Source organism: Pituophis catenifer, unplaced genomic scaffold (assembly GCF_029215685.1).
Source record: "Pituophis catenifer annectens isolate HBS135680 unplaced genomic scaffold, rPitCat1.0.hap2 SCAF_3, whole genome shotgun sequence".
NCBI classification, from domain to species: domain Eukaryota; kingdom Metazoa; phylum Chordata; class Lepidosauria; order Squamata; family Colubridae; genus Pituophis; species Pituophis catenifer.
Window position 1 is genome coordinate 194,381,042 of NW_027256883.1, and position 72,089 is coordinate 194,453,130.

The 72,089-nt window shown below is 39.7% G+C and overlaps 3 protein-coding genes across 3 annotated transcripts; 2 read left to right on the forward strand and 1 right to left on the reverse strand.

Moving 5' to 3' along the window:
* Positions 1-4,545: 4,545 nt before the first annotated feature.
* On the reverse strand, positions 4,546-14,370 carry SPATA2 (spermatogenesis associated 2). Its single transcript, XM_070940043.1, has 3 exons — positions 14,196-14,370; positions 9,414-9,830; positions 4,546-7,987 (listed from the first exon to the last, which is right to left on the reverse strand). The coding sequence occupies exons 2-3, from the start codon at positions 9,723-9,725 to the stop codon at positions 6,752-6,754; spliced, it is 1,548 nt and encodes a 515-aa protein (XP_070796144.1). The 5' UTR covers positions 9,726-9,830; positions 14,196-14,370; the 3' UTR covers positions 4,546-6,751.
* Positions 14,371-17,428: 3,058 nt separating this feature from the next.
* Positions 17,429-26,169, forward strand: RNF114 (ring finger protein 114). Its single transcript, XM_070940044.1, has 6 exons — positions 17,429-17,612; positions 21,229-21,379; positions 23,024-23,130; positions 23,830-23,944; positions 25,106-25,213; positions 25,553-26,169. Exons 1-6 carry the CDS (start codon positions 17,479-17,481, stop codon positions 25,616-25,618), a joined length of 681 nt encoding a protein of 226 aa, XP_070796145.1. The 5' UTR covers positions 17,429-17,478; the 3' UTR covers positions 25,619-26,169.
* Positions 26,170-46,358: 20,189 nt separating this feature from the next.
* On the forward strand, positions 46,359-51,878 carry SNAI1 (snail family transcriptional repressor 1). The gene is made up of 3 exons (XM_070940045.1): positions 46,359-46,532; positions 47,358-47,879; positions 50,377-51,878. Exons 1-3 carry the CDS (start codon positions 46,454-46,456, stop codon positions 50,556-50,558), a joined length of 783 nt encoding a protein of 260 aa, XP_070796146.1. The 5' UTR covers positions 46,359-46,453; the 3' UTR covers positions 50,559-51,878.
* The last annotated feature ends 20,211 nt before the right edge of the window (positions 51,879-72,089 follow it).

The following is a 72,089-nucleotide window of genomic DNA, read 5'->3' on the forward strand; positions in this document are numbered from 1 at the left end:
CCGATCTGAGCGATTTTGTCATACAGGTATTGTCCAAAATCCTCCGCCCTGCCTTCCAAGGGATCCTCCCGCACTCCCGGATGGAGCAGGGAGCGGGTCACCCTAAACAGGGCGGCTGGACGATTCCCTGATGACGCAATAGAGGCGGAAAAGTAATTAAACTTTGCCGTCTTTATCGCCACTAGGTAGGTCTTAATATGCGACCTTACCAGTGTTCGATCAGATTCAGCGAGACTGGCCCTCCAACCGCTCTCCAGGCGTCTTTTCCGGTGCTTCATTTCCCTCAGCTCCTTGGTGAACCAAGGAGCCGCACGGGATCGGCACCGGGTCAGAGGCCGCAAAGGCACGACTCGGTCCAAGGCCCCACCAGCCGCGCGATCCCAGGCGGCTACCAGGTCCTCGGCCGAGTCATGTGCTAGAATCTCAGGAAATGGCCCAAGCTCCATCTGAAACCTCTCAGGGTCCATCAGGCGCCTGGGGCGGATCCATCTAATTGGATCCGCCTCCCTGCGGTGGGGGCAGCGGTTCGAAGATCTAGGTGAAGGAGTGAGTGGTCTGTCCATGACAAGGGTTCCATATCTATATCCCCAATAACAAGACCACTCAACCACTGGCCAGAGACAAAAATCAGGTCCAGAGTGTGACCTCCCCTGTGAGTAGGGCCATGAACTAACTGGGTCAGGTCCATGGCCGTCATGGAAGCCATGAACTCCCGAGCCACCTCAGACGTTTCACCAACGGATGGCAAGTTGAAATCACCCATGACTAAAAGCCTGGCCACCGTGGCTATCACGTCGAGTAGCTCAGGTAGGGCTGTTGCCACGCGGCAGGGAGCCAGGTACGTAAGCAACAAGCCCATCTGAACCCCATGACCCCACCTCACAAGGAGGGACTCACTTCCGGCTATCTGAGGCACAGTGGTCTCCCTTGGACCCAGATCCTCGTTAATAATAACCGCCACCCCCCCGCCCCTCCCCTGGGCCCTCAGCTGATGGAATGCTCTGAAGCCTGGTGGGCACATTTCGACCAGAGGGACGCCGCCCTCCGGGCCCAACCAGGTCTCCGTAATACCCGCCAGGTCCGCTCCTCCCTCTTGAATAAGATCGTGAATGAGGGGGGCCTTATTTACCACGGACCTGGCATTGCACAGCATTAGCCGAAGGCCCAGATCCTGAGTATCTAAGCCACCTAGTGTCCGAGTGGAGCCTTGGGGACCGGGGCAAGCAATTGCTCTCAGATAACAAGTGCAAACCCCCGACACATGATATGGTCCCCTGCTCCCGCCATATCTGCCCCTCCCATTCACCGTGCTGATTTTAAGGTCACGGCGGAAAGAGCGAAGGTTAGGGGCCACCCGGAGCTCCAGGGGGAGCTGATTCCACAGGGTAGGTGCGCCTACAGAGAAGGCCTGCTCCCTAGGGGTCACCAGCCGACATTGTCTGGCCGACGGCACCCCAAGGAGGCCCTCCCTGTGAGAACGCACCGGGCGATGGGGAGCTGTCACTGGCCGCAGATGGTCAGCCAAATACCCCGGGCCTAAGCCATGTAGGGCTTTATAGGTGATTACCAGCACCTTGAATCTCACCCAGAGGGCAACCAGTAGCCAATGCAGGTCCCGCAGGAAAGGTGTAATATGAGAGTGTCGGGACACTCCCATTACTACCCGCACGGCCGCATTCTGTACCAGCTGAAGCCTCCAAGTGGTCTTCAGGGGCAACCCCATGTAGAGAGCATTGCAGTAGTCGATCTGGGAGGTGACGAGCGTATGGGTGATTGTGCGTAGGACTAGGAATTAGAGTTCCCAGTTTATAAAGATATCCACAGAGGGTGAATGATGCCAAATATGAAAAAAGTATTATGCAGTTGCAACACTTACTGTTTTGACAAAAACATCAGATCCTACATGTGCCTCTAGTTTATATGGAATAATGCAGGGATGTCAAACTCGTGGCCCGTGGCCCAGATGCGTCATGCACTGGCCACCCCCACCCCCATTTTAGCAAAGGGGGAAAGTCGTGATATGTCACATGATGACAATGTGAGAACGTGAGTTTGACAGCCCTGGAATAGTGTGAACTTGATTGGGATAAAGCTATGTTTTGCTTGTTTGTAGCATAGCATTCTGATTAAAATGCACCCAAACTGACTGGTACTGGAGTTAACATTAGGAGAGAATACTGAAGGAGCCAAGACACTAGGTCTGATAATTTAGTCTATAACTTTCTTATTAAAGTGTTAAACAAAAGCTTCATTGATCAAAGCTACAATGGGCAGCAGAGTTAAGGATCCATTTAGTGAAAAACCATATATCATTGAAGACTACAATTTGGAATGTGATCTAAGTGGAGAGCATGAATTAACAAATGAAATGAAAGAAACAAAAATATACTGTATTTTATGTGTCTTGAGGAAACCAAGGAAGGTGGTTTCCTTGGTTTCCTCAGAGCAGAATTCATGACTATATTTAATTATCAAATAGATAAATTATATATTAGAAAGTAAAAATTGATGACATCTAGATTGAGGTGGCTGTCTACAACAGAAAGAATCCATTGGGTGTGCTTATTGTATGTTACATTTTAAGTTAATGGCGATAATGAAAGCATTGGATACAAATTTGGAGTGAAATTGTGAAATGTTAATGAATGTAAATAACAACCAAAATTTATTCTGCCAGGCGATACGAACTGATGGATGGAAACGAGATTACAGGATATATCTGATGCAGCTGTAGTACGGATGGATTCTTACAATAGGCAGTAAATTGGATGACTTCCAAGATCTCTTTCAACCCTTACATTTTGTTTCTGTGATTGATATGATTCATTTAGAGACCCACAAAGAATGAGGGTTAGTCGGCATCAACTGTATTTTTAAAAAGTGTGCTTTGAATACATGGCATAAGCATGATTTAATTATATTGTATAATTAAAGGCATTATTGGTTGTGATGAAAGGATACAAAGGCAATGAGTTTTTCTGAATGTAGAACAAACCATGTCTTAGTAGTGTCAAGTGTAGATGGGGAGGAGGGACATGGAAGATGAAAGAAGTGAAGGAAAAGACAAATAAATAGAACTGGGGGATGGAAAGGTATACCATATTTTTCGGAGTATAAGACGCACCTTTTTCCCCCCTAAAAGGGGGTGAAAATTTAGGTGATCTTATACACCGAATGTAGCCCCGCCCACCACTGGTCCCCACCCTTTGGCCTATGCCTCGCAGCAGTTACCTCCTTGCAAGCAAACAGCAAGAAAAAACAGCTCCTTTCAGCTTCAGCACAGCCTAATTAGCACAAGTTGATTGGATCGGCCTCCGGACTCTCAGCTGATTTGCTCTCAGCTGTTTTGCGGAGGGCTCTGCTGCTTGCTGCAAAGAAGTAAATTGCTGGAGCAGATTTTTTTTTCCTTGTGCTAATCAAGCTATGCTGAAAACGAAAACGAAAGGAAAGCAGGCTGTTTGCTGCAAGGAGGCAAAATTGTTCAGAGGCAGAGGCAGAGGCAGAGGCAGATTTCTTTTTCTTCTTTTCCTCACCAAAAAAGGTAGGTGCGTCTTATACTCCGGTCCGTCTTATACTCCGAAAAATACAGTACATCCTCTGTCAAAACAAAAGGTTAATTATAGGAAAGTCAATTATTTCCCAATGAATTGAATAGAAAGTGCACGTAAGAAAAAAGAATGTAATCTGTTCAGAACAGAACTACAGAAAATAACTACAAAATAAGTGAAAAAAAGTTGCAAAGAACGTAATCAAAGACCAAAATAATAATAATAATAATGGTTAAATCTAAGAACTATTTTAATGGAACTAAACACTTTCTTTGGAAGTAGATGAAAAGGACCAGGCAAAGGGCTGGGTGGAATTAAAATAAATATGAAATAAATTGGCAAGAGTAAACTGTTCGGGGAATTGCCAAGAATACTTGAGAAGGTGCTTGGCAACGTTCTGACTGAAAGGTTATAAGAGGTGAGAAAGTGCATAACTGGGGAAGCAAAGTGTGGGTTTATGTTAGGCTTGTTGTATGCAGACTCAAGAATGTGAGCCATCTGGTTGCTCCAATACTTCTTGGAGGAAAGTTACAGCATTCTGGAATGGGCTTTACTACAGCAGTTCTAGTCCCGACTATTCTGAGAAGCAGCATCACAGTCAGATATTTCATAATGTATGTTAAATTAGGTGATCTTGATGGCATTTTCACTATCTTTAGGAGTATCAAGTTGAATGAATCATTTCCATTTTTAAAATGTCCTCCCTCAGTCTTTAAAGGTGGTTGAAGCTGGGTTTGGAATCAGTTAGCCAAGTTCAAAATCTAGTCCTACCACTGTGACCAATATTTTACTGTGTGCCTGAGGTAGTAAGGCGGCATAACTTCCAAAGATTGGGGCAAAAATATGCCTAAGCACTGGGAAGTTCTTAGCTATTACATGCTAGGCAAACAATATTTCTCACACAAAACATGCCAACGTTAAATTTCCTCTCCTCCCCAAATTCTGAGAATGAATTTACAGAAACTAATGTTCTAACAAATCAGATGCCAAGCTGCTACATTTTTAAATTAACATATATTTTACTATCTCAATCACAGCAATCTCATACAGTAAGTTACACATAAAAATATATTTAGCATAGTATCACATTTTTCTGAACTACAGGTATTTCATGATAAGTATATACATAGGACTGTTTCATTAAAAGCAAAATAGTTAATCCCTGCTAGGTTCACTGTATAAATTACGTGGCATCACAGTTTGTAGTTAGTGTTATGTGAATAACAACATGGTATCCAAACAAGAGAAAATTAAAAACTATATAGTATAGCAGCCAGCTAATAACAGCCATGATGCTTTAAAAGGTTGGAGAGAAACTCAATACAACAAAATAAACTATACAAGCAGATTCTTTAGAAAGACTAGAATTGTTTTAAATCTGACATTATATACACATTGTATCTACAGGTATATTAATATACACTGATAAAAGCCCATCTATAATTTTGAAAACCTTACTAACTCACATAAGCAATGATTTCTATTAAGCTTTCTTGTTGGTGGGAAATTAAAATAAAATACTGAATGTAGAAAGCCATTTTGATCATCTTTTTTCAGATTTTCTTGAGCGTGTATCCTTGTTTTGATACTATTTTGCTGTTGGCAACTTTCTCTAACAATCATTTGAAGATGTCAATGACCAAAAAAATGTCAGCAAATGTACAAATATTGAATCCCCTTTGAATTCATGCCCACCCTTGCAAATCTTCTTCCCACCAACCCCTCCCTGCACACTGATAATGTAACCACTGGCCGTTGGTATAAGTTTCATGACATGAAAGGTGAAAGGATTATATTCTTACAAATCCTAGAATCAACAACCATGCTTTTAAAATGTACAGTTTTAGGTCAAGGATAATGTTCCACAAAATTCAGAAATCAATGCAATGGCATCAAAAGGCTACATAAATGTTAAGAGTGACATCTTGATACACTTTTGAACTAGATCAAATTATGCATTTAAATCTACCTCCAGGGTAGAGAAATCTTAATGGCTGGCAACAGCTTTAACTCATTTTTGTTTTAATACAACCAAATTGCAGTGGAGTGCAGCTGTATGGAGTTTACGTAAACTTACTCCCAGAAGTGTGAATGAGAGATAGCGTAAGTAAATGTGCGTGTGTGTGCTCAACTCTTTCTAATATTGAGTTTAAAGAAAGATGAAGTTATGTATCCAACTGTTTCTGATTCAGGAATCAAAATTTCAACTGGTTTGAAAGGAATAAAGAAAGAACTGATTTCTAGGAACAAGTCTGTATAACAATGATAATACGCTGCAGATCAAATAAAGTACAAAGTAAAATGTTATTTGAAAAAATAACCCAGAGACTTCAATTACATGATCTTACCCATATTCAAAAGACCACATATTGAATATATTTATTAAAATAAACTACTTCCAAATTAACTATTTACAGTAAAAATAAGAATCTGATACATGTGCAGAATTATCATTGATTATTAGAAAACAGAGCACGCCAGGCATAATGTAACACATACAAAGTGATATCTTTAGAATACTAGAACAGTCAAACAAGAGGCTATTTTGGCAATGTGGACAATAAAGTAAATACTCGGTTTAAAATTTAATGTTCTATTTTTGAGAGAGAGAGAGAGAGAATCTTGGAAAGTCCGCAAAATGACACCTCCATGATTTCTCTACTGGAATCCATGAAATGTAAGTAAAACTTCATTTTTGTTTTTTTAAAAAATGGGTGTGGAAGGGATGAACTAAGAGCAAACATACATGTGAATGTTTTGTATAAACTTCAAACAATTTTACAATGATCTAAAAATGTTCTTCTTGATTCTTAAGTTGCCCTTTTAGTTATTATTCTGGTGCTATGTTACATAAATGAGGCAAACACAGCAGTGAAAGAGCTATGATTTTTTTTTTAGTAAAAGAAAGTAAATTGGTTGCCTGGTTCTGAAAAGAAAAAGAAAAAAAAGTGCTTCTCTTCCTCATCTAAATGGAAAAGCAACTAAAGGTTGCCTAAAAAGAGTAGCAGCATCAACTAGACCATAAACATTTATAAAACCACATCATTGGGATTGGCACCTATGCTGTATATTCTATTAATAGGGCATATCTGTTTCTCTTCTCGTAAAAGTTTGCTAAAATACTTATCAGCATATTTGTGTTTTTAGCCCTTTTGCCCCAAAATAAAGAATTCTGAAAAAATATTTTTTTTTAAAAAAAAAAATTATCTATAAACCAGATGGGAGAGCTGGTTTGATTTGTAGTTTAATTGATTGTTTGGCAAGAATCTGTGAACCTCACTTTTTCGACAACAGGGATCGTAATAGTAAGCATTGAGGCAAGCATCACAGGAAACTTTAGAACAGTAAGTGCATGTGTTGGCAGCTCCTGAACGGTTGCAAAAACCACAGCGAGAAGAACCCAAAGCTTTGGATTTCGAACTGTGAGATGCTCGCTCTTGAGTCTGTAACATATATTGTGGCTTCTCCCTTCCAGAAGATCCGGATGTACTTTCACCTGAAAGTGATTTGAGTGAATAGTTGCTTTGTTTTATTGCTGGATATTCTTGTCTGCAGATGAGCACATTGTCACATTTTTGGCAAATGGAGGTGCCGCAAGACAATCCGCAATTTTGGCACTTAAGGGAAGAGGTCTCTTTGGCTAGATGTGTACGTTTATGGTAACTTGGATTGGCGTCATTTTTCAGCAGCCACACATCATGTTTAGAGGACTCTTGTCTTTTAAACACGCTTCTAGAATCAGGGTCGGTATATAAATCTAAATCATCTTGAGGGGAATAATAAGTACCAAATGGCATACCTGTTCTTAATATGCCATTGGTGTGGGATGAAATTGGTAAATATTCCTCAGTACATCCATGTGGAGAACTGGACATGGCTAGGAGGGATGGCGATGGTCGGATTATTTCATCTTTTATGTCATCTTCAGTATCAACCAAAATGGGCTCTTTCCGGAAACTCAATGATGCCATCAAAGGTGGCTTCTTACTATCCAAGTAATTATCATATGTGTCCACTGATTTAGAAGGTTTGCTAACTTTGGGTTTGAAATAATCTTTAGAGCCTCTTTCACTGGCAGATTTCTGAAGTACCATTCGTGACATGGAAGTGTTTAGATTCTCTTTGCATTCAGCACGGCGTTTCAAGGCATCTGAACAGCCACGAACATCATCGTTGCTATTTTTTCTCTCCTTTACAATGTCAAGTTCAGAATAACCTTTTTCCTTCACCTGCAAGTGAATTTCGATCAACTGTTCACATTCCGTTTTGGCCAGAAACAGTTCAAATGATACCATCTTGACTTGAAAGGTATCAACCAGATCTTTGAGTTTATAAATAGTTCCAAGTTCTTGAACGTATCCCATCAAGTTTAATATCTGTTTTATATCTTCATCAGATAATGTAGACTTTACGTAATAAACAAAAGGGCCTGTATAAGTCTAAAAATAGGGAAGAGAAAATATTTATACATATAATTAATGAAGTCAAAACTTACTTTTGAACTTCTTATATATATATAAAAATTCAAGAGATGTCTTAGATTATAAAGACTTCTTGGACACTATCCAAAAGAATTCTATTGATAAACCATCCAACATAAACTTAATATCAAATTAATATTAAGCCATATTAATTTCTATCACAGTACATCAATATCAAGAATACGATAATCAACTTTAGTATTTGGTAAATTGGGTAGTAGATTCCAACTGAAGCCAAACCTTTATTTTAGTTATGAATTATCAGTTAATTTTTCGCTTGTACTATTTTTGGTCAGAATCAAAGGTTGCTTGAAGCTTTTCTGTAACAGACACTGAAACTCCAAAGAACATTTGACAAGAGGAGTTGAAACTTTATAGGTAGTCCTCATTTAGCAACCATAATTGGTCCTCAGCAACTTGATCACTAAGCAAAGCAGTCGCAAAGTGAAACTTCAATGGTGCTTATAATTGCATTTCATTTTTCTGTTACCTTATAGACTTGCAAAGGTCATAAATGCAAGGATTGGTCATCAAGTTACTTTTTAAACCATTGAGACTGAGAACAATTGCTAAACAAGACATTCACTAAAGAATAATTACCTGTATTACTAGAAGGAGAAATATAACATCAGCTTAGATTTTGGAGACTTGGGCCCAAGTTAGGGTGGTTTATCAACTTCAGTGTTATAAAAGCCTTTTAGGCTTCTTTTCTTACAGTGATACTCCATCACTAACAAGGGTGGTTTGGGATTGCTAGAAATTGAAGCCCGTCAGCATGTAGAACAGCCGCCCCCAACCTTTTGGCACCAGGGACCGGTTCTGTAGAGTGGTTCTCCTGCGGACCGGAGGGGGCGTGTTTTCATGTGTTACCTGCTTCACTTGTTTGCGGGGCCCAGTTTCTGGCATGCTGCGGCCCAGTGCTGATCCACGGACCAGGGGTTGGGAACCCCTGATCTAGAGGGCCACCGGAATTTTTAAATCTCTCCCTTACATGGCAGGATCAGAATACCATTCATTCAATTTTACTTTCATGTAAATGTCAGCATTACCAGGAAAATCTGGGATAAAAACATTTTTGCTTCCCTTGAGAAAGTATTGTAGTCCATTTTTTAAAATCCTTGATGAAATATTTCTGCCAAATAAGGAACAGGAGAAACGAATGTTCATATTTAAGATTATATTCCTCATTTGCACCTTATTTTTAAAGCATTTTCATTTCCTTTTTTAGACTTCAGATCAAAGAAAATAAGAAGTCAGCAAAAAAGGATAGATAGCACAATGCCTTGTATTATGAAGCACTATGGAAGATTCTTCATAACATTTCCAAGAAATACAAGCATACTGTACTTAGATCCCAAAATATGATATATTTGTACAGGCTTACCTTTATATTTTTGAATTCCTTCTTCCAGGGGTAAAGAAAAAGATTAATTCCGACTGATTCTAGCACTTTGAATGCATTCTGGAGTGAATGCAGACTTGAAGCTCTCAAGGATCGAAGTGAATTTTCAGCAATTTCATAAAACTTAATTAACCGGAATCTATAAAAGGGATCAATCTTGGGAAAGCAGAGTAAAGCTGAAGCTGCCATTTGTAGATTGGTAATTGGGCACTGCTTTCTGTCAGAGGTATCCAATTTAGATTCATGGAACTGTACATATTTCCTAAATACTTCGTCTTTGTATTTTGTATCCATCTGGAGTTGGATTTAAGCACGCTCGTGGGCGGCTACCTCATCTCATTCATGGCTCTCTTGAAGCCCACTGATCAACAGGAATGTAAGACAGCAGCGGAGTAGATTCTAAAAAGAAAAAGAAAAAAACAAGACAAATCACATCATAGTGTCATTTAAATTTTATCAAAAAGTATTTTCAACTATTTTTTTTCCTGTCCAATAGAACTACAGCTTTTCTGAGGATTCCTTTCATTTCAGAAAAAAAGAATAAAGTATTTCACATGAATCAGCACAAATGCTGAATATTTATCTGGGCCTAAGTCTTGACTGCACAGGTTCTCCGGTACTATTGCTGTTTGCACTAAGATACCTGATTTTTATTTCATACCGGGAAAATAGAATGAGAAGATACTGCAGAAAGGCAACAAGGCCTACTAATTATATAGCATATAGTGGTTTCAAAATGTTTGTCCTTAGCATGTCAATTCTGAACTGTATTTTACTAATTGTCATAACTCTGCGGGGAAAAACCTTTATTGTTATTTGCAATAGGGATGGATACAAAATTTGTCATTTTGATGCAAGCATACAAATTTCTACTTCCCAATTATCTATGCAAATTGAACATACCAGTGTGCCATAGTCAGAATTTTGTGATGCAGTGTGTAGTGGCATATGAACCCGCATACATTAGGAAATTCTCTCCATAAAAATGTCCTTATAAATGTGCATGTTTATACTGGGTGAATGTTCATACTTCTAAAATATAGAGGAATTGAAGGTTGCAAAATTGGGGGGGGAAATCTATTAAAAATGAACAAGATGTGTTTCATATCCCTAATCTTTAAGCAATCCAATAAACCTTTCTTGTTCTTTTGGGAAACAGACAGCTGCAGCTAATCTAAGCTGGGTAACAAAATTATAGCTGTTATGCTGATTCTCCCCACCTTCATCTACTCGTTTAGAAAATCCCCATGTACATTGTTTTTAAGAAATATTGTTTGGGATCCTGGTTTCTAAGAACTCTTTAACATGAAAAAATGTTGTGTGGTACAATACAGAACTGCCAATATTTAAAATACCAATGCTGTGTAAAAAAAACCACCACCACCTAAATATATGCTTATCGGATAGTAGATACTAGCTAATAGCTTTATATATAGCAATCATTAAGTCTTTTGCAAACATAGTTTACCTGACCGCACCTACAAAAAGAACGATTACATCTTAAAAGCCATTTAGAAAGAAAAAAATTCAACCACCCATAAAAATTGTAATCCTTTCCCAACCTTTTATTGGAAGCAAATCCCATTGCCTTCAGTGTGATCACTGCTAAGTGAAAAGGTATCAGGTTAGACCACAGTTGTGATACAACTCACAAATGTCATATGATTATAATTAAATTGCAGGTGATTCTGAAAGATTATCACACTGATATCCTGCTGCAATTGTATACAGACTCCCAATAACTGGCAATGTGAAAACAATAGCAATACAAATAAAAAATACAGTAAAACATGAATTAGCATACAATCCAGATTGCATGAGCCTTAAAACATCCCCCGGAAAAGGTGTTTTCAGAAGATTCTGGAAGGTGACTAGAGTTGGGGCCAAATGCATTTCTCAAGACGGAACCATTCCAGAAGGTCAGCCCAATGACAGAAAAACAGTGCTTTTGGGCCTCAGCATCCCATACCACGTGAAAAGGAAGGGAAGGGTAGGGGAACTACATTATGAAATAACAACAGTGAGAAGTACAGTAGTGCAGTATAATGTTTTAAAGGATCAAGACAGACTTTCTAACATTCAAAAAGTCTATAGTTCAAATCTTATTTAATCTGAATTGTTCTATTTTTGATTATTACTAGATCGTGACTGGTTTTTATCATAGGTGAGGCAATTTTATCATACCCAATCAGAAGTCCCACAAAGTTCAATAGGAATTAGTTCAAGAACTAAAACCTTACTCCTGATTAAAAATCCTGAATAAACACTTTTATTTATATTGCCTGTATTTTTTTTAAATCTAACTTTTCATCTACAATCTCTAGACTTATCATGATCCAGATATATCATCTCTAATGTCTCTACCACTGGGCAGAAATGTGAAACTGATCACAATAGGATTACTCAATAAGTTTAAAAGACACTAGAAAGTTTTCCCCTCCCAGATCATAAACACACCCACAAAAGAGAATTTTTGATGTTGTCTTCAATACTATGCAACCACTTCAAATATTTAATTCCCATTAAGAAATGTTGCTTGCCAAACAAGTGCTTTTCTCTAACCTTTATCTATTTTTCACCCAGTTAGAAGGATAGCATTTTAAATGCATTTCAAATTCATTTAATTAAAGTTTAGTAAATGTCTGTGGAAAACTGGCAAACTCATGATACTTCCCACAGTAACAATATTTTGAATTCCTTATATAACTTTTTCTATTTTTTAAAAAAATGTATTTCTTTGTCAATTGTTCACAAATATCAGCATATAAAGGAAAAGAGAGGGAGTATGAGAGAAAAACACATGAAGAATGTGCTGCCTAGGTTTATTAGTGTGATTCTAAAAGTCTTATTCTCAGCAACACCCATTCTTTCATCCAGACAAAACACCAGGCTGCAAAACACAATTTCAAATCTAGTAAACACAATTGTCCTCTTTCCTTTGCATATTATAACACTTTGTATTTAACTTGCCACAGACATTTACACACACACACACACACACACACACACATGCTTGAATGTACAAGAGCACCTTCATTTTCAAATGGGTACTGTCTGAAAAGAAACGCTATTCAAGGCAAAACATTTATTTTTATCACAGAAATTCTTCCTAACAGTGACAATTTTAATTTCTCCCCTCTTAACATCTTCTTAATTTCACTCTTTGTCTTAGTGTAATTATTCTGAAATAATATACAATTCATATTTATAATAATGCCCAAATTATTAGGCTAAGGTGGAAATCTGAAAAAACAATCACAAAAGGGGATTATAGAAAACAATTTCTTAACTGTTGCCATCAAAATTACAGGGCCATGACCATTGTCAACAGAAGTTAAACATAACTCAAGGGGGAATTTACTTTTAGCTAGAGTACTGATGGATCAGATCAGTGTTAATATAGCATTTTATGATCCAACACCAAGTTGCATTTGAGAAGTTCAGAAACACACACTTAGAAGAGTGATAAATCCATTCCACCATTGTTCTGCTGCAACTATAACTTTCTTACAATACTTTAGAATTTGTTTCTCATCATCCAACTATATTCTAAAAAAATAAACCAATTAACAACTTGTCTAACACTAATCATAGCACAACAGATGGCAGAGCAATCCTGGCTGATTGCAAAAAAGCTAGTAACCAGAGCCGATTATTATTTGGAAAGAAAAAGTATTATACTGACTCCTGATAACTGTCTGGACAAGTCCTTAAAGTTTTTTTGGATGGTCCACGGGGCGTTCAAAGAGTAGACTGAATGAATGCAATGTAAAGCCATTCTTACCAACGCCAAAACATTTGAAAAGGTAGCAAGACATTCCTCATTCAAGAAGAAACATACACTTTTCCCCAATATAACGCTGCACAAAATAATAATGGAAGACCCTTTTTAATGCATTTCATATTTCAAATCTTTGTCAGCGCACAACGGATGTACAATGAGATTGGTTGAACTCCCTTAGTGCACCCCACTCAACACAACTCACAGTGAAGACAGAAAATCCCTAACCCAATAAATCATATTAACAAAACCACCCAGTCCTATTGCACCAGTGTGAACATGTTATGAAGAGTTTATTAGCTGCAGAGAGAGAGAGAGAGATCTTTACTCATCCGGCCTCCAAGCACTGAATCAAAACCAAACAATGGAAATTGTGATTAGGAATCCACGCGAAAAAAGGGCTCCCTTATTTCAGGAATATTTCAGGAGCCTTGGTGGTGCAGCACTTAAAGTGCTGTTAAGTAGCACTTAGCTGCCAGCTGCCTGCAATTACTGCAAGTCCAAATCTCACCAGGCTCAAGGTTGACTCAGCCTTCCATCCTTTCGAGGTAGGTAAAATGAGGACCCGGATTGTGGGGGCAATAAGCTGACTTTGTATAAAAAAGAACACCGCTTGGGGTGGGGGGGGGATATAAATCAAACCAATAAATAAATAAATAAATAAATATTTAAGGACCTCCACCTACATCACACATAGAAGTTGCAGCTATTACATATGGCAAGCAATGCTTTTCACCCGGCATCTCTAGTGGGTCTCGGTCTCCCTTTTTAGTTGCAATCTCTGTAAAACCCAAAAGAGCGACTAGGAAACTCAGAAGGGGAGCCCATATTGTATTTATTCCCTGGCCCACCAGACCCTCCCCCCCCCACTTTCTGGACCTCTCAGCGCTGGGCAGCTGAGGAGGAGTAATTCTCTTCCATAGGGATGCGGGGAGCCAAACCAACCAGCAGCCACAAACCAATGACGCTCAAGGCGAACCTACCCGACGTCTACGAGTAAAGCCCAGGACCCGATCTCCTGCTTAGCTGAGCCTCCGTCCTCCCTCTTCGCTTCGCGCCCACCGACTCTTCGCTTCTCCCACCATGCGAAGTGCGGGGAACCGGCAGCAGCAGCAGCCCACCTAAAACCACCGACCAGCAGCCGCCTTCGACACTGGCCAGACCGGAAGACAACTCATGACCCGGAAGAACAATCTCTTCTGCTTTCTCTCTCTCTCTCTCTCTCCTGCCCCCCTCGCCTTCTACCCGGAAATGGGATTCGTCTTCGCGTCTTGCCCGATGCCTATTTGCCGAGAGCGCAGGCGCAATTTCCCAGGGCTCGCGGAGGTACTGACACGGATGACGCGCGTGCAAGGCGCATGCGTATGATTTTTCCCATATGTGCTCGCTCTGCTGTATATTTGCCTGCTTTCCAAACTGAACGGATGGAAACTTATCCAAGACAAGTAAGAATGCATTGTCGCCTACGTTCCTGAGAGCTTCCTAAATCGTCCTATAAGAGGTGCAGATAAGAATTTCAGTTTTCAAGCCACTCTAGCTAGAATGGCCAGTTAAAAAGGGATTCTTTCTGGGACACCCAACTCACTTTCTGTGGTCTTCTCCAATTTGGTGCTCCAGCTGTCTTGAGAATTGCAGCCCAACATCTAATAGTAGTACCAAGATGGAAAAAAAGTTGGTGAAGGTCTGCAAGACCCTTGCCATTTTTTCTATGAAAAAAGATAACATGGATGCCCTTTCAGAAAAAGTTATTTCTGTGGTAGCAGCTTACACTGTCTTCTGGAGTCATCCAGTCAACTTTTTGCAAAATAATTGTAATGAGGAAAACTTTCTATCACTTTAGGGATCACTGGGCTATGCTTTTGAGCTACTGGTGGGGATGAATGACAGAAATGCGCATTGTGATATTACAGTGCAAGGTTTTATGTACTTCCATCTGATGTTGGGATGCAACCATGAAAATACAGGTTTGTGTCAATGCATATTTTGTTGTTTTTTTAATATCATAGTTTGCACTTATGATAAGGGATAGTGTTGAATCAGAAACAAGCCAACAATATTAACTGTGTGAAACCACTCTGAATTAAAGTTGAAGGTTGTACAAATTAAGAGAAAAATAGATAATGCATAACTATATAATGCAATTATATAGTTGTATGCATATGGTATTTTTAACGTACGGTAACCTTATATTTGTGAAAGGGAGAAATTCTCAAATGCAATTCTGCTGCTAGGGAATGCTCTTGGGATGCACTCACTTTGCAGTACTGGTTAGAATGCCCCTCTCTTCAGTCCTGTTCTGGAATCATGGTGAATAGAATGCTTTTTACATTCCTCAGTGTCTTTGGTAATGGTCTTAATCAGTCACCCTTGCAACTGTTCTGTCAAAAGGATTATTTTGCAAACCACTAGAGAAATGTACACAAATACATGTGGACAAATGTATGAGTATGTGGAAGGAGGGCTGTTTGATTCTTAGAGCACTGGAAATATTCAGTGAGAGGCCAGCTTGATAGAGTAATACTGATGTTTCTTACACTTAGGCATTTACTAGCTTGGATTGAGCAATGATTGACTGACAGTCAACATACGAACTAAACATACGAACATGTGAATGATTTTTTAAATGTTATCTAATTCTGGGTTTTATTTAATTGACCAAACTAAGTAATAATTTTAATTAGCAATTTTATGATGTTTGTGTGTCTATATTTTTCTTGACTGTACACCGCCTTGAGTCCTACGGGAGAAAGGCGGTATAGAAATATAATAAATAAATAAATAAATAATAAATGTTGGTTTCTCAACCTAAATTTCAATATTTGTAGTTTATCCTTAATAGTTCAGAGGCAACAGCTGAACTTGGGGAGAAAATAAGATATATTTGTTTCAATGCAATCAAAATTGTTACATAAATGAAAAATGTGAGAAAGCAATGTCATCAATGTTTATATTATCTTCTTGCATCATAAGGTACAGAAAACTTAATCCTTAGATCAATTGACAGATTGATTTTACCAATCTGCACAAAATACTACACATGAGTAACAACATAAGTAAAATATTAACACATTATCCATCTCTTAAGTTGATATCAAGAAAACATTCAACAACCCTTTTTGGATATTTTAAGTGCTGTTTTCCCTGAGGCCAAAGACAAATGTTGAATATTTAGATAATTTCTAAGAACATCCAAAGAGAGGTAAGTCCATTTTAGCATTTTAATACTGTGAAAAATTGTTCCGTTTTTAAGGGGCTTTTACCCTTGTCCCCTGCATATTTCTTTCTAGACATGCTGAACTTCCACCAATCCCAACCAGCAAAGCCCCTGCTAGATGTGGAAGATGGGAAAAGAGGTCCAATGCAATGGGGGAATATATGGCTGGAGTAAAGTTTTTCCACCTGCTTTGTTCGTCATATAAGTGAGCTCCGACTCAACCTCAATACCTGTGATTAGTGGCCTAGGATGTATGTGCCATTCTGATCCACTTGGTTGCTTTGAATCATCCACGTTGTAACTCTTGAATGTCTCCTCTGCTTGACTTACCACCTGTAGCCTATAGGTCCCTTGGGGTTCTACCACTACCTACCTCTTTCACATAGAGAGACAGTCGTGATAAGTTGTTGGTCTTGTTTTGTATGTTTGCCTGTTGCTTAATCAAGGATCCTACTATTAAGTGGTTGAATTTTGCTCTTATCGCATCCCGCTAAAGTTTATCATGGTTTGTTGAATGAGCTAATTAGTTTTGCTAATTCAGAATAATTTAGAGTAACTTTGTCATTTTGAACGAACGCTAATTGGCATACATTAAAATGAAATTTCATTGCATACAGCTCTCAAAGGATCTCCACCTCCAAAGTACACTACATAAACATGGCAAAATAAATAAATACAAAATGATGCATATACCCACATATATGACACGGAGCAGCTCACCGAATCGGGTTTAGATCCTCTCAGTCCGTTCTATCTTACAAGGTTCGCATCTCTATATCACGTGACCCACTTCGATATTTTTCTTCCCCCCCCCCGCCCTCCAGCTTTTAGCCTGCCTTGATTTTCTAACCACCCGCGCGTCGCTCTCCCCAACCTCCGCCTTGACATCAAACGCGCGCTCCTACGCGCGCGCCTGCGCACTTGTCCGCTGTCGCGCGTGATGGGCGGGGCCGAACTAGATCGGCCCTTTTAGGCCGCCGTCGTCGTCTGTAGTTTCGCGGTAGTTCTTCTGTGAGGCTGCCAGAGTGGCTTCGCGGAAGTCATTCTGGAAGATGGCGTTGGCCGAGGCCGGTGCTCGGTTGCCGGAGGGAGCGACGGGGGAGCGAGTGGACCCGCTTTCTCGTTTCACTTGCCCGGTGTGCCTGGAGGTGTTTGAGAGCCCCGTGCGAGCGCCGTGCGGTCATATGTGAGTAAGAAGAAGAGGCGGAAGCCAGGCCACCTCAAGAGAGGTCGTGTGAGATAACTGGGTAACCATGGCAACGGAGAGTGGCCGGTCGGAATTGAGGTTGAGTCCGGGAGCTCGCTTGTCTGAGGAACAAAACGGCTGGGAAAACTTTACCCCCAGCCTGGTATTCTCCCAATACATGGACCTCAGTCCCCATCGTCCACATCCTAGCATTTTAGGCTTGCTGGTTGGGGTGGGTGGAAGTTCATCGGGTCTAGGAAGAGCTAGGCCGGGGGGGTGGGGGAAGTGTTATAAAAAGCCCCTTAAAACCAGAGCAATTTTAAATCGATCCTCTACGTTTTTCTAACCGGATGGTCCCGGTTTTGGTTTTGCTCCTTCCCCTTATGTTTAAACTTTTTCTTTTTATCAACTTGGGTAATAAAACGATCAGCTGTGCAAAATTTTAACTCATTGCAGCCCGTTTATCTCTCTCTAGATATTACTGTAAAGCCACCCGAACTTTCAAGAATCGCAGCCGGTTGGTTGCGGGGGCAGAGCTATTAATACAGTTTTCGTAAAACGAAAGTGAAATGAGCTTGTGGGCAGAATCGAAGGGAAGCCTGACTCTTAGTGGCTAGGTAGGAGGGATTTTTTGCTCATGCAATCTTTTAAGCACAGCCAGTAATGTTTTGTTTTTAACCAGAATTTCTGTGCAAAAGTTTTAAAAGTGAAGGAGTCCAGTCTTTGGGGTCGCTCCACTGAAATTCTGTAATTGACACTTTTTTGAGATAAAAATGGGTTAGAGAACAAAACGATTGAATAAATTTGAGACGCATTTCAGTGGGGCATTTCTTTCTGCTAATTTTTACTTTAGCTCATAATCATACGTGAGGGTGTAAGAGTTTTGGTTTATCTGTTCATTATGCCTCTCAAAACCTGTTCATTCAAAATGCTCATTTTCTGTTTACATCTTGCTGAGGCTTCCATTGTTCGCCATTAGGAACAGGAAAGATACAGCAAATAAGTCTGCAGGAAGCTAAATACAATTTATCTCTCTTGGGAGACAAAATCCCAATGAAAAGACATTTAAAATGAAAGGAAAAGTAAAAGCTCTCATATCTCCCTTTGATTTAGGTGTGACCAAATGTAATTTAGATAAAGCATAAAAAAGATATTATATTGATTAAATAGAGTCTATTTAAGATTCTTTGGCGATAGAAATAACAAGAACAGATGATGAATTTGCTATATAATTCTTATTTGTAATGGAGCCTTGGAATTAGAATGGCCAAAGTTTGAAAGAAGTAAAGTTTGAAAGAAGTAAAGTAAAATAAGTTTGAAAGAAGTAAAGTAAAATAAGTAGTACTAGTTTTGGATTTATCCTATTTTATCTAAGCAAGAGCTTTTTGCATATTTTGTTCATTAAGGCAGAACTGATAGGCAGAGCCTAGACTAGGTTATTAAGCATTTAGGAACTGACAAGACAGTTACAGATAGTCCTCGATTTAAGACCACAATTGAGCCCACAATTTATGTTGTTCAGTGAAACATTTGTTAAGTGAGTTTTGCCCTATTTTATGACTTTTCTTGCCTCAGTTGTTAAATGAATCACTGCAGTTGATTAAGTTAGTAACCCGATTGTTAAGTGAATGTGATTTCCCCATTGACTTTGTTTGTCAAAAGATCGCATGACCCTGGGACACATTACAGGTCATAAATATGAACCAGTTGCCAAGCATCTGAATTTTGGTCACATGATCATGGGGATGCAGCAAAGGTCGTAACTATGAAAAATTGTCATAAGTCATATTTTTCAGTGCTCTTGTAACTTTGGTCACTAAATGGACTGTTGTAAGTCAAGGGCTATCTGTAAGTTCAACCTTGTACCGTGTTTCCCCGAAAATAAGACCCTGTCTTATATTTTCTTGAACCCTGAAATAAGCGCTTGGCCTTATTGCCATTCTATCAAAAAGCCCGATTGGGCTTATTATCAGGAGATGTCTTATTTTGGGGGAAACAGGGTATATTCCTGAGAGGATGATGACGTGAATCTTTCAAAGAGGTGGCATCTATTTTTACACCTTTGGTAATGACCAGCTGCCAGTTGAGGTAAGTATTGTTTTATCTTCCACCTGTATGCAACTTTTTTTGTTAATGTGCGTACAGTATGGTCATGGTTATAAATATTTTGGATGTGATAGGTTGGAAACTACATCTTGTTCCAGGCCTTCAAAATTTGAATGTCGTATATTATCAAATAATAACTTTTATTTGCGGTCTCAGACCAAAATACAAATATAATTGCAAAAGAACGTGAGGAAAGTAACATCATACACAGTTGGCTACCAGAAGCCTTGGCTGAGAGGAATTACATCGTTCTCCTCTAATAGTTACAGCTCTTTAAAAAATTTAGAAACCTGAAAAGTAATGTGTGAGGAGCCATCCCCTAAACAGTATAAGGTCAAATTACTAGCATTGGATCCAAAGAGAGACAGTAATTTAGTCCTGTCTGTGTTATACATAGGGCAGTATAAAAGAACATGCTCCACAGTTTCAACCTCAACTCTATCACAGGAGCATAACCGCTCACTTATCGGGAGCCTCTTGAATTGTCCATCCAGCAATGCTGAGGGCAAGACGTTGAAACGAGCAAGGGAGAAGACTCTTCTATACTTAGGGATGGTTAAGGTATAAAAATATGAGGCCATCCTCAGTCCGTAATTGTTAAATTGGCTGAAGATCAAAGGAGAGCAAGTTTTATTAGTTCTAGTTCTTAGATATTGCAAGTCTATGTCCACAAGCCATTGAACTACCCTAGATTGTGCATCCTTAAGGCCATAGTGCATCCCCCGAAAAATCTAGCAGGTGGAGTTTCTTCGTCAGATATTATCAGCTATACATTAATATTGTGCTCAGAACTTTGCCTAATTCTGCAACAGAATCATTTTCTAAGATAACTTTCATCTTTATTGGTAATTTCTAAATTGCATCCAAATGATATAACCTCAGGTACTTCAGAACTGTAACATTCTCTTCTCAGCTATAATCTGATGTAAGATGTTTTAGGTATACTGGGATTGTGGCATATATTTATTTTATCTTTCCTTACCTGGTTATTTAATTATATTCATTTGCAATGTTTTAACATTTATGGCTTTGTAATTGTCTCTGAACTTGGTTACTGGGTGGATTAGAAGATAACCTCTATTGCAGTACCAGCATGGAAGTTTCTACTTCAAACCCTGTTAGATATATGCTTTCTTAATGAAGTTTATGCTGAGCTATTTTGTTTAAAAATACTGCTAAAAAAACAGGATTCAATTCTTGCTATGTATAATACTATTGTAACAAGATTTCATCTTTGAACGTATTTCTATTTTACAGTGCACATACACTGCACAGTTAAGTATACCACTCTCATTAATGAAGCTGCAAGCAAATTTTCTGGATACTTAAAATAGTAATTTGGTATAAGATTTTTTTTTCATTTAAGATTACATTGTGATGCATTGATACATTGTTGAGGTATGCTTATCAAATATTTTAATTTATGGGGGGGGGGAAGTAGAAGGGAATTAGTACATGCCTGTATTTTTAATAAATGAAAGTTCATATATTATTTTTTTTTCTGTGTTAGCTTTTGCACGCCATGCATTCAAGAATGTCTTAAGCCTAAAAAACCTGTTTGTGGAGTTTGTCGCAGTACCCTATCTAATGGCAGCAGAGCTCTGGATTTGGAAAAGCAAATTGAAATGACAGAGGCTACTTGCAATGGCTGCAATCAAAAAGTATGAAAAACTAAGCTATATTTATTACTACCTACATAGAATGAATATAGATACAAATAAATATAGTGATACTCTGTCCTGATAAGCAATTGTTGTTGTTACAGAATTCAAAAAAGATTGTGGGATGGGGAAGAGCCAATTCAAATCTTTGAAAGAAATTCCAAAAGGGGACTTAATTTTTTCCATTGCCTCTACTAGAGTATTGGAAATAACAATTTCCAGAGCTTATCATAAGACCAATCAGTTATATAAACAATAAAGAATCAGTAGACCTTGCCAAAACAGACAGTTGTGGTTGTGCTTGCCAACACCACTGTGAAAATGATGAAAACTATGCAAATCCTCATGTCACTTTTTGCTGTTTTTCTTTAAGAAATGAAATGTTAATAGAAAGTATTGGTCTAATGTACCCTTAGATATGTTTTTTTAACTAACTTAATGTAAAATGTATGTCAATGTGACATTTTTAAGGAATCATAGAATCATGGAAATGACCTTAGAAGACCTTTCATCCAAACCCTGACCTAATGCAGGATCCATTATAGCATCTCTGACAGAAGAAACCTTCAGTGAAAATTAATAGACTTAATATGGCAGCTTTTTCCAGTAATAGTTTATGTAGTCAGAAGTTTCTCCTCATATGTAGCATGAACAAACTTCCTTGGATTTTTTTTTGTCTAATTCTGTTTCTGTCCTCTTGACAACAGAGACTGTCCATTACTTTTCTAAATGTCAGCTAATTTTCAGATTGCTGTTATATATAACCTCAGCTGGCTCTTCCCAATTTCTTTAACTGCACTTTGTAGGACTTGATTTTCAGATTCTTTACCTATTTTGAGCTTATTTCCATTTGTTACAGGTTGTTACAGTCCTTTTCAAGTTGTGATGCCCAGAAACATGCTGGTTTCTGTTTTTTTTTCTCCTCCAAAGCAGCTGATAGAAGTTAATACTTTTGTGGCTGTTTTGAGCTAATGTTCTTTCATGAGTAGTATTACATTTTGATATTGCCTTATTCCATGAAGCAACCGTCGTAAAGAGTTTTGCAATTAAAAGTTCAGTTAATAAATTTCAGTTCAGGAAATAACAGGCATGCTTAATATGCTGTACCCTACTCTATTAACTTTGTGGGAATTCATAGCTTATTTGGCTATATATGATATCAGCAATTTTGATTCAGTGTCTAATACAAATTTTAGATTTACGCCTATATTTCTAAACTTATAAATGTAAGTCTACATGGCATTGAATATTTGTAAATATATTGAGATACTGTGAATATCTTAGTTTTTACTTGTAAATATTAATATTCTCTGAAAAAAATTGATAGATCAAAAATTGTTTAAATATTTTTAAAGCAAATTACATATGGAAAATTCAGTGGGGATTATGTGATTTGAGAATTATTTACTGCTTTCTGAGTACAGAATTATTTTAAAAAAATATTAAAAGCAAGCAGACATAATAAAAATTGAAGAACATTAAAACATGTACCATAATTTTTTGGACATTCACTTATAACATGTTGCATTATTATTGAGATCCTGTTACAGTGCAAAATTTAAATCAGATAAATTGATGTTATACTTCGGGTTTAAGTTAAAGAACATGATGAAAAGTGAATATTTTGTTATATTTTCTGTACAGATGTATCTTTCAAAGCTGCGAAGTCATGCAGCTGCTTGTTCGAAGTATCAGAATTACATAATGGAAGGTGTTAAAGCTGTGACTAAAGAACCATTACAGAATACCAGGTAATCTTGGTGAATTACAGCATGCCTGTTTAGAAAGTTTAAATTGTGTGCTAGTATTTATCTTGAACAAATGACTAGAGAGAAATCTGCTGTAAGTAAGGGATATGTGTTTCTTCTTTTTCCCCACATGAAACCTTACTGCCAACCACTCTTCATTTGAATAGCAACAAAAGATGGGAAGTGGTTTGATGATTGCATTTCTGATATGCAATCATCTGATACGGCCAGAATTCCCTCCCAAATTTACTACCTTGTAATTCATGGCCTACTTGCTGTTTTTCCCTTTGTAAGTTTATACAAGACCATTAGGTTTAATACTGAAAGTGTTCCTCCAAAAGAACCTCTAATTTTTAACACCTGTAATCCAGAATTCTATGTAAGGTATGAGTTAATTGCTTTTGTGAACAACTTGAGAAATTTTATATAGCCATTGCTCACTTTAAGTCTTTTTCTGTATCAGGCTCACATGGGGGTGGGAGTGAGAGAAGCCTAAATCTGTTTGTGAAAGACTTCTTATCATAATTGTCATCAGTCCTCTTTTCTCAGACAAGTTAACTTTTGCTGTGATCAAACTAAGAAACAGTAATCTTATACAGCAATGAAAAAAACTTTTGATGTATTCACCAGTTGTTCTTCAATGTTTTGTTTTATGTACTTTTTCCCTAAAACGTAAATGCCTTTTTTTCTGTATTCCTGCAGGAGTGTCCCCAATAGATTTACATTTCCTTGCCCTTATTGTAGTGAAAAAAACCTGGACCAAGAAGGACTGGTAGAACACTGCAAAAGCTATCATAGCAACGATACAAAGCGAGTGGTAATTAATGCTTTTTTCATGGCATAGTCTGACTCAGAGATGAGCAATCCACAGGTTGCATTTGGTCCCCAAGCATCACATTTGTGCTCCCTAAAGTTGGTTAGCACTAAAAAGTTCAACCTTTTTTGCTTTGGGGAACTCTAAGAAGTGAAACAGATGCCTTAAACTTTGCAAAGATTTAAGGTAGCCATTTCACTCCATAGAATCTTCTAATCCTCCCTCAAATCAAGCCAACATTTTAAGATTTGGTGGGGTTAAGTGACAAAATTACTATGAGCAGCCTCTGTAAGTTTTTAAGGCATCCATTTTCAGCCTTAAAAATCCATACATCCAAGAACAGATTTTTAAAAATGGCCCCTTTCTCTGGCAATGTCATAACATTACCAGTCATATCATTTATAGGCCAAAAACCAGACCGTGCCTTCCTAGGAAAAATTGGGCATTAGGGAAATTAGGTTATTGTTTCAAAGATTTTCTTGAGTTATGTTTTAGTCTTTTTAATGATAAAGGTGTTTTTTTAAACCATATGGAAATATTCAAACATTTGAAGCCGTTCAAGCAGGGGATTAATAATCTCAAAGCAAAATTTTTATTCTTGTAAAATGAATTCAAAACCCTAAATATATTGACAAAGGAGCAACATGATTTGCTAAATATGTTGATCTTTATTTCAAGAAACATTTAGGAAATTGGCCACCCAAATACTTATTTGGGAATATTCAATGAGATAAGAGAAGATAGTTCATAATATCTTTGTGCCTGATGAAAATGAGTGAGGAATGTATAAAACTTACAATTCAGGGATAGAACTTTCTGAGGACTCTAGAAAGCTCTTTTTCTTTTGGACTACATCTGTTTCTCCATTTCAGGAGTCATTGTTGATTTTCTGAAAATATTATTTGTCCCTCCCTTGGAGTGGCCAGCTCATATACGGGTAGTCTGGAGAAGAAATGGAGCATTCTGCAAGTTTTGAATCTTTATAATGCAACATCCTGAGGAAAAATGGAGTTAATATTGGGAGAATTTAGCATTACTTTCAAGGGCAGAACTTCTTTTAATCTAAGGGTCTTCTGTAGCCTCCTTGCTGATGGACATAGTTTAGAATGCATGGCAATGAGATACTACAAAAACTGAAGGGTAATTTTTTGCCAACTTTTCCAGGTTTGCCCAATCTGTGCGTCAATGCCCTGGGGAGATCCACACTACAGAAGTGCTAACTTCATGGAACATCTTCAGCGACGCCATCAGTTTTCATATGATACGTTTGTGGTAAGTTATAATTGGGTTTTTAGTCTATTGTACAAAAACCTAGAGCAGCAAAATATTTTTTATAATTTCTGATTAGTCTTGTCCTACCAATTTGAAAACACGCTGCTTTTTAAAAATATGTCTTGTCATAATTCATTCAATATAAAAAGCAGCTAGGGAGCTAGGCCCTGAGCCTTTCTAAACTTTTATTTAGATAATAAATTGATGACAGAAGCTCAGGTAAAGCACCTGTTCTTTTGTTTGTCTTTCATGCTACTCCAGCCAAGCAGCTGTGATCGGTCCCTGGATTAGGCAAAATTGGTCCACTCACGGATACATATTTATGTCTTCTATTTTTAGGATTATGATGCTGATGAAGATGATATGATGGCCCAAGTCCTATTGCGCTCCTTGAGGGATCAATGAAAAAAGCAAGAAGTATTCTTAATACTTGGCTTTCATTGGTGAGAAAAGACCACAGACATGACTTCCTCCAAGATACTTTGGCACACATAAACTTAAACTGAAGGTTCTCCAATGGTTCTTATTCCTGTCTTCATATTTCTAATTTTGTTTTTTTCTAATGGACTTTCTGTTGAAGTTCATCTTCTCCAAGGTCCGGGTTTTTTACTCATTTCTGGATATATTTTTTCTTATATCTGTTTCAGATCTGAATGCTTGCAGTCAGGAGACTACAAATATTTCTAATGTATTAGCACCTTTATTTTAATTAGTGTTATATTGTTTGACATGGATCATCAGTTAGAAGCCCAGGTTTCCTAAATACTTAGAAACTCTGGTTATTAGAGTCAGATATCAGTCCAGATACAGAATTTCATTTCTAATAAATTAGGAATCTGATACCTACTTTTGCAAAGCTGGATTTGGTATCAGCCTTCAGCAATATATAATGACCTGGTTGGAAATTCTTATATAGTAAGCCATTGGGTTTTTTCCCTGAGCATACAATAGTTAAGGATGGTGTTTATCTTAATACATATTTCAACTCTGAACATTTATGCAGAGTTGAGATAGAGACTATGAAGAGATCATTGTATGGTTCCTGAATGATGAATAATTCAAGGTTCATCTTTCATTTCCAGCTTCCTAAAGCTGACTACATCTTTATATATTTCTACCTCTATGCCTACAATTCAGAACAATCTGATAGCAACAATAGTGCAGACTTTAACATCTGGTTCTTTAGGTATAACAAATATTAAAGCCTCTTACTCTTTGTGAAAACTCTGCTTCTATCTAATGCAGAAATTTGTTCATTCATAAGTGAGGCTTCCATGCAGACCATGGATATTTCATTTACTTAACAAATCATGCCATACAAATTGCCACATCCTGAATTCAGAGGCTGCTATGAATTCTTGTCATATAGGTTAATTCCAGTTCTGATTCTCACACATGGTCTTGAATTTGATGATTGATTTTATTTTGTTGATTGAGGCTAAATCTGGCAAACAGGGATAATACCAACTAGCCCTGGTATGTATGTTTTCAGTAGGAACTGAAAGTATTTGTAAAGATCTGTGTCTTTACAATGGAGTTAGACTGACTATATGTACCTGGGAGCCCCGATCTTAAGACAAAATGTGTGTACATATTGCTTCACTGTCTACAGAGGAGAAGTTGCAGGTGGATTTCTACTCCATCATGTTTACTGAGAGTACTAATAAATGGAATAAGATTGCTGTGGTGAAGTGACTTACAAGATTTTGCTGGGATATGGTGATTGCTTTTGAATGTATTACAGTGTTTGGAGATTAGTCCCAAGTAATTTAAATTTTTAATTTTAGGGTGGCACAAGCAAGACATGTTCTGAATGAAAAACTACAAATGCCCATAAGTGGCAAATACGTTTAAGACCTAAGCTAGATGATGGATACTTTTGTTACATAATTAAATGCATTCAATGGCAGCTTTTTGCACTAAGTAGATGTGATGCTGACCTTGAATGTACATTGGCCAGAAAAAGATTGATTCATACACAATTGGCTTAGGATTCATGTGGTATTGATCTGAAGCTTAAATGTGTATGTGAGAAGGACCTTCTGGAAGACGATTCCTTTAAATTTAGTTGTTGGCCTAGAGCCAGTAATGACATAGCATATCTGGCATGGATGTCTTGATTTAACTGCCAATTGCTCATGCTGCCTTCTAGACAGAACTGTTTAATTTATGCTTCAGCACTGACTAATAAGTCTTTGGTGGCTAGGATTTTGGGAGTTTCCACTGGATCATTTAGTGATTGTTCTGGTGAGGTTGACCAAGAAATAAAGAGTGCCTGGGTTATCGTGGGCCTTCTTCAAGTTACCTCTTCCAACAGCTGACCTTTGTGTGCTCCTCCCCATCTTGGAATGACCCCTGAAGGAGCCAGAAGGGAAAACTGACCATATATAGATGCCCCAAAGTGCCTTCTGCATGTATGTGAGCTCCTTGGGTCCAGGCCATTGTCTTTCAATATTTGAACAAGTAGAAATGTTTCTGCCAGTCACTTGTGGAATTCACAGGACACAAGGTATCCTAATCCTTGAAAGTACCTTTTCCCCCCCTTGTATTCTAAGTGCACTTCTAGTGTTTTAACAAGAGTTTTAGGAGTTCAAATTTGTCTTTTAAATAAAGTAAATTAATTTAGTTGATAAATTGTACAGAAATTTTGTTCCTTGTTATAGAAGTTCCAAAGCTGTCATTTGAACTAGATTAATAAACTGAATAGTAAATTGCATTCTCCCAGCTTTTGCCCTATCTCTTCTGTTTACTGTGAAGTGATGCTGGCATATAATGGGGTTGAATTCAGCAATCATTTTTAACTAAATCTTCAGTATTGCCCCACTTATACGTTCTATTATGCAGCTGCAAAGTGGATCAGCATAAATTAGACTTGGTTTGGATGAAACCTATACTTCAGCAGAACAATTCACTGAATTCATATCTGAACTTCCCAAGGATGCATTAATGATATGGAGTGACGTATCATTTTCTGCAGACACAATGCACTCACACAACACTTTTCTCAGCCTCTCATTGGGAAAATGCCACAAGGTTGAGAGGGATGCAAATTTGTGACTCATGGTTCTAGATGACTGGTTTTAACTGGGCTTACTAGGAAATTGTCTTCCAAAATGGATGGCAGGGCTTTTGTAGAGTTCAGTTATTTTTCCTAGGGTTTTTTTTTTTTTTTTTTGTCTCTTGGAAACTACAAGTGTTTTCTCCAAGTACCCACAGAGTTCATTGTTTGGAGGAATCTGCCAAATCTGAAAGAATATGGCATCATGTGACTGGGAAATGCTGGCTGTTAAATTATTCTACCTTTGCCATTCTTTGTTTCACCACGTCACCCACTCTGGCCCTATTGCACTTCCTGTTGTCTTTTCCAATTCTGTATAAAGTAAAGGTTCTGAAATTCTTTTGCATTAACTAACTTTTGTTTCCCTGTTTAGAAATGGGCAATAAATAAAAAAAATGTAGCTCAGAGCTGAAACAGGGAGTCCTTGGTGCTCTCTGAGCTTGGTTGTTTTTTTGGCAGACACCTTATTATCCAAACTAGGTAACAACATCAAGTTCTGCAAAAATCCCTATGCACAAATGTTGGATGGAAGATTCCTTTCTAATGGAAGTTTTCAAACTTTCTCAAGGTCAAATCCACCCTCAGTAATAATAATAATAGCACCATTACCAACCTATCTAATCATCCCCAAGATTGAAGTTTCCTCATTTCCTGTTTATTTGGAAATTGAGGATCCATGAAGGCTGTAGGCCTAAGGAGATATTGTTGTACAATGATAGAACATCAGAGGCATTCCTAGATAACGTTTTAACTTCACTGAAGTTATTTGGGAGAAGTACATTCATCAACTTTTAATGAGAACTTGTACTGCTTAATTGCACATTCTATAACTGCTAGAAAGAACTGGCCAGGCTTCTCATTTAGTTTAATTCATAATTGGAACTGGCTGTATTGGTCATATTTCAATGTGTGTCTGATTTTATAGCGACAATCCTTCAAATTACCAGAACATTTATGATGTCGAGATTAGATTCCCATCTTCCAGTAAGCAAGTAGCAAAAGGACATAGCCGGACTGAAATTTGGTGAGCATTGATGTGTCCATTCCATTGGTATAGGCAGCTCCTCCACCCTTTGTCTGTGTTCTGAATCTGGGGGCATTCTAGAGCACCAATGCAGAGGATTAGTGGAAGAAGAGAAAGTGCAATAATAATTGAAGTCTGTCTCGGGATTTACTCCATGAAGTTAAGGCCTATTTATGTAATTTATATAAAAATGGCATTTATTGCAATAAACATTGTTCCTCCAAATCACATGCCATGACAATAAAAATATTAAGATACCCCAAGTTTTTTTCTTCTATGTTTGGTACAGTTGCCATTTTTTGAAAATGTCTCTTATTTCATTGTTATATTAAAAAAAATATTAACATCTGGACAGAAGAGAGCGCTCTTGCAATTCTTTAGAACTGTAGTTGTCAGTTGTATGGTATTATGTGTATCATGGTTGTTGTCTTCTTAGCATTGTGTTTGTTGAACAATATTTGTTTAATAAAACAGATGTCCTAAAAAAGGCATCTAACCACAGCTGCAGTCAATCCTATATTATGGATCATGCTGATAAATATTTTAATGATCCTTTCTTGATTTTCTTCCTTTTCTTCTGTTTCTGTACCAAATGTTTATATTCAACCCAGGTTAGTATAAATTCAGAAGCCAAAAGTGACATTCAGTAATCTAGTATGACGTGGTACTTAAGATTCACATTCAAGTCCACCTGTTGGGATTACTTTGGACCTGTTGCTATTCTTTTGCCTTTGTTACGAGCTATTGCTGAGAAAAACCAGAGGAGGGAATGCTATTTTACTGCTGAAGGGGATATACATCTAATAAATACATGAAAATAGTGGGTTAGGGGATAAATTTCATACGTGGGAACTACTGAGCTGCAAGCAGTGATCCTGCTGTGTGAGGAACTCCTGAGGTTAGAAGATCAAACGCATGTCACTCTACTACTTTTCTCATATGATTGGATTGGAGCCAGGTAGACAATCTTTACGCCTTGAAACAATTTTTTTAAAAATATTTGGGCAATACCAAGGTCTCAAGATGACAAGGTAGTGGCATCCCTGGAAATGAGGATGGAATTTTTAGCTTTTCACTACTTCATGGATTGAGCAGCTTTTAAAAAAGGGTTCTAAGCTTATCAGAGTCTTGGCACTCTTATCTCCTTCGATATCATTTAAACATCAATGAGGAAAAACATTGCCATAAATTTGACAGCTACCCCACCCAAATTTGATGTCACAGTTTGTGGGTGACTTAAGAAACGGGTTGAGGGCCAAATGTTTTCCCAGGGAGAAAAAAACTTTCTTATGGCTTTCAGCATTTGGCAAGGGTGCTAAACGCTTTATGTTAAATTTAAAACTTTGCCTGAAAATGGGCAAACTTTCCAGGTTTTAGCTAAGGTTTGTTTCCCATTCAATCCAAATCTTGACTCTTAAGAGACAGCTGCCTATGGCTTGGCTGTGACACTTGCACAAATGGTCTGCTTTTGCTGCAGTCCTGCCTGTCAGACATCTGTTCTCTTTTTTTAGTGAGTTTTGCCTGCAGTAAATACCAAAAGGAAATATTACTTTGCTGCCAGAGAGAGAGAGAGAGAGAATTCAAATAAACTTGGCCTCCTAACACTGTAAGTACTGGAAGAAACCAGCTAACGGCTATTGTGTCCTCTGTGTCAGAGAAGAGTAGGTGGGCCAGAATGCTGAAGAGGCAGCTGTGGAAAATGTTTCAGTCATCCAGTAGGTGGGCTAGTTGGCTTGTGTTCTATCCATCGCATGAAGTGGCTCAGAACTTTGATAGATAGGCAGTAGACTGTGATTGCTTACTTAAAGGCCTGGGAGGTTGAGGAAAAGGCTGACAATGCAAGAATATACAGTATATGCACAACTAAATGTCTATGGAGTTTTCAGTCATCCAGGTCATGGTTGTCCAAAAGGTCTTTTTTGAAAGGCAACTGAACTTTGTTTTTCAAACCAAAGTCCAGTTGTCTTTTGAAAAAGCACCTTTGGGACATAAGTACAGTTAATTCATATCAATACTTAACTAGCATATAGTTAAACAGAGGATTTCTGACACTGTCGCATTGTTACAATAGGCATGGAATGCAAGTGGGCAGATTCCTATCCCAAAAGGGTTTATAATCCAAAAAGGTAAACAGAGAAAAGGAGGGGAGGTGCACAATCAGAAGCTCGGGGTCCTGAAGCAACGATGACACATGGGCCAATTACAATGTGCTCATAAGCTATATGGGCAGCTGCAAGCTGTTTCAGCTAAACCTTCTGAATGATATCCAAAGTCATAAACATAGAGCAACTCATGAGATGACAAGAGTTTGCATGACTATCCACAAAGCTTCCTGATGCAAAAATGGGTACAATTTGCACACATGATGTCATTGTGCAAAGTCTCTCTTATTCCAGTAGGAAGGCTAAGTCCAGAATCTCCACATCATGAGCCCAGTACCTTTAGGGGAACAACTTGTTCAGAGCTAAAAATGTAAAGTCCCCAGATTTAATAAGCCTCTGAATCCATAGCCTGTGATTTGGAGGTTAACTGCCAAAATTTGGCAGTGTCATCTTTGGATGTAGAGCTGCAAATATATGGCTCCAAGTTTCCACTGGAAATCAATAACTGTCTTATGCAAATCAGTCTTCTGTAAGTTGGTGTTTTTCATAGTGGATTGCCAAACTCATCATGTTTTAAAGAAAATGGCCAGAAACAGAAATAGAGCAAGACCATCTAGATCAAGGGTATCCAACCTTGGCAACTCTTAAGACGTGTGGACTTAAACACCCAATCTGGGAGTCAAAATCCACAAATTGCCAAGATTTGATGCCCCTGATCCCTGATACCCATTACCAGGTTGAGAAAGACTGCAGTACCTGACAAGTCAACCCTCTCTTGAGCTGCCAGATAAGAGTGCTAAAACTCCCTGCACTGAAAATAAATCCACCTTGAGTTTGACAGAAGCATCCTGAGGAGTTAAAAGAGAATTAAAGGAAGGTCCCAGAAAATAATCTCACAATTTTGTCTTTTGTTTATAGTATTTGTAATAGTACCTCAATCCAAAAAGAACCTTAGGCAGTACACAGGAAGGAAAACCTAATGTAACATGACCTCATAATTATAACATTCAACACTACTACATTACTACAGCTAGATGGCCTTCTACACCTTTAAAATACTCTTGTTTCTGTGATGGTGAGGTTACAGAACTAAAATGGATTTATGGGTCTTTCAGAATGCATGGAAGGGATGGAAACTTAAGTGTGCCTCCAAAGACACATTTTCCACAATGTGGGAACCACTATTGAGACCTAGTTTCTAACTCATGCTCTTTTACCTCAGTGGAAGGGATAAGTCTTGCTTGGTAAATCTTCCTGGTTAGTAATTATATTTTGGTTATTTGCCTTCATCCCCACAAGTATGGCCATTTGCAAGGAAGTGAGAATTATAGTCCTAAACATCTGGATTGCACTGGGTGGCCTATCCTTGTGGAACAAAGGTTATTCCACAGCAAGAGGGGAAATAAAAGTTCCCAGGAGCTTAAAGCATATATTATGAAACATCTGACTGCTCTCCAATATTGGAAGAGAAAAGAAAAAAAAATCAGCAGCTGTTTTGGAACTGAAAGTAATTCAAGAACTTTCAGCAGGTGCCATTTTGGGCTGCCAAGATCTTCAGTAAAGGAAGGCCATGATGTACTTTAGGCAGCAGGACAAGAAGAGAGGTTGGTAAATGAAAAAGCCAGAAAGGTCTTTGAGAAAGTTTCCCCTTCAATAACAGGCGTCAGAGCATAATAAATCTTGGTGAAAAGATAAGTAATCTGCACTCACTTTTTCTCTAAAAAAGTCATTTCTGCCATCCAATTTGTAACTCCTAATTCTTAAGACAGCAGGTAAAACTGCAGCCAAACTACCTGTGATGAGTTTTGTCCAATCACAAGAGTTGAAAAGTGCTATTTGCCTTGCAGTAGACAGGAAACTGTTACTGGGGGAAAGACCCAGGGAACTAGAGATATGTAGTGTCATGGTGGAAGCTGGAGGAGAAGACTTACAGAGCTTGCAGGCTTTTTAAAAGGGGTTAAAATAGGGTTTAAAAGAAATGCAACTTTATGTTGGTGAATACACAACACTAGCACATAATAAGTCCTGTGGCTTAGTACGGTTTCTGACAAGCTGAAGTCTAAGCTGAGGATCATTTTTTGCAAGTAGTAAAAGTAGGCAAGAATTGGCCATGATAGGTCTTAGGTCTTTCTATTACTCATTAAGAAGCAGCTGTGTTGGGCAGGTGAGTTTGGAGATTGGAAAGAGCAACAACGTGTTGCGTTTAATAAACTTGCAGTTTGCCTGCTCGAAGTGTAGAGTGGGCCTTGTGACTTTTTTCCCCCTCTCTCATGGGCCAAAACCAATAGCTATTTTTGCAAACTCAAGTTTGACAGCATCTTGGGCAACACTATTTGCCTCTGTCATAAAAAATATTTTGAAATAGCCCTGAGCTGAAGAAAAAGCAGCAATTGGAACTGGAATGTATGTTTTCCCCGTCCTTTTGAAAGGATGTGAAGACTAAATTTAGCCATAGGCAATCCTCTCAACAGAAGATGATGCTTAGATAGATGCACCACTTAGAACTGCAAATACTGGACAGAATCATGTCCTTTCATGAATTCCTGTGTCATCTTTTGCTCATTTTCCTCTCTCTCCCTTGCCTGCAAGTAAGAAAATAGGGTCAAAGCTAACTACCTATCACTTTGGAATACTATTTTTCTATTGGATGCAGTTTCTACAAGGGTAAGCAACAGGGGCATCCCCAGGGAGGATTTTAAAAAGTCTACATTATGGTTGTGATTGTGTAACTGAAGACCCATAGTTTATGTGTGTTGCATGCAAAAAAAGGGGGCGTGGATTGAATGGTTGCAGCAGCCATCTTAACTGCAGGCATCACTGGCAAACAGTGTTGTCACCTAGAACAGTGTTTCTCAACCTTAGCAACTTGAAGATATGTGGACTTCAATTCCCAGAATTCCCCAGACCAGCATGAGTTTATATGACCTAGGCAGAGGGGTCTAACTGGCGGGCTGGATGCATCACGCACAGGCCACGCCCACCCCAGCTCCCCGAAAGGCAGAAACGTTGCGATACGTCACGTGATGGCAACATGACGCAGCGAGTTTGACACCCGTGATCTAGAGTTTAAACTGAAGACTCTCTAAACCAGCAAAATATTGCTCGCCTTTATACATCACACTAAGCTATGTTTTTGTTAACCATAGTTTAAGCCACAGTAAGATACTCACACCACGCTTAATTAAAAAGAGCTATACAGAATCCAACCCTAATTCTTCCAGAACTTTGTTGAAGCTAAAGATGGTCTCAGATTCAGCTCATCTGCTAATGACTTCATATCCATATAATTTCAACAAGATAGAAGTGATCGCTACGATCTCCTTCTGGACTGGGTTTTTTTTTCAACTTGAAAAAAAAATAGCTTACAGCTCTGGGATTTTCTGGTAGTTTCCCATTCAAAACTGACCTGATCTGACCCTGTATAGTTTAGAAAAAAATCTGCCCACATTGACAAAGCACCGTCACCTGCATTAATTTGTGTAGCTGTAGGCTAACAACAACAACAACAAAAGCTGCAGCCTTAAGATTAAATAAGAGAGGTTATGTATATTTAATTAGATTACTTAATTAGATCAGCCTGTGCTTGACATGAAATAGATTTCAACTTGTACTGAGGCAAAGAAATAATATCATGTGCCTTTTTTTTCTTGCTTACCTGTTTGAAAAATAGAATATTAAATGAACAAAACTATAACATAGTAAGCGGCTAACTACAATTTCAGAAAAGTTACCACCAAAACATGTATTATTTTAAAAGTAATGCGTAATCTACATATATTAAGATCATAGTAAACTATAATAAACCTTGCAATTTTGAAGATGCCGCAATTTGTTCTTTTATTTTGCTATAGCAACCCACATTGTACTTCATGTTGTATTTTGCTAAATACAGAGTTAGCGATGGTTTTAAATCTATGGTTTGCCTTTGCTTTCACAAATCAAGATTTGAGTCTGAAAACTAGTAAAGTCTACAGAGATTAATAAGGAAGAGATATTATGTAAGCAAAAAGGAGCATCTGAAAGCATTTGTGGTATCATTTTAATAGCCTCAAGTTAACCGTGATTTTGTTCCATTGACTGAAAAAAATTACAAATAAAACCATCTGGTCTCCCTTTTTAAAGCATTTTTATAGTATTTTCTAATAATTACCTTCATCTTTATAAATATTGAGGGGGCAGCAATACTGAGTCTGATTCAAATATTGCATTTTTTCTTTAAATATATTCTCACGTGTACATCTATGTATTATTTACCTAGTGTCTCATTGAAAGAAATCAATCTAACACACATCTTAATGAGAGGCTTTCTGTAGGCAGCATTTTTCTAGCTTTTTAATCAAATATGATATATATATTGATTTTAGCTTTACATAAGAAGGGATAAACATATTCACTCTTTTTATGATTCAGAATTTTCTGAAGACAAATTTATTTCATAATACAGGTGCTCCTAAGATCAGCATCTGTACTACCTATCATAACACAAAGAGGGTCGAGAATTGACTGATTAATTTCTTTAATCTTGGATCCGTATAAAATTAAGCAAACAAAATTAAAGTTAAAATTGACAACTGTAGAGGAAGGGTGCACTTGCTATTAGCTAGGAATTTTATTTGAAGATATGCCGTACTCTTTTTTTAAAAAGTTTTTTATTAAATATACAATTAAAAACATTGGACATAGTGCGACTTTTCTGGTTCCAACATTTCCATCACATATTCCTTCTAACAACTACAATTCATATTCCATATATACCTTTGTACAATCTATCAAAATTCAGCTACGTAAATCTCTTCGTTTGTGGAAATTACATTAAATACCGATACAATTCCTACCTATCCCTAATACAAACATAATAATTCTCCAACTTTCAATTTATCCATATTTCTCTATCCTGACATTTCTTCTCCTCTCCAACCATTGATACATTTTATTCCAGATTTCATGATATTCCGTTTCACCCTTGTCTTTGAGTTCCAGAGTCAGCCTGTCCATTTCTGCACAAGTCAGGTTCTTATTTATTGTCTCTTCTTCAGATGGGTTTTCTCATTTTTCCAGTTTTGCGCGAAGACCAGTCTCGCTGCCGTTAATATATGCAACATTAGGCATATTGTTCCTTTATTATATTTATCCCTTGAAATACCCAACAGAAAGGGTTCTGGCTTTAGATCTATGTTTTGATTTAAACTCTTCTATCTTCAGTTGAGAGAGTGCAATTGCTCCAACAACTTTTTATTTTTACATAAACATTCTAAAGATTCTTCACTAAATCCTTTCCAGTAATTTGAACCTATGCCTTAATAACCGCTGTAAGTGTTAGGCTAGATACCGACAGGTCTTTAAATTAGCTCTGTTGAAATATAAGGTTTCTTTTACAAAGTTGATAGTACCTACAGGTAAAAAGTTATATAATACAGTTGACTATCTCATTGCTGATTAGTTCAGGGAACTTGCCAATGAGGCCTGGAGGTTCTGGGCAGAGGGACTGGGTGAGGAAGTTGTTTTCTAGCTCCTCTAATTCTGCTGCTTTCCCCACCCCTTCCCTTCCAAATGAATTTACGGAAAATGCATTAGGAATTTGACAAGGCATCTTAGAGCAATTATCAATGAGCAAAGTCAAATGAGATAGGAGTCTGCTGAGTCTTCTATCTCATTTGACTTTGATGTTACTTACACATTGACCTTTTGAAGATCTTTAATCTGTAGATTTATCTTATTTCTAAAACGTCAGTAATTGTTTTAAAATGAATTCTGCTACTGTTTAATTCTGAGAGGCGACTGAGACCCATGAATTCCACCGTCCGTAGCTGTATTCAGAGATATACTGGAAGGGTTTCAGAGCAATACTGATTAGGGGACTAAATCCAATCCCTCTAAAAAGAGATTAAAAGAATTTGAGAAGAGGAAGGTCGGAATGATCTCATTCTTTCTAGACCTGAAATGATCTCAGTCAAAATGCAGGATATGGGACCACAGATTTAAGTGAGGAGGTTTTTTAACAATCAGAATCTGCCTTATTTTCAAACTTTTAAGAGCTATTCAACAATGGAAATTATTATAGTAAATGTTTTTAAGACGAATGGCTAGGAACTCTGGAAGTAGTAATACTAAAATGTGCGCCAAGCTAAAGATTACTTTAGAATAGGGGCGTGCAACTCTGCAATTTTAAAATTTGTTGATTTCAGCTATGCTGGGGAGTTCTGAGAGCTGAAGTCCACAGGTTGCCAAGATTGGACATCCTTGCTTTAGAAAGTTCTCAAAGCCTGTTTTAGGTCTGAAATATGTACATAAATTATTTTATTTTACTTTTTACTTTTATTTGATTTATATACTGCCCTACTCCCGAAGGACTCAGGGCGGTGAACAGCCAACAATAAAATACATACATACAAAATTTAAAAAGCAGAGATAAAATCGAATTAAATAGTTTGGCCCAGACAGATTTAAAACCCCAATCAATTTAAAACAAATTTAAACTTTGAATATTAAAAATACTAAAATATATTAAAAAATATTAAAAATGTTTAAAAAGAGGGAGAAAGTTAGGCCAGGCCCGCCTGGTGAAATAAAAAGGTCTTTAGAGCGCGGCGGAAGGTGCGCAGATCCGGGATCCTCCGTATCTCCGGGGGGAGTTCGTTCCAGATAGTAGGTGCCCCCACAGAGAAGGCTCTCCCCCTGGGGGCCACCAGTCGACATTGTTTGGCCAACGGCACCCGGAGGAGCCCCTCTCTATGAGAGCGTACCGGCCGGTGGGAGGCTATTGGTGGTAGTAGGCGGTCCGGCAAGTACCCAGGTCCTGAGCCATGGAGCGCTTTAAAATTAGCTAAATTACCCAGCTGGGTGGGTGAAATCTGGCTTCAGCAGAACTACTTTTGAGTAAACATTTCCACAAAGTTTGCCTGAGAAGGAGGATTCTCTCAAACATTCCTTTAAAATTCCCATAATCAAAGATCACAGCTGAGCTCAAATAATCCTACAGGCCATAATTAAAAGCCATTGTGACACCCTGTCAACAAAAACCTTCTTCAGCCACTGCGTGCACGTACGTAGGCATATTCCTCATGAGTAAGTCTTATCTATGGTAAAGTGGCTGGTATATTTGTAAATGTGAAAATCCTGTTTTATGTATGCATTCAGTAACACTCATAGATCTGAAGTCAGCCAAGCCATGGATGGTATATGATTGTGAGTCTTGGTAGCATGCTAGCACTTAAGGGTCCCCCCCCCCAACTGTTCTGTTTTGAAAGTGTTTTGGAAACATTTAGTACAGTAACAGGAGTGGGCAATTATGCTGCCTGATTTCCTTTATGATTAAAATGTGCCCTTTTTGTGCATTTCCTCTTTTGCCTTGCAGCAGTTTCAACATACATTTCATATAGGGACGCATTTCTAGAAGTCTTCACAAAGCAACCTAGAGTGAGACATTTTGACTTGCAATGTTGGGAGGTGGGGAACTTTTGGTAAAATTTGACTGAACTCTACCCCATCTGTATATTTTTCATGACCAATGAAAATGAAAATTTCTATCCTTAATTAGGCTGCAGATGATTTTATTTTCTGTGAAGACCTATGTAAGATTTTTTTTTTTAATTTCACTAAATCAAAACAATATAAACCAGCAACGACTTTAAGATGTGTGGACTTCAACTCCCAGAATCCCCCCCAACATGCTGGCTGCAACAGTATATTGAGCGCCTCTTAAACTTGCTGAGATGGGAAACTGCTATAAATCATTCCTTGCCTAAAATAAGATAAATATTGCAAATTCATTATAAACCACCTACCCAGTGACTAAAAGTAATACCAAGGATAGTATTAGTTCCACAGGTTTATTTTTTCTTAGAGACAAGAGGCAATGTTTTCATTACAACTGCCTTTGAGGTAAGTTAGCCTGAGAAAGTACAAGGTGATTTATTTGCTTGTTTCCTTCATTTCTATCTCACTTTTCCTGCAAAAGCTCAAACTGGCAGTGCATAATATTCACTGCTCCAATTTTTCTCCTCAAGAATCTTGTTAGGTGAGAGACGATGATTGACTCTGGAGTTCACAGTAACTTTTCTAACATATTTTATTAAAAGGGAAGGCACAGAAGAGCATTTAATTGATCCAAAGTTACCTAGTGAATTTGCTATGGAAATGTAGTTGTGGTCTTGAGTGTTTCATGTCTCGGTCCAGTCTCCTAGCTACTACTGTACATCCCACTGGGTTTCACTGTAGCTTCCCAGCTGAAGTAGGATTTGAACCTGGATCTCTCAAGTTCAAATGCCATTGAATATATAAATCCCGGGCTCTTAAAGAAACATTGATGCACTGGCACATTATGCTGATCCATGCTCAGCTGGGAACTAAAGTTATGACTTATTCCTGGATGTTTCCCATGGAAAAATGTCCAGCAAGTTTTTGCAAATGGCTGATATTGTTGGGCATATCCCAACTTTGCTAATCAATGCAATGAATTGCTTGTGAGGATGTAAAATCTAAAGAGATGAAACTATTAGATCAACTGAAGTTTGAAGGCATGCTCATAGAGGTAGGTTGAGTCTCTTCTGCCTGCAATGTCTGTTTTACCACCTCTAAGGAGGAGGTTGAAAAATGATGAGAATAGGGATGCTACGGCTGGAACAGCCCCATTTCGTAGCTTTTCCTGCTAGCCATTTCCACCTTCAAAGGAAATTTAACTTTGATTTTTTTTTCTCCTACTATTCATCATCAAAAACAATCTCTAATCACAGTTAAATCACAGAGAACACATGGAAGTTTAGGCAAGTTCCCACCTCTAACTGCAAGATGGGGTGGAGCATATATATCTAATAAATAACCTAACAAGTCATGAGTACAAATAGGGTCTAAGGCATTTAATCACGACCCATAAATTAATCTCCTGGTTTGAATTCATGGATCTTTACATTAGCTTCCGTTACAGGGAATTTGAAGGCAGACTTTCTTAAGTCTTTTTTTTTTTAAAAAAAAATCTCGCTTTCATTCAGATTTTTATTAGTGTTGAGAATATTCTTTCCACAAATGCATCCAATCTATCTAAGCCACTAAAACAAAATGGAAAAATATAGTTTTGCAAGTTTAACACCATTGTGATAAAATTTCCATTCTTTTTTCTTCCTTGATGACTTTGATTGGATTACAGGTGGATAACGCAATTCAGGGCACATGATCAGGCTGTGGCTGTAGTCTATCTTCCAGCAGGTCCCTTTACAATGAAGTTATCACTACCCGATCAGAATTTTCCTGAATCATCAGACCAAGGTGAGCAGATCACTTGAGCTGCTTACTTGCTCGTGACTATACCTCTCTCTCTCACACACGCACACACACACACACAATCTGAAGGTATGCAATCTCCTTTTATGAAACCACGGGTGTTCCTTTTTCACTTCTCCCCCCCCCCCAAAATTAGTCTTGTAGAGCAGGAGTCTCCAACCTTGGCAACGCTGGCTGGGGAATTCTGGGAGTTGAAGTCCGCCAGGCTTAAAGTTGACAAGGTTGGAGACCCCTATTGTAGAGAACTTATTCAAAGGACATTAACACTATGTGGAAAAGTAGAAGCTTGGACAACTGTTTTTTTTTTTTTTCCTTGACAAGTTAAATTAGAACTCCTTCTCCAAATCCTCCCCCTCCCCCATAAATTCCCTTGTACTTGAGTTTAATCAGTCTAAGTGTATAAACACAGCCTAAGTCTTTCAGTCAATAGCTACCTCACTTTATGACCAGCAACCATTGTCTGACTAATATAAACCCACGTTTAACTACACCTAATTGTGTTCATTTTTGGAACACTTTATCACAATAGGGAGTTACCACTATGGTGACATTGCCTTGCCCTCTCTTGTTTGAAGAGAGTCCCTTGCTTCTGTCAATGGACACAAGGGACAGAGGTTTTGCCTTTGAAACGTTGAAGGGGTGTTTGCTTTGGTGGGAGTTAACTTAGCACATTGTTGCAAACATAGCCTTGGGACTATAGAATTTATCAAGGAGCAGTTTTGTCCACATTCTTTCATAACCCTAAACGCTGAGGTCAACAACTAGCCTCGTGGTGCGACCAGAACAATCTGGAACTGAACGCACTCAAAACCATAGAAATGGTGATGGACTTTAGGAGAAACCCTCCCATACTACCACCTTTTACAATACTAGACAACACAGTATCAACAGTAGAGACCTTCAAATATCTAGGTTCTACCATATCTCACGACCTAAAATGGACACCCAACATCAAAAACGTCATCAAAAAAGCACAACAAAGAATGTTCTTTCTGTGCCAACTCAGAAACCTCAAACTGCCCAAGGAGCTGCTGATACAGTTCTACAGAGGAATTATTGAGTCTGTCATCTGCCCCTCTATAACTGTCTGGTTTGGTTCTGCAACCCAACAAGACAGACACCGACTTCAGAGGATAATTAGAACTGCAGAAAAAACAATTGCTACCAACCTGCCTTCCATTGAGAACCTGTATACTGCACGAGTCAAAAAGAGGGCTGTAAAAATATTTACAGACCCCTTGCATCCTGGACATAAACTGTTTCAACTCCTACTCTCAAAACAACACTATAGAGCACTGCACAGCAGAACAACTAGACACAAGAACAGTTTTTTCTCAAATGCCATCACTCTGCTAAACAAATAATTCCCTCAACACTGTCAAACTAATTACTAAGTCTGCATTACTATTAATCTTCCCATCGTTCCTATCACCCATCTCCTCCCACTTATGACTGTATGACTGTAACCTTGTTGCTGGTATCCTTGAGATTTATATTGACTGTTTCCTAATATGATTTGATTATTTGTTTCCTATGACTATCATTAAGTGTTGTACCTTATGATCCTTGATGAGCATATCTTTTCTTTTATGTACACCAAGAGCGCATGCACCAAAGACAAATTCCATGTGTGTCCAATCACACTTGGCCAATAAAGAATTCTATTCTATTCTACCATTTGGCTACTGTTTAAAGATGCTTTGCTTTCATTTTATTCTTTGCTTTTTCTTTTTTTTGAGCAGGATGATGTCAATAATAGATTTAATTGACATTCCAATCTTCCGTAGTATTGCTTTGATTTAGGTGAAAACCCCAAATTTATTTTAGTAGCATGTTAATTCTGCGCACATACAATTGAAAAAAAATTCATTTCTAGGGTAGAAATTTTGTTTAGGAAACATTTGTTGCTTTCTTGCTTGAGAGTAAAACCTGTTTTGCAAACTTTTGCTTAACCATAATTTTTAATAAGTCACAACCAGGTTCTGCATGGAGCAGGCTACGTAAATCACATTATGGCTTAGTGTGAGACATGTGAACCAAGTCACAAGTTGTTGTTTTTCAGTTTTGGATGCAATACCTCATTTTGGTCTCTTTTGTTTTGTACTGATTCTGATTAGTATTTTTGATGAAGTCAAAACCCTTTCTAGTTCCATGTAGAAGAGTTTAATTAAGGTCTTGTATCATTATTACCGCTTCCCTTTTTATTTTAATGGTCCTACCTACCAGCATTCATTAAATTGCCTCTCTCTTTCATCATTTTAATAGCTCAACATGCATCACCCAATTGAAAGTATGATATATGCAAATATGCTTACAGGTTATTAAACCAAAGATGGATAGGTGTTTTTTTATGCAATCTTATCCATGTCTATTCAATAGGATTTATCTTATAAAACATGTATAGGACTGAATCCAAAAAAATATTTCCAAAGATTTATGAACTATATATAACTATACTCCTAAAGGAACTAATTATGAATGTCTTGAAAGATTCAGTTTCCTTTGTTCAGATGAAAATAATTTTATCTACAGTTCCCCTTCTAAGGTAAGTAATGCTGTTGCAACTTCTCAGGTGGATACCATCAATTTACAAGCTTGTTACTTGATTGCATTTAAAATAATCTAATTAAACTTTGTTCTCTGTTAGCAATAGCAGTCTCTTAATTTGCACAATCCATTTACACCTTCTGGTGATCTTAATCTCAAATAATTTGTCTAATCCTTTAGACAAAAAGAGGGAAGCTGGCAACTAAAACTGTAGTTCACTTGTCTCAGCAGGTTATTTGATGTGTTTATCAGTAGCATAATTTGAGATCTTTGCATTTCTTTGCTTATCTTGGCTTGTTTGAAATGTCAGTTTACAAACTAATTTTGTTTGCAACTTGGGCTATTTAATATAACCATAGTGCCACCTGTTAAACTAACCTCCCCCATTGTCATTTTAATAACTATCTTTACTGATAACAGGGACAAAAGCTGATGGGGAAACAATTTTAGTATCTGGAAGATCATGGAATGTTAAGAGATGGAAAAGACCATTTGGTCATCAAGAATCCAAATCGGTATATCCACATTATCAGCTTGAACACTATTAACAGGAAGTCCATCATTAGCAGAATTAATCTTCTTCATACTGCATTTAGGGAAGGAATGGTGGCTTGTTAGTAATCAGTTCTTACCCCAGAAACAAAATCCAGGACAAAATTGGCCAACACGAAGGATATTAAAGTTGATTTTATTACAAGTCCAAAGCAAACGGGTTGAGGCTGTGATCTTGCATTAAGTACCTTAATATAATAAGAAAATTGTTTTAATTCTGCAGAACGTTTCACTTCTGACAGTGATTTGGGGGCTTTGCTGAAGGGATCCCAGAGAGGGCGCTCATGGCATTGCGGAGAGCCAAATGAAGACATTTAAACAGCAAAGCTACCTTTTCTCAGGGCTCCTGGGGCCTCATTCATATATAATCATCTACTAAATCATGTCTATATATGTTCTTTAATTTCTGTATACCAACAGCAGATACTGTAATAAAGCCGAAAAATTATCACCAATCATCACCCAAGCATTTTGTTCAGGTTTTTCCCCAACAGATGTGTCAGACTTCCCAAGATTTTGTGCCCCACCGGATAGAAACCATGTGTCAGACTTCCCAATATACATCAGGCCAGAATCTAACTGGAACAAGAGAGCCGGGTTAGTTACCGTGGCTGGATTTAGACACTAATTTAGCTTACAAGCGCGTCTGCAGCACCTGTTGAATAATCAGGCTCGAGAAGAACTCCGATCCCTTCCTGTACTTCCTTTAAAAAGCAAGAATCGACCAATTTAACCCCAAAGCATCTGCGGGATCGCGGGACAGACAGACAACCCCCTCGCGGGGATCCGCTGGTCCTGCCGCCCAGGAAATGGGCGCCCACCCCGCGTGTCCGCAATTCCCACCGGAGAGGGGAAAAAACTCGCGAGGGCTAGCACGGAGGACCGTTATGGCCCCACGGGGGGGGGAGATGGGAGAAGGAAGACACGGAGAGGATTAAACGCTTTGCGGATTTCCCCGCAGGAAGACGGTTCGGCGGGCGGTTCCCGTTTTCGGACAACCACGGCACGTGCTTGCGGGATCGCCCTTTTGCAAGGGATCGGGGGTGGCGCCGAGATCGGGGGGTGGTTCTCTTTAGGGAATCGAGGCGGCGATTTCGCTCCGCGGTGCTCCTTCTCTGGAAGTAAATGCTGACCCAGCATTGCAAAGGCTTGTCGATCAGAAAGGTCAACAGTTGGGCGGTTTGAATCCCTAGGACAAGTCTCCTGCGTGAGCAGGGGGTTGGACTAGATGACCTCCAAGGTCCCTTCCAACTCTTGTTACTGTTACTTAACTCGGAGGAGGAGAGCAGGACCCACTCCTTCCATCCCCCCCCCAAAAAAAAAACGCGTCAGGAAAAGTCGCATCTTCGTCCCGATGATCGCGCTACCCATATTTCGGGACAATCCCACTCCACCCCACCCTGTTCCAGGGGTGAAATCCAGCAGGTTCTGACGAACCGGTAGTGGAAATTTTGCGCAGTTCGGAGAATCGGTAGCGGAAATTTTGAGTAGTTTGGAGAACTGGCAAATACCACCTCTGGCTGGCTCCAGAGTAGGGAGGGAATGGGGATTTTGCAATACCCTTCCTTTGGAGTTGGGTGGGATTGGAGATTTTGCAGTATCCTTCCCCTGCCACGCCCACAGAACCGGTAGTTTCAAAAAATTGGATTTCACCACTGCCCTGCTCCCTCCGGAAGCTCCCGAAATAAGGGTGCCGATCACGGGAGGACGGTGTCTCCCAGGAGACTTTGAGCGGATGAAGGTTTTTGGGGTGGAGGGCCCCGATTCCTTGGACTTTTTAGTTTTCATAGACTTGCAAAGCGTTTTGGTGCGTCCGGACGGGAAGGCAGCCCAGCCCCTTTAAAGCAGGGCGGGGATTATGGGAGTGAATAATCCCCCAAATGCCAGTTGGAAAGCGGCCGGGGTGAGAAAAGCTACAAGCGCTCCACGTGTTTTAAGATCGGGGAAGTTCATTGAACCGCGCGGGCTTCCTTCCGAAGGCAAACCGCGGAATGGACACACGTGTGAACTCAAATCGCTCAGATAGGAATGGTTTAAGTCACAGCTTTGCTGGCTGGGGAATTCTGGGAGTTGAAGTCCGCCAAGGCTTCAAGTTGCCAAGGTTGGAGACCCCCTGATTTAAGACACGCATGGTAGACGTGGCGGAGTGGGGGATGCAACACTCAACGCCGATCCTAACCCCCTTTTCAGCCAAGATCGGTCGCCCTCACTTTCCCGAGCCGAGCCGACCCACAGACCGGTTCTTCTCCCCGCTCCGTCTGAAGGTTTATATACGTGGCCAGACCTTCAGGCGTGGCTTCCCCCACCGACCCACCCACTGCACGCAACCTTTTGTCGAGAGCCCGCTCAGACGAGCCCTCGAAGCCCCGCCGGTGGGTTTTGTTTGCGGGCAGCACCTGCTTGAGAAAGAGGCTCGCAGCTGGGACCCCTCCCCGCCTTTGTCGGATTGGCTGCCAAGTGACACGGGGAGGAGGAGGGGAGGCGGATCGGCCTCGCCCACCTGCCGCCCGGCCCATATTAAGCTGGTGGCTGAGCCGCTTCCAATTGCTTACATCGCATCGGGCTGGCGAGCGACGGAGGGGAGGATCCGGGTTTATTGGAGAAAAGGCGAAAAGGCGGCGAGCGGCGCGAACTGCAGTGGGGTCTTTTCCGCAGTTCGCCTTTGCCTCGGAGCCGCAAAGATGCCCCGTTCCTTCCTCGTCAAGAAACACTTTTCGGCCAGCAAGAAGCCCAATTACAGCGAATTGGAAAGCCAGACGGGTAAGCGCTGCGCCCGGGAAAAGAGAGAGAGAAAAGAGTGAGCGGGCGGCGCTGCTGCTATGTGGGCTGCGGCAGTGCCTAGGGGGGCGAATTGGGAGAGAGGACTGGCTAACTTAAACGGCCCGTCGGGGACTGCCTTGAGTGAGTGGGTGGGTGGGTGGATGGATGCCGGATTCAGCGCAGCGGGCTCGGGCTGAAAGTTTCCCGCTAATAACTTGGGAGGAGAAACATGTGGGACCGTCCCCTTGCGGAGGACGCGGAGCGCGGCGGCTACTTAACCTAGCAATTAGGGAAAACGTAATCCTGGTTTTTAGGTTAGTTAGGTGCCATCCAGTCGGGCTCGGGCTCGGGAGACAAGCTCCCACAAGTAGTAAATGAGGGACTAAAACCCCTTTGAACTCGGAAGGGGACTGCCTTCCGAAGAGCTCTGCAACGGAATGCTTTTTCTATATAAACCAGCTGCTTTTGACTTGGAAATGCAAAAAACTCCCAAGTCCCATCAGCCTTTTTGCCACGGATTCTTTATAAACCCGGCCGGAATCCAGGGAAAAGCTTTCCGGTCTTTCCAAGAAGTGATGGTGGGTGCTGTAGCTTTTGGCTATTTTGACGACCCCTCTGTGGCTAATTTCAACCCCAAAGGATGTTTTTAAGATTTTGTTCATCAGATTTCTGGCCCTTTGCATATGCCCAGATAATTTATTCAAGGGCTCCCTGAGCATGTCAAACGTGGATGGATCTCAAAAGAAGGTAGGGAGGGTTGTGTCCAGTTCTGCAGGATTTTTTTCTCTAATAGCTTGCCTTTGGTCTCTCTTTTTTTTTTTGCAGTGATCGTCTCCCCGTTTTTGTACGACAAATATCCCTTGTCTGTCATCCCTCAACCAGATCTCTTGAGTGCTGGTTCTTACTATCCTCCGCTAGTCTGGGACACAGGGCTGTTCTCTAACTTCTTCAACTCGGAATCGGAGTACAAGAAAAGTGCAGCTTCTCCACCCAGCCCCGATGCCAAACCCCTGGACCTGACCTCCTTGTCGAGTGAAGAGGAAGATGGCAAGACCAGCTCTGACCCGCCCAGCCCAGCCTCCTCTGCCACCGAAGCCGAGAAATTCCACTGCAGCCAGTGCAGCAAATCCTACTCAACTTTTGCTGGCCTTTCCAAGCACAGACAGTTGCATTGTGATTCCCAGACCAGGAAATCTTTCAGCTGCAAATATTGCGAAAAGGAATATGTGAGCTTGGGGGCTCTCAAGATGCACATCCGAAGCCATACCTTGCCCTGTGTGTGTAAGATCTGCGGCAAAGCATTCTCAAGGCCATGGCTCCTGCAGGGCCACATCAGAACGCACACTGGTAAAGCTGAATTCTTCTGTTTGTGTCTCTGGTCCTTGTTATCTTCCTCTCTTATCTTTTCTCTAGCCCCAGTCCTCCCTACCTTGCTTGTAACCTGATTCACGTCAACACTGCCTGTTAGCTTATCAGAGGAGATAAGGGTCTCCAAAGGGTGTTTCTGTGGAAAGAAACATTGCTGTCTTAATTAAGACCTTTTAAAAACAGATTTGCCTCAAATCCACCTTTTTGGGGCTTAATACTTGCAACCTCTTGATTTAATTGATTTTGGACTCTCTTTTTGTATTGACTGGTTATGTTTACACAGCACAGAGAGCCCCAAACCTGGCCAACCCCATTATAGCAGTGTGTAACAAAATTCAATTAATTTAGAGTTTAATATGTGGCTTAAGTTCACATAACCATGGATAAAGGGTATCCTGCAAACCTAGGATATCTTTGTAAGCAAATCTAGGTTTAGGTTTATATGTCAATGGCATTTTTCTTTGTACCTATATTACCTGGTTTTTAGCCCATCTTTCAAGCCATGTGATGATGGTCCTAGATGTTCTGCAAGCGTAAAAAATTGGGTTGATTCAGTCGGTATTCCTGTACATAGTGCCATTCTAAAGCAGCTACCTAGTTACTATTCCCACCATTGTTTTGTTAGTTTACATAAGTTTTGGAGCAGTCCCGGGGAAGTGATTCCACAGCCACATCATCATGCCTATTTCATTTGGACACAGACGCCCTGAAGCCAGCTCAGCAGGCGCTCCATCGTGTGAATCAGCCTTGAGTCATTCCAAGCACACACACACACACACACACACAATGTGGGGGGTGGGGGGGGGTTATTGTATTGAAAGGGCTTGTGAGCATTGCAGTCTAATACAAGGCAGCCAGTGGCCAAACCCTCCTCTCTATTTCCCCTGCCTGTTATTTGCATTTCAACAATCTCCAAGGTATTTCCTATTTTCTCCCTCCCCTCCCTCTTCTCTCTTGTCTAACCTAAGTATATAAAAAGTGCTAAACAGGGGCCATACATTTGCTGGAGGGGTGGGGGGGTGGGGGAACGGCCTACTTCCTCATTTTTCCTATATGGAAGGCCCCTGAAAGCTCCCTCTGATATCTGACGCCTTCCCTGGTTGCAAGCAGGATAAGCTGGCTTCTGGGCACACAAAAAAAGAGTGTGGTCTTGGGAGATGCTTCATTCCAGCATTGTTTGCCTAATGGGACCGTGGAAATGGTGGGGAAGGGCTCTTGGAAACCCGGGAGCAGCCTTGGCAGGTGCTCTTAGGGAGCTGGATTTGCTCTTCCCTTCCTGCACCTGTTACTGTAACGCCCCAGGCTGAACACCAGATTCCACAGCTGCGGCTTTTTGAGTGTTTAATCCAAGGAGTATCACATTTACAATGCTTTTCCCCCCAAGCAGCTTTTGTGTTGGGTGGGTGGAGGGGGCAGGATCCTTTAATTGTTACTTAGTGCTGATTTCACACCCTTTTTAAAAGTCCTAAAGATGACTGCCTGAAGGAAGCCAGAAAGACTTTTAATTGTGCTTTCCAAATCGAGCAGCCTGTTAAGTGAGCTCCAGAAGAATTTTCCTGCCAGGAATTCAACCCTGCTTTAGTTGGTTGAGGCTTGAAGGAGGGAGGGGGAGAGCGGAAGAAAACCTGGGAAGGATTAAATGTTTCAGCTTTTGCTGCACTAAGTTGGCAGAAGAGGGCATTTTGTACCATGCTATGAGCTCTTTATTATATGTAGACCAGTGCAATACATGTATTATTATCTCTGGTATCCAAGAATGTTATTCTCCAGATAAATATGCCTAGGATCTTGGACGCTCACGTTGAACCAAGCTCCATTAGAATAAAAGTAAAAGCTTCCTGATTCCAGGTGGATTTTTGTTGGTAACTTGGACATATTATTGTGGCAAGAATTGGGGAAGGGACCGCAACCTAGCATAGGAATTACTTGGTGGTCTCCCATCCAAGAACAGACTACTTTCCTTGGCTTTTTAAGGATACCCTTGATAAGCACAATCCAACCTCAAAATTCAGGCCCTGCTCTTTGACCCTTTGAAATAGGGAGCCTAAGGAGACTTGGTTTTTAACCCTTTATTTCGGAATCCAGCATCTGCCTGATTTAAACCTGGCCTAATGTCTTGAATACAAAACCATTTACGGTATATATTGGGTGATTCAAGCATAATTTATTTCCAAACTATGAATTGTGCTCTAGAGATTTTCTTAAACCTGGGATGAAGGTTGGATTTCCATGATTCTTGACGAATGTATCTTGTCTTTTTATGTACACTGAGAGCATATGCACCAAGTCAAATTCCTTGTGTGTCCAATCAAACTTGGCCAATAAAAATTCTATTCTATAAACACTTCTCTTTTACCTAATAGTAGTGAAAGATTGGGAAAGTGATATAAACGGTGATTTATTTATTTTTTACTTCTGTCACATGTTTTGTCAAGATTCAGGCCCATGATCCTTTTTTCTCCTTTTATCTTTCTAGGGGAAAAGCCATTTTCCTGCACACACTGTAGCCGGGCCTTTGCTGACCGCTCCAATCTCCGTGCTCATCTGCAGACCCATTCAGATGTTAAGAAGTATCAGTGTAAAACTTGCTCCCGGACTTTCTCTCGCATGTCACTTCTCCACAAACATGAAGAAACAGGCTGCATTGGAACCCGTTGAATCCCATGGACTCCTCCGTGCAAAGCCATATATTGTAACTAGTGACCCTAGGAAAATAGTTCTGCTGAGCTGCCACAAACAGCTTATATTGAAATCTGGTTGTTTCCAGCTGCTTCAGGCCTTAAAGCATCATACACAATGCTTCTTTCACTCTTTGTCTTCAAGAGAATTTTTCAAACCTGATTTGCCTTTGTATTCCATTCCCTGGCCCTCGTGGTGGCAAAATGCTTCTTGATTCAAGCCCATGCATGATCATTGCTTCATCAGAAATGATGGGTTGCCAAACAACATGGGATGATATTTTAAAATGAGGTTCTAAAACCTGGTGCTATCCAAATGGGTTGGATATATGTCCCCAGAATTTTTAGAAATATGGAATTTTTTGTCAGGGAATTCAGTATGTTAGAGCCCACACTCTGCAGGGTATCAATACGGGAACAGCTTCTCCAAAAACTGACATGTAGCTAAAAACACATTGTTGAGCTGCTCAATTGGGATCAGATACATCCTTCGGGAACTTGTAGGCAGATTATAAGGATAACAATTACCTCTTTTTCCTGCCCCCTGCATCTGGTACTCAAAAAGTTTACTGCCACTAATCATGCCCGCTTTCATATCTAACACCCGCTGAGTCCTCTCCCCTCAGAATTGTTTCCAGCTTCTTCAAAGCCATCTGAGTTAATAGCATTCACTAACATTTTACAAATGGGAAAAATATTCCGAATCTCGTGCCTACCTTGCCTGAAAGACCAGTCTTTCGTTTTTATCCTTTAAAAAAAGATGACTAGAATAATAGATTCACAGTAATTCATGACCCTGAATTGATATGCCTCTAAACAAAGGGCAGAAAGCCAAGTGTTAACGCCTCCCCACCATCTCAAACTCTCCTTAGTGCAGCTATGCAGGGATACAGTATTTCATTAGTTCTGGGTCAGCAGAGGGATAATTCGCAATGCTTCAAAGACTTATGTCTGCAGAAGGCACTGGGTAGCCCTTCAAAGCAAGGCTCCTGTTTACAAGAGCAGCTATGCACTCAAGCACCTGTTAATATGACTTCTTTTAACAACTGCTTTTTTTCAAAAGAACTGTGACTAATAGCAGGCACTTGTCAGGCGGTTCAATAGCCGCCTGGGCAGGGAAGGCTGCCCCATTGACAGGTGTGTGCCAAAAGAGCTACTTAAGGTTATTGACAGGTGCCTCCTGAATGCATTTCTATTGTACATTGTTTCCACATCAACAACAACAAAAAACAAAAGGGTATGTTTACATTTCAAAGGTACACTGGTATTTATATATTTTTGTGCCACAATTTTATACTGAATTAAAAAAAAATACTTTTTATATATAATTATATACAATTTATTGATATTCAATAAAAAGGGTAATTTATAATTTGGTTTTTGTGCACTTTCTTGGCCGTACTTCTGTTTAGTCATTTGCCATGATTCAGGGATTGGCAGGTGTGAGTAAGACTCTACAAGTGATTTGCAACTGACAGATCAAATGCTTCGATTGGAATGCTAGGAACTTATTCCAGAATATTGGGCAGTGTGAATTCAAACTCACTTTTGCCTCTGATCCCAGCCACTACACTGCTTCCCAGTGACTGCCTGTGAAGGAATGTGCTGCTTGATCAAGAAAGATTGCCCAAATTTTGTGAGATAACAATTGCACTTAAGATGTAATATAAATCATAGGAAGCAGATTTGTAGCAAGGCATATTGTTGACCTATGTTCTATGTTTCCTGATTAGCTGCATCTCCCTAGGGTTTCAGACAGGAATTTTTGCCAGCCCTATATGGAAGTGGTTAGGCGTGAACTTGTAACTTTACCTATCAAGATTTATAATCAACTTGAGTGGGGGTGGGGTGCACTTTAGACGTTTCTTTCAAAAATCTCAACTCCTTTCCCCCTGAATCTTTAGCCCTATACTCTTGTTTTTGGTTTTACATTTTACGGAACACCAGAGGCACTGGGCTTGATCTAATACCCAGCATCAAATGCAAACAGTTACTTGCATTACTTGCTTATTACTCATGTTTCCTGGAAGAACCAACCACTTATAGCCTCAGAGTCACTGCAACACCTAAATCTTAAGTAGGACAAATTGTTGACAAGGAAACTCTTCCTTACCCAGTCAGGTCTCAATAATATATTCCAGATCTGCCTCCCCACACATACACCAGCTAGATCAGGGATCTGCAACCTTAAACACTCAAAGAGCCATTTAGACCCGTTTGCCACAGAAAAGAAAACACCGGGAGCCACAAAACCCTTCCCATGCCTGACTATTTCTTGAGCGGCCACAAAACTAGCATATGTAGTTGAATTAAATGTTCTGTTTTCTTCTGAAACTTTTCTTGGATTTATCCAGGGTTGGCCTACCAGGGGTTGAAAAGCTCAATAAATCGTGTGCCAGCGGGTGTCGCACATTGGTGGTTGAGACACATATTTTGAGTTGACACGGAGCCGCAGCAGATGGGTGAAAGAGCCACATGCGGCTCCAGAGCTACAGGTTGCTGACCCCTGAGCTAGATCATGGAGGAGAGCAGACAGGCTGGTGTTTAGCAGATCAGACTGGGGATAAGGGTGCCAACAATTCAGCATCTAGCACCACAGAATGAGGTATCAGGACAAGAAGTGGGACAGTAAATTGCTTGTCCCTCTTCCTCTGAAATGGCCAACCACAATTATGTCATTTTCCTGTCACTATTCCTCCCTCAACTTCCTGCAGCCTCTTTGGCTTCTTGCCAAGCCTGGGCTATCTCCCTTTCCTCATCTATAGTATCTCACCACTGTGTGATGACTTGACTATTTGATTGGTAGCTTTTCTAACTAGTCCCACATTCATCCTCCTAAAATTCCCTATCCAAATTGATCATTTTATCCAACCTGGACCTCATGTCACCTCTCTTCCCCCACCACATCCTCCAGCTGGGGTTCAGTCCTTTGAGAACATTCCCTCCATGCAGTCTAGAGCAGGGGTCTCCAACCTTGGCAACTTTACGACTTGTGGACTTCAACTCCCAGAATTCCTCAGCCAGCACGTGCTGGCTGAGGAATTCTGGGAGTTGAAGTCCACAAGTCATAAAGTTGCCAAGGTTGGAGACCCCTGCTCTAGAGGGTCAGTCTTCATCATCAAACCTTGGTCTCTTGTTGAATGAAGTTTGACTTGTGGCCTCCTTGGTGCTCTCTGAGCTGGGTTCTTTCAGACTTTTCATTTACTAGGTAATGTTTAATGTTGCAAGCTGCCCAGAGTTGATTCAAAGCGAGATGGGAGGCAAAATAAGAAAAAAATAATACATAGCATCATCAGCGTATCAGTATCAACTTGAATTCTTTATCCATATTTAAGGTCACAAACTGCATATGGTTCCCAAACACCATAGCTCCAAGATGTTTTTAGTTCGTTTTCAAAGTTCATTCGTATCAGGTGATCAATGTTTTCAAGTTTCTGCTTCAGTATCATTACTTTACAGGAGCAATTTATTTAGTTCACAATTGAATTAGCTTGTTCTTTCAGGCTATAGTACTCTTAGTAACTACTGTACCTCCAGATCCATACTGCTAAATTGTCAATCATCTTTTTTATTTTTTCTAAATGTCAGTCTTTCACAGCTATGCAATGCCACTAAGAAAGCCTTCTGCTAAACTATTCTGCTCCCTGCTGTCACAGAAGCATCTTTAACCTTTGTAATGCTTTCTAAAATTGTCATTAATATTTCTCTTTATTTTTCCAGCATGTGGTTCATCTATCTATTCTTGAGCCTAGGAAACAAAATGATGTACCAGCTTAACTTCTTTGTTGTGAACCATAAGTTCGGTAAACATATTGGTCAACAATATCTTTTAACTATTTAAAATTAACACAGAATTTTCACTTTCACTTTTTAACTTTCAAAACAACCTCTTCTAAGTCGTATTTACTTTCATTTAACTAATGATAGTCTCTGCCTCTCTGAAATGATTAATATTTCTATCTTCAGTTCTTTTTCCTACTAACAATGCGTATCCTTGGTTCACTCCCTTTTCCTTTTGGAACTTCTCTATTTCTTCAAACTCAGTTTTTATAATAATTTATTGATTATTGAAAATATTATTCAGAAGAATAATCAAGTATTCTGGCAAAACCATTAATTGTAATGAATTCCGCATTCTGTTGTGATCCACAGAATAATAGCCCTTCTTATAGTCAAGAAAACAAAGGTAATTCTTCTTGAATTATCCTTCTCTACATGCTCTCGAGTTAGTTTTCTGATCTTGTTCTTCTGCCATTAATAAATACTGCTTTTTCATCTATTCTTCTGTGAAAGATCTGAAGGAAAACTTTGCAGAAGGCAAGCACTGTATGAGATAAATTGATAATTTGCATATAGCATTCTCTTGGTTTTCCATTTTTTGGCACAGAGATATTTAACAGTTTTTTTCTAGTTCCTAGGAAATATAACCCTGTTTCATATTTATTGTTATACAGCTGTTTCCAGTTGTTGATGTATAACTATTAGCTCTTCAAATGTCACTTCTTTGGCAACTTAAAAAGTTGAAATTTCATTTGCTGGATGGTCTATTGCTGGTTATAACTTTATTTGCCGTTATTAGAACTGTTCTGGGGCAGTCTTACCTTAGCAGTAATTTTTCCTTAACAAGGAACATTTTTTCCTTAAATTTCCTCTATTTCTTGACATTGATTGAACTTCCTTCTGTATCAAAGTGGTAATTTTCTGAGAGGACAAGCAAATCGTATACTCTTTTATTAACTCTAATGATAGCTGGGAATGACATTGGGAGACAGGAAGAAGAGATGATGCTGAGAGAACAATAGGATAAGAGGTAGCACGGCCCACATTTGCATAGTGGGCGGGGCAAGAGTTTCAGAAGGGCCTCCCCCTAAATTCTCAGACTGCAAAGTTGACAGTGAGAGAACTGTGGGTTTAGACTTGCAACATTCTTTTAATGTAGCTCTACAATAAAGTAGCATTACTTTATCAGGCCAGGTTTCCTGTCTGGTAAGACTGACATTAGCTTCTTCTGGTTCATTTAACCAGACAGTGTGGCTTCTTTAAGAGTGAAAATTCTTTATGCTTTGCCTCAACAGTAGACCACCAAGGCCATTGCTATTTCACTGATATATATATATATATGTCATTAATTGACTTCTGTTTGAAGTGAACTTATATATTTGCTTGATGAAACGGATACGTGTTGCATTGCTCCAATTGTAACTTGTGTACATAAAATGGCTGCTGATGAATAATTTATGATTCTCTCTTGGTGGGCTTTCTACAGTTCCAATTCTCCTACTCTACAGAGTGCAACCAATCAGGTATACAAGCTTGAGTTACACTTAGTCTCCCTTTTGCAAGGGAGGTCTAAATGTTTGGCTGGAATTCTCTCCCCAGGACTTTAATGGGACAAATATTAAATCAGTGATTTGAGAATTACTTAATCAGATCATCAGAAGCCAACTCACTTGGTGGGGAGGGGGGGGAGGGAATCATGAAGTTTTCCTGGAGTTCCTTTTGTGAACATGGGGATTTCTGCAATTATTGAAATGACTAGTCAGGACGTACTTCTTCCAAACATCACAATTTGAAAGTCTGAGCCAAACTTCTACTGGCTGTCTTCCCACTGACTTATGAGAGAAAGATTGAGATGGGGAGGGAGGGAGGGAGAAAAAGAAAGTAGTATTGGTTTGTTCATTTATTCCAAAGGTCCATTCTAGTTCATCATTCAGCCTCCATCAAGGGTTAGCCAGATAGCCTTGGAAAGGACCTTATACCAGCTGTGGAGATAGTGTAAACTATTTCTCTTTTCCCTCCCAGAAGGAAAGAGAAATAATGGTCTTCTCTCTCTTCTGCTGGATTTTCACCAAGAGGATTTTAGATTTCTCAGTTATTTGGGTATGGGTGTCCTCCAAGATAAATAGAAGGACTGTTTTGTCAAGGATTAGACTGAAAGTCCATCTCAACTACCATGTTTCCCCAAAAATAAGACTCCATCTTATATTTTTTTGAACCCTGAAATAAGTGCTTGGCCTTATTTCCATGTGCTCAAAAGCCCGATTGGGCTTATTATCAGGGGATGTCTTATTTTGGGGGAAACAGGGTATACTTTGAGACCTTTGATATCTAAGATGGCTAGTACTGTTCTTGTCTGTCCTCACTATGCTGTAGGCCTTTTAGAACCCAATGGCCTGATTAACTCTGAAAGTTATTCAGCCTAGTTTCCACTCAAGAACAAACATTGAGAATGTTTGGTTTCATCTCCAGACATTCATCATTAAATAAAGGGATTATTTTATTTATTTATTATTTATTTATTATTTAGACTTATATGCCACCCTATCTCCAAAAGGACTCAGGGCGGCTCACAACAATAAAACACACAGAGTTCAATTTTTAAAAAAATACCCAATAAAAGTATAAAAACCGTTAAAGTCCCCTCTAAAACCCCTTCAGTCCAAACCAGCCAGGTGGAATAGCCATGTTTTAAGGACACGGCGGAAAGAGCGAAGGTCAGGGGCCACCTGGAGCCCCAGGGGGAACTGATTCCACAGGGTAGGTGTGCCCACAGAGAAGACCCGCTCCCTAGGGGTCGCCAGCCGACATTGTCTGGACGACGGCACCCCAAGGAGGCCCTCCCTGTGGGAACACACTGGGCAATGGGGAGCTGTCGCTGGCCATTTCCTCAACAGTGACCGACTGGCTTTTCCATTTTTTCCCCTTTCCTCCTCATTAAAAGATCACCCAGAAAGATGAAGAGTAGGAATAACTAGCATTTGGATTGGCAAGGCTGTCAATGCTCCATTTGGTGGCTCTTCACTCTGCCTTTGTCCTCTCCACAGCAAGAAAAAAAAACTAGCCCAAGCCACTTTTCCTTACTAGACAATACCTCCAATGCTTCTAGAACCTGGACGTCCTCTCACTTCAAGCACTGCTTCATTAAAGAGCCAGGAGCATTGTGGCATTGTGGTGAAATGCACACGGTGGTCACCAACTCCAGTTCCTTTGAATTCTAACTCTGGGAAAAGGATAAGAGCCATGGTGGCGCAGTGGTTAGAATGCAGTACTGCAGGCTACTTCTGCTGACTGCCGACTGCCTGCAATTTGGCAGATGGAATCTCACCAGGCTCAAGGTTGACTCAACTTTCCATCCTTCTGAGGTCGGTAAAATGAGGACCCAGGTTGTTGGGGGCAATATGCTGACTCTGTAAACCACTTAGAGAGGGCTGTAAAAGCACTGTGAAGCGGTATATAAATCTAAGTGCTATTGCTATTGCTATTCCTGAGGAGACTAGCCAGGCCAAGTGAGATGAACTTTGGAAGTAAGCACACCAGAATTCCCACCCGACACCCAAGGAGCCTGGGTGCCTTTGTTCTCACCATGGTGCACCCTAGTAGTAGGTTTCAAATCCCATCGCTACCGGTTCGCTCGTGGGTACATGCATGCATGCATGCGCAGAAGCATCTGGGTGGGTGGATGGAGCCTCCCGCCATCCCCGCCACTACCGGTTTGCCCGATCTGGGGCGAACCGGTAGCAACACACCACTGGTGCACCCACTAGAAGCTCCAAAAAGTTCCAGATCTTCACAAATACATTTTGTCTCATTTTTTTACTTGGCATTTGCACATATATCTTGCCATTTCTACAGGCGTATTGTACAACTGAAAAAATGAAACAAAGGTAACATGAGAAGTGGCTATGTCATGCCTCTTGTTAACAATCTCTCTGAAGCCATATCTGATACAGTAAATATTCTCCAAATAAAGTAGTAGAAGCTAATATTGTATATTGCTGATTAATTAAATTGTACACTGCTCAACATCCAACAAATCTGGTCATTGGGTGTTTAAGTTGTGGGAATAGGACAGAAAGATAATGTTTTCTTTCTTTTTTTTTTTTAAATGTCAATACTATTTTTATAGTCCCTGGAAAAAGCATGTTGTCTTTTGCAGGTCAACTGCATGAGGAAAAGGTTGAGAAAGGTTATGGAGATTGAATGGGCTGGATCACAGCAGGATTGTTGGGATCAGGGTGGGGGGGGAAAAGGGCCTATGGAGATCAGGAGGAGCCATACAATTACTTCTTTGTGTGATCTTCTGCAAAAGATTATCTTGTCAGTGTTAACAAAGCTCAGCTTTCCTATCACCTTAACTGCAGGTACCACAAATCTCAGCCCCATATCTTCCAGAAGGACTACAGATTTGTTGTTAATTCAAGTGCTCTTGGTCCTTTGCCAACATTCTCCTTGGCTCATAACTGCTTTATGTTGGTCTGAGAAAAGCTACTGATGCTTTCCTTTTTCTCCCCTTCTCATCATGCCACCATACCAGAGGTGGTATTCAGCAGGTTCTACCAGTTCTGGAGAACCGGTAGTGGAAATTTTGAGTAGTTCGGAGAACCGGTAAATACCACCCCTGACTGGCCCCGCCCCATCTATTCTTTGCCTCCCGAATCCCAGCTGATCGGGAAGAAATGGGGATTTTGCAGTAACCTTTCCCTGGAGTGGGGAGGGAATGGAGATTTTACAGTATCCTTCCCCTGCCACGCCCACCAAGCCAAACCCACAGAACCAGTAGTAAAAAATTTTGAAACCCACCACTGCACCACACCAACCCTTTATTTCTGGTTGCTGCAGGACATGTCATACAATCTCTCAGCTTCCAATCCAAAGGCACTTTTCTTGCTAAGGTCTTTCTTCCCAAACCTCCTTGGGAGCCCCATACATCATTTAAAGGCGACGTCGGTTATATACAAAGGCCATGCCTGTATTTCTCATCCTAAATATATGATATGTGAACAGTGTATCTTTTTTTGGAATGAAGGGCTGCTTCAGGAATGCTAAGGGCTAAGGGCCTGCTCTGCAAGTCTCCCATGGTTAAATGCCTCCCATGCCTTCATTACCCTTGCTGGAAATGAAGCTGACTGAAGAAATTAAGATTTAAAACCTTCTTTTACTCTGGCCACAGTGTACTTATCCTGGGAAGGAAGGAAGGAAGGAAGGAAGGAAGGAAGGAAGGAAGGAAGGAAGGAAGGAAGGAAGGAAGGAAGGAGAGAGGGAGGGAGGGAAGGAGGGAAGAAAGGAAGGAAGAAGGGTGGGAGAGAGGGAGGGAGGGAAGGAGGGAGGGAGGGAGGGAAGGAAGGAAGGAAGGAAGGAAGGAAGGAAGGAAGGAAGGAAGGAAGGAAGGAAGGACCACAGTTTTACTATTTCTCCTAGGTCTATTTCGCTTGGTTAAAAATAAAAAGAGAAAAAAGAGACCTACCCTTGCACTGTCCCAACATCAAATTTGTAAAAACCCAACAATCCAGCTTTTCACCACCCCACTCATGAACAGCTGGAGGGCAAATGGTGTTCCCGCCCCAAGCACAGTAGCCAGTTGGAGTGTCAGGATTTGCATAAAAGGAATTCAAGCTCACAAACTGGATAGGGTCCCCCTGAGCCAGCGCATGACAGAAAATACTACTTTGGGGGCAGAGCCAGAAAACACAAGCAGAGGTTACATTAGCTGCTGGATGGGGATGGGTTAAGTACAATGTAAGAATTCCGTGCCCTTCAGAAATGGTGGGTGGCTTGTTCATGTTGGAATCAGCTGGAAATGCAGATCTGCTCTAGGAAGCCAAGAAAAGAAAATTCAAGGGAGTTGTTGGAAAGAAACTTGTCTCCCATTGGCCAAAGAGAAGGGTGGGAAAAATTTGAGGATTTCTTCCCTCTCCCCAGTTCTCTTAACTATAGAAAGCTGCTTGGAACATATCTAACAAAATCAAGTACGAGTGCCACAGACTTAACTTGAAAAGATTACAATCCCCCATCCCTAGACCAAATGCTTAACTTTTAAAAGGGGGAAATACTTTGAGATATTTGGGAGAGGCGTTGATTTTAAATTCAGGGTGGTCCTTTTTGGGTGTAAATATGGAACTTGTGTGTCTTAAGCTGCTGGCTGGGCTCCTGGATTTTTATCAGTGGGAAAGCGAGTAGAAACGTAGCAAATGAAATGTTGCTTACTGTCCAAAGTGGACCAAGAAAAATAACATCTGATGTAGTGGCTTTATATTTCAGTGGAACTGCTGAAGGAAGAAGAAGTAGAGGAGAAGGAAGATAAAGTAGCAGTCTTTCCTTCATGGAAAACTTACTTATTCAAGCCAACCCAGTGTGATGTTTTTTTTTTTTTTTTGAGAAAAGCTCTGGCTAAGGTGTAAGATTGAGTTTCTTATACTTTTACTACTAAAGCTGGGTGGAGAATTGATATATACGGAGTTCCCCTCGCTGGCATCTTTCCTCCTCTGAAATAGGAAAAGTTGTGTATCTTAGAATTCCTGCGCTGCACACCTATGAAAGGTACAAAAGTTGTTATATCTTCAGGTCACTTACCTCTGGCCTTCATACTTTAGTCTGCCACCAAAGAGTATACAGAGCCTACCTATTGTTGATTTAACCCAGAAATACAAAGTACATTTTCTGGTCATCGTGTTGGTTGTTATTCCCTAACCTAGATCTGGGGACACCCAAATAATGAGAGAGAGAAAAAGGGGCAGCATTTCAAGATAATAGCTTTTAAGTAAAACAAAATTCTGGACAAACATTTGTTTTTCTCTCTCTTTTTTTAATGGAATACTGTGAAATTTTTCTTTCGTTTGTTTCCCAAATAAGCCCTGTAAAATGAAGCCATGAGTCACATAACACATTTCCTCTATACAAGCTGGTGACAAGAAGATTTGAAAGGTTTTCCCCCCCCTGCCATTATTCCCAGCTCTGTGAGATAGGGAGCAGGTGCAGGTAGAAGCTTAACTTTGGCTGTAAGTTGTGCACCGACAGACGTTTGGGAGGAGGAGGATGGGGAGGGAGCCAGGAAAGGCTTCATCCATTAACAGCTGGCCATAAGAAGTCAAGTTCACAAACAGAGTGCAGGTGTAGCTGTTTGGCCAGCTCTGAAGAGAGGGAAATGAATGATCATCCCAAATTAATTTTTAATCAGCTAATAGCACAGTATGGCCTAGATCTGCTAGGGGAAACACTTTCCATTACAATGAGGAACTGAGCAAATATAAACAGAGAGAATGGCTGATAATGGAGTGGGTAGAAGGATCACAGATCAAATCCTACCATGATGGATTTATGAAGTTTGAGCTTTTGTTTTACACCAAAAACATGGCAGGGGAGAATAGTTATTCTGCTATGTTTTTTTCCAGGGATTGAGTGATGAGAAGGCAGGGCCTATTCTTTTTAAGGGACGTACAGGAGAGAGAGATTTTCAGCAGGTGCATTTTTCTTCCAACTCTGCACTACCAGCTTACACTTGCTCAAGGGAATAACCATGAACTTTGCTGCAGGAATAATATAACTGTCCTGTGTTGAGCCATCAATTGGAACTAGCCTCTTTAAGAGCAAACAATTATCAAGAGATAGTGTTGAATTCCATGCCTTGTTGCTGCCGCTCCAGATGTATTTGAGTTCCAATTCTCATAAACGATTAGTGGCAAAGTTCAGATGTGGGAGTTATTGACCGCCAGCCTGTGAAAACTGACTTCACAGGTCAATGAAAGAATTGGATACCTATGCATCCTCTTTTTGTGCTGGTGTATATCTTGTGAAAGTGGGGATTTGTGCATCTCTCTCATTGACATATTGTTACTGGGCATATAAGCAATTTCCCCCTATCAGCTGGAGGTGGACTTTGAGTCAGAGAGAGTTTTAGTTTTTGTTCATGAAGCCCCAAAGCTTGCTGGATGTCATTTGCCATGTCACTTTCTCTCAGCCAAACAAACTACAGGATTATCATGAGAGAAACGAGGATAAAAACCCAATAATATTAATAACGATGATAAATTTGCAAGAATTACCATTTATGTACAAGTAGGAACTTGTGGACCAAAAAAATAGAGAAAATGAAGAAGCTAAAGTGTTGTGGGACTTTAGAATTCATACCAAAAGGCCCTTGTCACATGACTCCCCAAATCATTCATAAGAAAGACAAAAAAAGTCTATATAGTGGATATGACAGCACCTGGAGACGGAATAGAAGAGAAAGAACTGGAGAAGATAACAAAATACAACGAAAAGACCTACAACTAGAGAATGACTGTGGCAAAAGAAAGCAAAGGTAGTACTTATAGTAATAGATGCCTTGGCTGCAATCCCAAAACAACTGAAGCACCACTTGAGCACCATCGGAATTGACAAAGCCATCATCAGTCAATTGCAAAAAGCATCTTTACTCAGAACAGTTTACATCCTGTGATGATACTTTTAATACCATCAAAGATCCGCACCTGCCAACCCCAGATCCTTGGGAAGGACTCGATACATGGTTAAAAATGCCTAATCCAGCCTGACCATCTGGCTATGGTCTGACGAACCACAATAAATGATAATAATATAATAATATACTGTAGTTTGAAAGAATTGCTTTGCAACAATGATTTAAGTCATCAGACTAGAAACTAAAAAGAAAAAGAAACCTAGTTCACAGTACAAAGTAAATACCCAGTTATATACCAGAAAAAAATCAAAAGATTAAAAAATATATAGTGCTCAAATATCCATAAGAAACTATGTGTACCTGAGACTAACCATACCTAGGATCTGGTCAAGTGCAATAATAGCTGATTGTCATTGCAATAGTACAAAATTTGCACACCATCCTGGAAACTTGCACAACTACTGTCTGTGATCTACTGCAAGTACTGTAATTTTTAATAAGGAGAATTAACTTTACCTTCCAAGGATGGTAAATAGTCAATAAATCCTCATTCTTTTGAGTGCTAACATAGGGTAGCAATGAAAACATTGTACTAGGTCCAAAAGACAAAGGTTTAAGTTTCCTTCCCGTCACAAATTCCATGGCATTGCCTCATTGCTTTCACAATTTATGTGAAGACAAAATAAATGAAAAAGAATAATGTGTGCTCTGTAAAGTATAGATAGAATAAAAATCAATACTGTAAGTCACTGTTGCACTGGAACTGAATCACTTCCACATCCTCTGCCAATGCCTGTGTCTCAGACTCCCAACGTCCAAAATATGTAATCTAACTAAAAATAAAGGTTGTATTTACACGGCACACCATAGTTAAATTACCCATGGTTCAGTTAATGACTCAGTTTTCTGAGTTTCCATAAGGACCGAGTTTAGTTCGCATGATATATGTGATAATATGTGATTGACTGATTGGCATGAATGCAGCTGAAGATTACTTCTAGGAGCATCTGTAGCAATGGTGAAATCCATTTTTTTTTACTACCGGTTCTGTGGGCGTGGCTTGGTGGGCATGGTGTGGCTTGATGGGCGTGGCTTGGAGGCTGTGGCAGGAAGCAAAATCTCCATTCCCACCCCACTCCAGGGGAAGAATATTGCAAAATCTCCATTCCCACCCCATTCTGGGGCCAGCCAGAAGTGGTATTTGCCAGTTCTCCGAACATTCCCTTTTAAAACTGCACCATGATGCATATTTATTAGTCCAATTTATTAGTCCAATTTATATGCCGCCCTTTTCCGGAGACTCAGGGCGGCTTACAATGCGTTAAGCAATAGCCTTCATACTTTTGTATATACCTGCTTAGTAGGGCTTCCCCCCCCCTGCAAGCAGTGTTCTTTTTTATACAAAGTCAGCTTATTGCCCCCACAAACCGGATCCTCATTTTACCTACATTGAAAGGATGGAAGGCTGAGTCAACCTTGAGCCTGGTGAGATTTGAACTTGCACTAATTGCAGGCAGCTGGCAGCTAAGTGCTAGCACTTAACAGCACTTAGTCCACTGCTCCACCGAGGCTCTTAAAAGGAAAAGGAATGGGGCTTAGACTCTCTGGCTGTGGTTGCCTTTTGGGTTTTTTAACACCTACCTCCCAAGATACTCCTCCTATCTTCTGTTAGCTCTAATCTAACATGATTAGAAAGTGGGAATGTCATAAGCAAAATCTGGATTCACTATTGGTGAAGCATGCTGGATGAATTCATTATTCTTTTTCAGCATAACCTGTAACAAAAATGTTGCTTGGGAGATGCAGGTAGACCTTGATTTACAACAGTTTGTTAAGTGACCATTCAAACTTATAATGGCACTGAAAAAAGGGGCTTATGACCATTTTTCACACTTACGACCTTTGCAGCAACCCCATGATCATGTGATCAAAATTCAGATGCTTGGCAACTGGTTCATACTTATGACGGTTGCTACATCTCAAGGTGATGCGTTCACCTTTTGCAACATTTTGACAAACAAAGTCAATGGGGAAGCCAGATTCATTTAGCAACCAGGTTACTAACTTATCAACCTTGGTGCTTCACTTGACAACTTTGGCAAGAAAGGTCATAAAATGGAACAAAACAAACTTGGGGGCATTTGAAAAATGGGGTTCATACTTAAATTGCCCTTAAATTGAAAGAGTGGTCTTTCAATAAGAGCTCTTTTTCCCCCTTGCTTGCTGTAGCGTTATCCTACAACAGAAGCTCCCAACAATGTTCAACTGTGGCCCTATCCAAAATATCGAGCACTGGAATAATCACTACATTTTGACAATGATAGGGAAGACTCACTGTACCTTCTAAGGCTGAGGGATATCCTTTACGGTTCCTCTTGATTCTCATGCGATCCTAGATGGAATCTATCAGCAAACTGAGTAGTTTAAAAATCAGAGAGGCCAGGTGGTGGTTCAGTTAAATGCCATCCTTATTCGTTAAAACACCTGCTCCTCTTTGCACCATCAGGGGAAAGTTACTGGAATTGTGAAGTGCAATTTTCAATATGAAACGACAACATAAACATACAAGGGAAACCCTACCGTGTGAGAAGATGTTTCTGTTCAGGACTCATCTTGCTTTCTCTATTGACATGATAGCACTGTTCCAATATCTCAGGGGCTGCCACAAAGAAGAGGGAGTCAAGCTATTCCCCAAAGCACCTGAGGGCAGGACAAGAAGCCATGGGTGGAAACTAATCAAGGAGAGAAGCAACCTAGAACTAAGGAGAAATTTCCTGACAGTTAGAACAATTAATCAGTGGAACAACTTGCCTCCAGAAGTTGTGAATGCTCCAACACTGCACGTTTTTAAGAAGAGATTAGATAACCATTTGTCTGAAGTGGTGTAGGGTTTCCTGCCTAAGCAGGGGGTTGGACTAGAAGACCTCCAAGGCCCCTTCCAACTCTGTTATTCTATTCTATTGCATGGAATTCTTCCCATTTCTCCCCACATGTTTTGCAACAGACAGCTTTCCATGGAGCATGGTCAGAATCCATGATGATTCACAGAGTCTAATAATAATTTAAAAAGATGGTGGTTGCAACAACGCAACTGAAACTCTGACTGCTTTTTATGAAAAGCCCTGTCAGTCTTCTATAGCAGTTTCCCCACCAACCCTGCTTTATTTTGAGTATTTGGGGAGGGAAGAGGAGGGACCTTAATGTCTATGGGGATTCTCAGTCATCCAGGTCATGGTTGTCCCAAAGGTGCTTTTTTCAAGAGGCAACTGGACTTTCTGGTTTTTCTTTGAAGACGTTTCACTTCTCATCCAAGAAGCTTCTTCAGCTCTGACTTCCCCACCTTCCAGTCCATCCACCTTAATGTTCATCCAATCTTCATTCAAAGCTTTGCCTTCTCCATTACTTCCTAATGGCAGATTGCCCTTCTTTCCATGAAAGCTGTTCAAGAAAACCAAACCCCCACCACAACTTCTCTGTTCTTACAACTCATTTCATCAGTCCCATATTGGGTTTGCACCAGCTGAGTTTGATTCCTAATAAGTAGGAATTGTGTTGCTACTCTGGGGTGCTGTTTATTTAAATAATTTAGCAAATCCAGTCCAGCTGGATAGTTTCCGGTTCAGTATACAGGTAGTTCTTGACTTACAACAGTTCATTTAGTGACCTTTTGAAGGTACAAAGGCACTGAAAAAAGTGACTTATGGCCCTTTTTCACATTTACAACCATTGCCCCATTCCCATGCTCATGTCATCAAGATTCAAATGCTTGGCAACTGACTCATATTTATGACGACTGAAATCATGTGATGACTTTTTGCAACCTTCTGACAAGCAAAGTCAATGGGGAAGCCAGATTCACTTAACAACCAGGTTACTGACTGAACAACTGCGGTAATTCAGTTAACAACTGTGGCAAGGAAGGTTGTAAAATGGGGCAAAATTCACTTAACAAATGTCTCGCTTAGCAACAGAAATTTTGAGCTCAATGGAGGTCGTAAGTTGAGGACTACCTAAATTGTGCATATGTAAAAGATGAATTAAGTCAAGAGGTGAGATATGATGATTCAGGTAGGCTGAATCTCAAAGTGACCCCACCAAACAATAGCAGAGCACTTTCTACCCTTAAAAATCGAAGCGTGGTTCCTTTTCCCCATCCATCCATCCATCCATCCATCCATCCATCCATCCATTTTCTTTTCAACTTTCAGCCAGACACTCAGTATAGGTACAATGAGTTCATTGAGAACTGAGGGGCTTTGGATTTTTTTGTATAAAGATTGAGTATTTGCAAACATTGGGGTTTCTTTTCAATTGCCAATGCCTTTCTCTAGTATGTGAGAACTAGATGTGGTTTTAGCTTGGGGCATTTTCGAGGAGTTAACCCCCCCCCCTCAACTCAATGTATATTAAAATGGATGAGGGTTTCAAGTTTAGTGTTGTGGCTGCTATTGTGATGTTTTCACCAACAACAACCCTCCCATGGATACTCCTCATTTTAGCTATACACAGTAAAAATGAAAAAAGCTCGGATCTTAACTTTTTTGCATCTGTAGTTCTTTGGTTTTTTTTCTTGTTTATTTTTCACTCTATTTTAGTTTGCATTAATCTTGTGTTTAGACTTTTCGATAACATTATACAAAAAGCTTGGATCGGTGTGACAAAGAATAATAAAAGAAGCATAAATAAATAACTTTCCAGATCTTCAATTTCTAAATCAGTCCTGCCAATTGGGCGTCTTCCAGAAATAATGGGACTATAATGCCTATAGAGGAATGCCTGTCCAATATGAGGCAATATGAATTGTAAACCAACACATCTGGTGGACACTAAGCTGGGGAAGGCTACTACAGGATGTTTCAGTTTGCATCACATAGTAGGAGCAAGCACAATGGAATGAAGTGATCAAGAAGAGAGCTTCAATAGTGAGGAAATTGTCGGGGGTGAGCAAGTGTGTAGCCACAGTACCATTTCCTCTTGGGAGCAACATTGCCTTGACTCACCCTGTTCAAAGAAGAAGCTTCAAGTTAAATAATCAAAGGCCTGCTGGCTTAAATTTGCGCCAATCTGCTGCAGAATCATTTGCACAGAGCAAAGTTAACAGAAATTAACTGAAAACAAGACCACACAGTTTATTCTTCTGCAAGAAGATTAATAGTGAAGCCCTATCCTCTTTGTTATGCAGTGGAACAGTAACAGGCCCAGTTTTTCACCTGGCTGGAGATGATATTGCTTGGCAATAATTGTGCTGTATTTCCACATATGCTGGAGATCTGCTAAAAAAAAATCATCAGAATATATTTTAAGCCCATAACATACATATTTATGGATTGCCTTCTGCTTTACTAGAGCTCAAGCCAGAGCAATGGAAGGCCTGTTTCTACATTCCTCACGGAAACAGCTCAAGTTTCACATGTGAGAAGATGGGCGTCTCGTGAGGTAATTTAAATAGGTTCCCCTTCACCACTGGATTTTCCACGCAGAGTTATAGCGGCGACGCTTTGTCTGTTTCTTCCATAAAGAGCTTGGTGTTGAACTGTTCATCTCACTTGTTGACAATGTGCTAGAGGCACAAAGGGGCAAAAGGCAGTCTGGGGAAGTGGGGTGTGGAATAGGAGCCGAACAAGGCCCCTTTACAAAGGCCTTCTTCAAGTACCTGTGTTATATCATTACTTAATTAGCCTTTTGGCAACAGTCCTCAGTTATGGAGACAGTTGCAGCCCACTTATTAAAAAGGGGGGTCTGCAGTGAGAAGGGGGGGATCACTTCCAAGCATCTTGCCAAACATGAATGGAGAGATGTAAATGATTTAGGGTAAGGTTAGAAGAAGTTATTTCGAAGTAGGAAATCCAAAGCATCAGAAGGCAAGACAAGAAACAATGGATAGAAACTAATCAAAGACAGAAGCAACCTAGAACTAAGGAGAAATCTCCTAACAGGGAGAACAGTTAACCAGTGGAATGGCTTGCCTTCAGATCAATCGATCCAAAATGGAGCTGGAAGGGACCTTGGAGGTCTTCTAGTCCAACCCCCTGCTCAAGCAGGAGACCTTATGACATATCAGACAAGTGACTGCCCATCTCTTAAAAACCTCCAGTAATAAAGTACCTACAATGTCTGACAGCAAGCTGTTCCATGCTTGATTAGTTGATGTTATGGGTGCCCCATCATTGGAGGCTTTCAAGAAGAGACTGGACATCCATTGGTCTGAAATGATATAGGATCTTCTGCTCAAGCAGGGGGTTGGACGAGATGACCTCCAAGTCCCTTCCAACTCTCTTATTCTATGTTCAAAAGCCTTCCCTTTAATTAACAAATATTGGAATGAATTATCCTATAACAGAGGAGGAGATAATAGTAGCAATTAAACAGCTAAAAACAGCCAAAGCTCCTGGCACGGATGGTTTGACCGCAGTGTATTACAAAACTTTGCAAGCTGAAATGGTGGAACAACTCAGAGATTTATTTTGCAATATTCAACAAGGGGGTAAAATACCCCCATCATGGACAACAGCTTACATATCTTTGATACCAAAAGAACAAGTCGGTCCTAAAAAACCAGAGAACTATAGACCAATATCTCTTTTGAATACAGATTATAAAATCTATGCGAAAGTATTAGCCAACAGGTTGATGCCAGTAATCCAAAAGGTGATTCATGATGATCAAGCGGGATTTATCGAGGGCAGATACATGAAGGATAATGTAAGGCAAGTAATAGATTTATTGGAATATCTTGAGAAGAATAAACAGATTCCTGCAGTGCTGGTCTTTTTGGATGCAGAGAAGGCCTTTGATAGAGTGGATTGGAATTTTCTACTAAAGACTTTTAAAAAGATGGATTTTGGGGATCAATTTATACAGGCGATTTCAGCAATTTACCAAGAGCAAAAGGCACAGATCATTATTAATGGAAGTTTGACAACAGAGTTTAAAATTGAAAAAGGAACAAGACAGGGATGTCCGTTGTCCCCACTTTTATTTATTCTAACACTAGAAGTCTTGCTAAATACAATACGGGACTCTAATATCTTGAAAGGTATAATGATTAGGCAAGAGGATTACAGAATAAAGGCATTTGCAGATGATCTGGTTGTTACCCTATCACAACCAATGGAATCAATAATCCTGATGAAGGACATTATACAAGACTATGGTAAAGTTTCAGGTTTTAGATTGAATCCAAAAAAGACTAAAATGATAGTTAAAAACATGACACAAGATCGTAAACATGAGCTTGAAAGGAGGGCAGGTTTTGAGACTGTACCTAAGGTAAAATATCTAGGAGTTCAGGTTGCAGAATCAAACATGAAATTGTTTCAAAATAACTATGAGGTGTTGTGGCGAGAGGTGCAGAAAGACATGGAGACCTGGAAAAAACTGCAGCTGTCTCTACTTGGAAGAATAGCAGCAGTTAAGATGAACATTTTGCCAAGATTTCTTTTTTTGTTTCAAATGATTCCGGTGCTTAAAAGTGATAAACAATTGAAAGTTTGGCAAACTGGACTCAATAAGTTTGTCTGGAACGAGAAAAAGCCGAGAGTGAAACTGAAAATTATGCAAGATATTCCAGAAAGAGGAGGTCTTAAACTTCCAAACCTACAGTTATATTACGATGCAGCAGCTTTAACTTTAACAAGTGACTGGTTTGGAAGTAAAAAGGCTGGAATATTGAATGCAGAAAGTTTTGATCTTGAATTTGGATGGCATGCTTACTTATTTTATGATGACAAAGTTGATAAAGTATTTAAAAGTCATATACTTAGAGACTCTTTGATGAGAGTTTGGAAGAAGCACCGACTCAAATGGGATTATAAAATACCGTTATGGCTGGATCTTGGTCATACTTTATGGAATACAAATATAATGTCACTCGGGGGGTTTTTATACAAAGAGGTTCTTTTTACAGATGCGGGCAGATGGCAGCTGAAGACATTGCAGACACTGTTGGATGAAGGGATTAATTTAACTTGGTTACAATATAATCAATTACAATTGAGATGGAAAGAGGACCAAAAAACTGGTATTATGTTGCACGAGGAAGAATTGGTTAGACATATAAAAGAGAAAGGTCCAATGCATATCAAAAGGCTTTATAATGTTTTGCTAGAAAGGGACTCAGAAACTGAATTAGTTAAAGATTGTATGATTAAATGGGCACAAAATTTTGAAGAACCAGTGATGTTGGAAACATGGGAAAAAATTTGGGTTCAGAATATTAAATTTACACAGTCGCAGAACCTGAGGGAAAATTTCTATAAAATGTTTTATAGATGGCATTTAGATCCCAAAAAGTTGTCATGTATGTACCCTAATGTTCAGCCAAAATGTTGGAGATGTGGATGTTTGGATGCTACGTATTATCATGTTTGGTGGACCTGTAGGAAAGTTAAGGCTTTTTGGATAAAAATTTGGTGGGTCATGCAGAATGTTTTGAAGAAAAAAATTCAGTTCTCTCCACAACTGTTTTTATTGGGTATAGTTAAGGGTTTTACATCGGGTGAAACAAAACTGATATTGTATATGATAACAGCAGCAAGATTGTTGATAGGTAAATATTGGAAAAATGAAGCTTTGCCCACGATTGAGGAATGGACTTTGAAGATGGCCAGTTTTGCAGAGATGGCGAAGATTTCAGCATACTTAAAAGATTGTTCACAAGAGACTTATGAATGGGAATGGAAAAGGTGGATAGAATATGTTCAGAACAAATATCAAACTAGAAAGTATCAAATAGTTTTTATTTGAAAATAATGTATTAGAAATATTTTAAGGTAATGAGGGTAAAAAGAAAAACTATACAGGGGAGGGAGGGGTTCAAGTTTTTACATAAGTGTTATATTAAGGGTTTTTTTTGTGTTTTTTTTTTATCTTTCTTTACCAGTTATGAGTATAGGGAAGTCTGGGGGGAGGGGAGGGTTAGGGAGGGTTAGGGAGGTTGGGAAGTTTGGGGGTGGTGGTGGTGGGGGGAAAAAGGGGTGAAAATGTAATTGTAAAACTTTTGCAATAAAAAAAAACAAATATTGGGAAGACTACCTTCTTCAAGAAGTGCTGTTGAATACATGGGAATACAACTCCTGTCATTCCCATGTCCATTGACTAAAGATGAGGGGAGTTGTTGTGCTGCGGACCTGCGGGATATATATTCTTTTGAACAAACTTCCCTGAATATATTGTAGAAGGAGAGCCTGGTTATTTGCTGGTAGAAAAAAAAAATAGCATTCTGGTACACCTTCTTTACAGGTTTAACATTTTTATTGGGTCATAAAATAAAGTAAGATACAAACTGTGGAAATAAATAGGAAAACGATGGAGAGGAAGAGGGGGAAGAGAAGT

Coding starts and splice junctions, on each gene's coding strand:
- RNF114 (XM_070940044.1), top strand. CDS start 17,479: ATGGCGTTGGCCGAGGCCGGTGCTCGGTTGCCGGAGGGAGCGACGGGG. Junction 17,613..21,228: donor CGAGCGCCGTGCGGTCATAT/GTGAGTAAGAAG, acceptor TTTCTGTGTTAG/CTTTTGCACGCCATGCATTC. Junction 23,945..25,105: donor GCAACGATACAAAGCGAGTG/GTAATTAATGCT, acceptor CAACTTTTCCAG/GTTTGCCCAATCTGTGCGTC.
- SNAI1 (XM_070940045.1), top strand. CDS start 46,454: ATGCCCCGTTCCTTCCTCGTCAAGAAACACTTTTCGGCCAGCAAGAAG. Junction 46,533..47,357: donor CGAATTGGAAAGCCAGACGG/GTAAGCGCTGCG, acceptor TTTTTTTTGCAG/TGATCGTCTCCCCGTTTTTG. Junction 47,880..50,376: donor CCACATCAGAACGCACACTG/GTAAAGCTGAAT, acceptor TTATCTTTCTAG/GGGAAAAGCCATTTTCCTGC.
- SPATA2 (XM_070940043.1), bottom strand. CDS start 9,725: ATGGATACAAAATACAAAGACGAAGTATTTAGGAAATATGTACAGTTC. Junction 7,988..9,413: donor AGGAATTCAAAAATATAAAG/GTAAGCCTGTAC, acceptor CCCTATTTTTAG/ACTTATACAGGCCCTTTTGT.